Here is a 72089-nt window from a genome sequence, read left to right as displayed (position 1 = left end):
TGGTGCGCCTACATCTTGTATATACGTTTCTCTAATTTGGGGAGAAGAAGAAAACAACAAAATGCTTAAATAGGGATATGGGTTGACCCATTGTAACAATGAGATGCACAAGACGTATGATGAAAAATGAATTTTACAATTTAGGTAGGGGAAGGAGAGAGGAGGAGTGGAGTGTACTTGTGGAGGTGGGAGAGAAGGGATGGTGGGGAAAAATAAAGGAGGAGGTAACAATGCTTGTTAGGAAATGTACTCATTACCTTGCTCATGTGCAGTATTTTTAAAATAAAAAATGTATAAAAATGTTCTGAGATTGAAGAGTTTATTTCCCTTATTTTATCCATATAATCTTGTTAACAAATAAATTAATGCAAAACACTGACACGAGGGTATTTTGAATAAGTGTGTGTGTGTGTGCACACGGGTACACAAGTGTGTTGGAGTGCTCAGAATTTGAACTCAGGGCTTTAAGGTCTTGCTAGGCCTTTCCTCTCTAGATTGGTGAGCGACATCTGCACTCCTGGCTCTTTGCTAGTTCATTAAATTTTTTTGAAAAATAATCTCAAAAATAATTTTGCCCTGATTGGCTTCCAACTGTTATCCACAGATCTCAGCCTCCTGAGTAGATATCTCAAGTAAACAAGATTACGGGTGTGACCAACCAGCACAAGGTTTTCAGAATAATTTTAAAAGTAGAAGAAAATTTACTTCATGGGGGCCTGTTTTTATCATCTCCTACTTTTAAAGCACTTTGCTTTAAAAGTAAAGGTGAATTTATTAAATTAAATGTGAATTTATTTCTCTTTTGGATTCTTAAAAGACAGAAAGTGATGATATTTAAAAGTTTTGGTACTTTTTAAAAAGAAAAATGGAACTGTAGTACAGAAGAAATTTGGCTGTCTTTGAAACTCAATGTATAAGCTCAATTCTGTGCATGATAACGCAATGTTACCAACACAGTCTGTGTTGAAGACAAATTGTGACAGAAAACAATCATCATCGGCAATAATTGCTATGCTATTACTTCTTGAGCAATATTAATATTGAATTTAGAGTGTAAGAGAATGGTGAGATTTTACCTACCTTTTCTGAATTGCTGAAAGACTTTTGGAAACTTTGACTCATTTTTTTCCTCACTGTGTGTATTTGGGCCATGCATTTAGTGCCTTTAATTACAATTTTTCCCAACACTTAAATGGTAATAATATTAGTATTATAGCAAATGTTATCTTAAGAATTAAGAGAATTAAAACTTGTGAAAAACTTAACATAAACTTCTATGAATGAGCTTTTGAGTTTAGCCAACAGTTTTTTAAATACTAAATAAAATGTATTACAGAAACCATTACATGAAGTGAGCAACCAGAAGTAATGTTATCTATTGACCATGCTCTGCTTCCAAGGAAGCCAGGAGGATAACTCTCATGCTGTAAATCAAACTGGTTATCTTATGTCTTGATAGTGTAAAAATATCAGGGACATTTATAAAGAAGGAATGTTGTAGACAGATGTGAAGTCCATATGAAAATGTACAAAACTGATAAAACGTAAGAGTATCTGAGCAGTGTATTTTGTTTTATATAATTTAAGGTACATCACAAAGATAGGGAAAACCTAGAAGAATGAATTCTCTTTTTGAAATTCTATCATAGATCCTTAGCAGGATGAACTCTTTCCTCATTCTTGTAGAGGCATCATCAGATGAGAGGAACTCTTTTTTTTTTGTTTGTTTCCTTCCATTTATTCTTCGGTTTGAAATCTGAACTACATGAGACTGAAAGAAACCAAAATTAGACATGCAGGATTTGGAAAGAGCAATCAACATAAAATAAATAAAGTATATAAAGCTTTGTAAAAGGTCTAACCAAATTAAGTAGTATAGTCTCAAGCATAAACAGAAATTGATTTAAGCAATATCATTTTATTGAAAAGTGAAAAATGTTAGGAGTTGCTTAATTTTTCCTTTCTACTATATTGAATTAAGTATTCATTTTGTATAGAGATATTAAAGATGAGATTAACAAGAAACTTGATTTAATATGGATGAAAGTTCTGAATAGACCTGCTTTCCAAAAAGCCCTGAAAATCACCAGTGGGTTTACAAATTTGTGTTTAATACCACTTCTATGCTGGCTTAATGCTTTCTGAACAGAAGTCATTAGAGAAATGCAACTCAAAATTACTATGATACTACTTCATAACTATTATAACTCTTATCAACGAAATCAAAGGAGTCAGGTGTGGTGGTAAAGGCTTGTAATTCCAAGCATTTAGGGGGTTGGAGTAAGAGGATTTGATTCTAAGGCCAGTCTGGGGTACTGCACATAGGAAAAACCTGCCCTTGGAAATACTCAGAAGGTAATAATGTTGTGAGAGTGTGGAGGAAAGGAAATTTTGTACTCTCTTGGTCAAAATACAGGTTAATATTCTCATTGTAGAAAGTAGTATGCAGTTTTCTTTCTTTCTTTCTTTCTTTCTTTCTTTCTTTCTTTCTTTCTTTTTGGGGGGTGGTCCGGTTGTGGAGCCTGAACTCTGGGCCTGGGCGCTGTCCCTCAGTTCTTCAGCTCAAGGCTAGCACACTACCACTTGAGCCACAGCACCACTTCTGGCTTTTTTCTTTTTGCTTATGTGGTGCTGAGGAATCAAACCCAGAGCCTCATGCATGCAAGGCAAGCGCTCTACCACTGAGCCACCTTCCCAGCCCCAAGTATGCAGTTTTCTAAAGAAATGCAAAGATGAAATATCATTTGAACCACTAATCATGTGATTATTTCTCTCTGGGTAGCTTGAGTTTTGTGTTTTACAGATACACTTCAGGATTTCTTTTTCATGAATCAAACATGGGAAAGAACTAAATGCAACCTCCCTTAATTCAAAAAAGAATAGAAGCTATATTTATTTGTATTACTGTGCATGAAGAAATCCTGGAGATTTCTGGTTAATTCAGAGGGCCCCATGCAAAAATATAGGACAAGAGGAAAGTAAAACTGTTTTGAAAGTATAATAGGTTATCATTGATGAAAAGGTGTAGTGGTCATTTTTCCTTTTTTTTTTTTTGTGCCAGTTGATCAGTGCAGGAGCAAGGCTGTACCCTGGAGACCTTTCAATATCACCACGTGAACTTCCATTTATGTAGTCCTTGTGGGTGTGGGGCCTCTTCAGGTCACCCGTTGAGAAGTGGGGCCCCTCCCTTGTGGTGGATGTGCAGTGAAGGGATGTGTGTGTGCATGGTCCCTACCATTGCCAGATGAGCATTGCCCACCCTGCCCACCTCCCTTCCCATTCTCACTTGTTCCATTTCACCCAGGATCTGGCAGCCATGGGGCTGGAGTTGAGTCCACTGCTGCCCTCTCCTCTGCCAGGTGTGCTGGTACTGGTCTTCGGTGGTCCTGGGTGCAAGTGCCATCCCAGTGAGACTCTGTTGTGGGGTCACTGCCTGCCCCCATGGGTGTGGGGTGGAGAACACCATGCTTGTACACTGCACAGTCCACAAGAGAAGGAAGGCTTGGTGGACAATTCACCCCCTTGGGGCCAGGCAGCCCAACCTTGGTTCAGACTTTAGGGCAGAATGGGGATTAGAGTCGTGTGCTGGCCCTTCTGCCAGTGGGCTTGTGACAGCTGTGGCAGCTGAGCACCCTGGAGCCCCTTCAGCATCCCCACGGACCTCCATTTTCTGGTCCCTGTGATCTCGGGTAAGGTGCCATCCCTGCATATGCCCATCAGTGCCAGAGGAGCATGGACTTGCAGTGCACCAGCTGCAGCACTGGGGGATCAAAGCCCCTTTGGCTTTGCTGTATAGCCTCCTCCATTGTCCTTCTGGTCCACATGGGCCCAGCTCTGGGTGCCATTCCGGGGATGCTCCCTTTGGCAGCAATGGGCTCATCCTCTACCCTCATTGGTATCCAAAGCAGGAATGGGTCTGGCCTTGGCAATGCAGGCCACACACATGGAAGGCAGGACTTGGGGTCTGCCCTGCCTTACCTCCTGGCTTTGGCACCTGAGGCTGGGTTGCTTGGTCTGGTCACTGATGGAGCTTTGTTGGATGCAGCCCACCACAACAAATACTGCACCTGCTGCAACAGCAGTGCGGTTTTCCAGACCCCCTCAGGGTCACCACAGGGACCTCTGATGGGTCTACATGAGCTGGGTGTGGGTGTCATTCCAGGACTCCCATTAGGAAGTGCCACTCTCCTTTGTAGTACTGGAAGTAAGAGATGCCACATATAATTTCTGCTTTCTAACATTTTCCTTCACTAAGATAAACAGAACAGGAAGATATAAATAAGTTTTATAAAAAGGAAACATATAACCTATATCACTTCTACCTGTTAAACATTGTAATATTTTTTATCCAGTAGGAATTCTTTCTGTACTTACTTATTTTACTTTTGAATGTAACGAATGTAATATTTTTGTGTGTATTTTACTATCCTAGTATAATTTCATTTGCACTTACATACAATTTTTTTCAAATTCTGTGATTTTAGAATGTGTTTTTTGGAGAAGAGTTTTGTTGTACTTTCATTTCAGTTTGCCATTATGGGCTTATAAACACATAAAATAAAATACATTCTTGCTAGTATCAAGTTCAATGATTTTGTAGACTAGAGACTCAAGGATATAGCATTATATATCATACAGTAATAAGTATCAATTTGTTTATAACTGCTCCATAAAATAATTAGTAATTCAGTCAGCAGCCACTTCATCTGGCCCCTCTGATGAAGTAGGAGCCTAGTGGCAGCCTACCCAACACGGGTGCTTCTGGGCACCTCACCTGAGACTGTGGGAGAATATCAGGGTGTACCTGCTGTTGGACTAGGGAAGCTGCTGTGTGAATGACACAGTGCCACTGACCCACATATAATACCCACAAGCCCCATGGGCCTGGGCCCTAAGGATCAGCCCCTGAGAGCACACACACACGGTGGGAGGGGGAACCCACCTAGGAAGGACTGCAGACAAAACAGAAGCCGCTCTGGGGATCAGCTTGTACAGTATCCTCCATGGAGTAGGGGACGATTGTTCTCAGCTGTGGGGAGAAGACAAGAAATACAGGCCCAGGTGGGGTGATGCCAACTTTTGTACTCAGGCTGGCAGGGAAACTTTCCTCCCGACACTCTCCTGCAGGCTCAGGATGCCCCTCCATGCTCCTTGTCCATGGAGTATCAGCCAGAGACACTCATGTCTGGTACTCTTGGCTGCTCTTTTGGGGTTTGTTAATTTACACAGAGAGCCCCGGCCTCAGACAGCAGAGTTATATTCTGGGTTTTGTAAAACTTTCTGCATCTGAGCATTTCCCAGTGTTTTGGTTTTTGTATTGTTTCTTATAAATGCTTTGTGAAATTTGTGTTTTAGGTGTTGAGGTACAGGAGGAAGAGCCAGATTATAAACATAGTTTCCTACAAGCCTTTCATCTAAAAAAGAAAATAGATTCTTTCTAAAAATGCCTATCAGGAAATGAATTTGAGAGAGGGAAAAAGGCAGTTTTCTCATGAGATCAAAATGTGCTAGTTTTATATGCATGTTTTATGCGTTCAAAATACAACTAAGTAATTCACTATCTAGGAACAATTGTCCAGACCTAAGAGTTAGGTGTCTTGGGAGCTAGAGGCAGGGTTTTTGTGAGGTTTATCCAAAGGGAGGGAAGAAAGTTAAAATCCATAGATTACTTTGTAGAATGAAAGTGGTAATACAAAATGAGAATCACAAAAATCCTCTCTGCTATTCGGGGTCTTTTATTCTTCCATATGAATTTTTGGATTGCTTCTTCTATTTCATTGAAAGTGAGATTGGGATATTGATATGTATCACATTGAATTTGGAAATAGCCTTTTTCAGTATTGCCATTTTCATGATGTTAATCTTCCCAATCTAGGAGCGTGGGAGGTTTCCGACTTCCTTAGTTCTGCTTTCATTTTCTTTTTCAGGTTTTTAAAGTTTCCATCATAGAGGTCCTTCACCTCTTAAGTTAACTCCTTGCTATTGTATTTTTTTGCGAATATTAAAAAGGTATTGCTTTCCTATTTTCAGCCTCACTCTTATCGTTATTGGAATACAGGAAAGCCATTGATTTCCGAGGGTTAATTTTATATTCTGCTAGTTTGCCAAAGTTTCTGATCAGCTCAAGTAACTTGGGAGTGGAGTCCATGAGGTTCTTTAAATACAAGATCATGTCATCTGCAAAGAGGAATAGTTTTACTTCATCTTTCCCTATTTGGATCCCCTTTAAGTTTGTATCTTGTCTTATTGCCCCAGCTAGCATTCTAATACTAATTTGAAGAGGAGTGGACAGCGCAGACATCCTTATCTCATTCCTGAATTTATTTTAATTATTTATTTCATGCCCCAGTCGTGGGGCATGAACTCTGGGCCTGGACACTGTCCCGCCGCTCTTCAGCTCAAGGCTAGCGCTCTAGCCACAGCACCACTTCCGGCTTTTATTCTTATTGCTTATGTGGTGCTGAGACATGGAACCCAGAGCCTCATGCATGCAAGGCAAGCATTCTACCACTGAGCCACATTCCCAGCCCCTCATTCCTGAATTTATAAGAAATGATTTTAACTTTTTGCCATTAACTATAATGCTGGCTGTAGGTTTGTCAATCCTTAGCAGAAAGAACAGTGCTGAAGCAATATCAGTTCCAGATGTCAAACTCGACTAAAAAGCCACAGTCATAAGAACAGCTTGATAATGGCACAACAACAAACCTGAGGACCAATGGAAAAGGACTGAAGACTCAGAAATGAATCCACTGACCAATAGCCACCTAATCTTTGAAAAGGGAGCTAAAAAAATAGAGTGGAAAAAAGATAGCCTTTTCTGTAAATGGTGTTGGCAAAATTGGTTAAACAACTGTTAAACTAACACATTTTCAATGTTAAAGGCTGGAACAAAATCTACCAAGCTAACGGCCCTCATAAACAGGCGGGAGTTGCAATCCTAATATCAGATAAAATAGACTTCAAATTAAAAATCGTGAGAAGAGATAAAGAAGGTCACTACATACTAATTAAAGGATCTCTCCTTCAGGAGGATATTACAATTCTAAACATCTATTCGCCAAACAATGGAGCACCCAAATTTATCAAAGAAACACTACTTTCCCTCAAATCCCATATAGATCCAAAGACATTAATTGTTGGGGATTTTAACACACCACTCTCCCCACTAGACAGATCAACTCGGCAAAAACTCAACAGAGAAACCGCAGATCTAAACAGCTGCATAGATCAACTAGACTTAACAGACATTTACCGAACATTTCACCCAGCAGCATCAGAATACACGTTCTTCTCAGCAGCACATGGAACGTTTTCTAAAATAGACCACATTCTAGGCCACAAAGCAAACTTGTCTAAATTCAGAAACATTGAAGTTATACCCTGCATTCTCTCTGACCACAAGGGAATAAAATTAGAACTCAACACCAAAAGCCACCAAAGAAAGTCCGGTATCACATGGAGGCTGAACAACACACTGCTGAATCAAGAGTGGGTCATGGAAGAGATTAGAAAGGAAATTCAAATGTTCATGCTATTCAACAAAAATGAACACACAAATTACCAGCTCCTCTGGGACACAGCAAAGGCAGTACTCAGAGGCAAGTTTATAGCTCTGAGCTCCTACATCAACAAATTGGAGAGATCGGAAACTAGCAATTTAATGACACATCTAAACCTCCTTGAAAAAGAGCAGCAAGATAAACCCCAATCCAGTAGACAGAAAGAAATAATCAAAATTAAATCAGAATTAAATGAATTAGAATCCAAAAAAACTATAGAAAGAATCAACAAAACAAAGAGTTGGTTCTTCGAAAAACTTAACAAAATTGACAGACCCTTAGCAAATCTTATCAAAAAAAGAAGAGAACACACCCAAATTAATAAACTCAGAGATGAGAATGGAAACATCACCACGGAAACAACCAAGATTCAGAACATTATAAGGGAATACTTCTCAAAACTTTATGCTAATAAGTTCGACAACTTGACAGAAATGGACCTCTTCCTAGCAAATATTGACATGCCAAAACTAAACCAAGATGAGTTAAACTATCTTAACAGGCCCATATCAAGCATTGAAATAGAAACAGCAATAAGAGACCTCCCAGCTAAGAAAAGTCCAGGACCAGATGGTTTTACAGCGGAATTTTACAAGGCCTTCAAAGCAGAGCTCACACCAATTCTCCTCCAACTCTTCAATGAAATTGAAAGAGAAAGCTCACTACCGAACACATTCTATGAAGCCATCATAACCCTCATCCCAAAACCAGGCAGGGACTCATCAAAGAAAGAGAACTATAGACCCATTTCTTTGATGAACATTGATGCAAAACTTCTCAACAAAATTTTGGCCAATCGACTTCAACAATTCATCCAAAAAATCATACACCACGATCAAACAGGATTCATTTCAGGGATGCAAAGCTGGTTCAATATATGCAAATCAATTAATATTATTCATCACATCAACAGGAGCAAGAACAAGAACCACATGGTTATCTCAATAGACGCAGAAAAAGCATTCGACAAGATCCAACACCCCTTTATGATCAAGGTTTTGGAAAAATTAGGAATCCATGGAACATTCCTCAATACAATAAAGGCTGTATATGACAAACCTACAGCCAGCATTATACTCAATGGTGAAAAACTAAAGCCATTTCCTCTTAACTCAGGAACAAGACAAGGATGCCCACTCTCTCCACTTCTCTTCAATCTAGTATTAGAATGCCTTGCTACAGCAATAAGACAAGATGCAGACATAAAGGGGATCCAAATAGGGAAAGAAGAAATAAAACTCTCCCTCTTTGCAGATGACATGATCTTGTATTTAAAGAATCCCATAGACTCCACTCCCAAATTACTCAAGCTGATTCAAAACTTTGGCAAAGTAGCAGGTTATAAAATTAACCCCCCAAAATCAATGGCTTTTCTGTATGCCAACAATGAGAAAAGTGTGGCTGAAATTAGGAAAGCAACTCCATTTGTAATAGCCCCACAAAAAATAAAATACCTAGGAATTAACTTAACTAAAGAAGTGAAGGACCTCTATGATGAAAACTTTAAAATCTTGAAAAAGGAAATCAACACAGAACTTAAAAAATAGCAAAACCTCCCATGCTCCTGGATTGGCAAGATTAACATCGTGAAAATGGCAATACTTCCCAAGGCTATCTACAAATTCAATGCAATACCTATCAAAATTCCACCCTCATTCTTCAAGGAAATAGAAGAGGCAATCCCAAAATTCATATGGAACAATAAAAGACCCCGAATAGCAAAAACACTTCTCAACGGAAAGAACACTGCTGGAGGAATATCAATACCAAATTTCAAACTCTACTATAAAGCCATAGTAATCAAAACAGCTTGGTATTGGCATAAGAACAGACCTCAGGACCAATGGAATAGAATTGAAAACCCAGAAATGAACCTACAGACCTATAGCCATCTAATCTTCGATAAGGAAGCTAAAAAAAATAGAATGGAAGAAAGACAGCCTCTTCAGTAAATGGTGCTGGCAAAATTGGTTAACTACTTGTAGAAAACTAAAGCTAGATCCTTATATATCACCCTGCACCAGAATCAACTCCAAATGGATCAAAGACCTTGAACTCAAAGCAGACACTCTGAAAACATTACAGGATGGAATAGGAGAAACCCTAGGTCTCCTTGGCTCAGGCCGAAATTTTCTGAATAGAGACCCGGAAGCACAACAAATCAAAGAAAGGTTGGACAAATGGGATTGCATAAGGTTGCAGAGCTTCTGCAGGGCAAATGACATAACTAGTAAGATCAATAGAAAGCCCACCGATTGGGAGAAGATCTTTACTAGCCATACAACGGACAAGGGTCTCATATCTAAAATATACTTGGAACTCAAAAAATTAAACCACCCAACAACAAATCCTCAAAGAAACAACTGCCCAATAAATAAGTGGGCAAAAGACTTAAAGAGAAGCTTCTCTGAAGAAGAAAGAAGGATGGCCAATAGACACATGAAGAAATGTTCAACATCCCTAGCCATAAAAGAAATGCAAATCAAAACAACATTGAGATATCACCTCACTCCAGTTAGAACAGCAAAAATCAAGAACTCTAACAACAGATGCTGGAGGGGATGTGGACAGAAAGGAACCTTACTTCATTGTTGGTGGGAATGTAAACTTGTTCAACCACTTTGGAAAGCAGTATGGAGGTTCCTCAGAAGACTTCACATAGATCTCCCCTATGATCCAACAATCCCACTTTTGGGCATTTACCCAAATGTATAAAAACAAGACCACACTAAAACTACCAGCACAACTATGTTTATTGCAGCATTATTTATCATAGCTAAGATATGGAACCAACCCAGAAGCCCCTCAGTAGATGAATGGATCAAGAAAATGTGTTATATATACAAAATGGAATTCTATGCCTCCATCAGAAAGAATGACATTTCCCCATTTGTTAGGAAATGGAAAGGCTTGGAAAAAATTATATTAAGTGAAGTAAGCCAGGCCCAAAGAAACATCGGTCCCATGGTTTCCATTATTTGCAATATCTAGTATAGGTATGAGTCAAGCGGAAAAGGTCAGATAATGTGATGTTAGGAAAACGAACCCTTAAATATGTATTTTAATGTTTTCGTTTCTTTCATGTATGTGTTTCTAACGCATTTATAAGATTATTTCTTTGTTGCTTTGTATGTCCCTCCCCCACAGTGTAACCCCCGCTTTCACTTTATTTGATGTCAGTATAACATGTGGAGGAGATGGGGACAAACAAGTCGTTTAAGGATTCAGGTGGACCTGTTGCAACAATGAGAAGTACAAAATGTCATGTCAAAGCAAGCTTTACAATGTCGGTGTGGGGGGGGAGGGGGGTATGATTGGGTGGGGGGGAGGGGGGAGGCTGGGAAGGGAGGTGAAGGGTGAACAAAGGAGGAGGCTGCAATGCTTGGTAAGAAATGTATGCATTATCCTGCCAATGTAATTGTAACCCCTCTGTACAGTATGTTCTCAAATAAAATAAAATTAAATTAAAAAAAAAAAAACTAAACTAGATCCGTATATATTGCCCTGCACCAGAATCAACTCCAAATGGACAGACCTCAAAATAAAAGCAGACACCGTGAAAACATTACATGAAGGAATAGGAGAAACTCTAGGGCTCTTTAGCACACACCGAAATTTTCTTAATAGAGAACAAGAAATAAAACAAATCAAAGAAAGGTTGGGCAAATGGGATTGCTTGAAACCCCAGAGCTTCTGCAAGGCAAAGGTCAAAGCTAACAAGAACTGTAGACAGCCCACCTACTAGGAGAAGATCTTCATGAGTCATAAAATGGACAAGGTCTTATATCTAAAATATACTTAGGACTCAAAAAATTAAATTCCCCAACAACAAATCATCAAAGAAACAACTGCCGGATAACTCAATGGGCTAAAGACTTAAAGAGAGATTTCTCTGAAGAGGAAATGAAAATGCCCATTAGACACATGAAGAAATGCTCAACTTTTCTAGCCATAAAAGAAATGCAAATCAGACAGCATTGAGATCGCACATCATTCCAGTTAGAATAATAATCAAGAAATAATAATAATAATAATAATAATAATCAAGAAATATAATTACCAGTTGTTTAAAGATACAGGTGGACCTGTTGCAACAATGAGAAGTACAAGTTGTCATGTCCAAAACGAGCTTTACAACGCGGGGGGGGGGGGGGGGGGAGGAGAAGGATTGGTATTGGGGGGGAGGGGGGAGCTGGGAAGGGATGTGAAGGGTAAACAAAGGAGGAGGCTGAAATGCTTGGTAAGAAATGTACGCATTATCCTGCCCATGTAATTGTAACCCCTCTGTACAGTATGTTCACAAATAAAATTAAATTAAATTTAAAAAAAAGAAATGTAATTATTACAGATGCTGGCGGGAACCCTACTGCATTGTTAGTGGGAGTGTAAACTTGTTCAACGACTTTGAAAAGCAGTATGGAAATTCTTCAAAAGACTCCACTTAGAGCTCCCTATGACCCAGCAATCCCACCTTTGGGCATTTACCCAAATGATTACAAACAAGGTCATTTTACCAGCACAACCATGTTTGTTGCAGCATTACTCACTATAGTTATGATATGGAACCAAACCCGATTCCCCTCAGCAGATGAATGGATCTAGAAAATGTGACACACACGCACACACACACACACACACACACACACACACACACACACACACACAAAATGGAATTCTATGCCTCCATTAGAAGGAATGACAATGCCCCATTTGTTAGGAAATGGAAAGGCTTGTTAAAAATTATATTAAGTGAAGTAAGCCAGGCCCAGAGAAACATAGGTCCCATGCTTTCCCTTATTTGCAAGGACTAGTACATGTCTAGGACAAGCAGAAAAGATAAAAAGTTATGTTATTATGACCACATAAGATGATGTTAAGTGAAATATACCCCAAATCAGTCTTGATTTTGTTTTTAATATACTTATAATGCAGTATGTGATTCTTTTGTAGGTTCATCTCCCCACAGTATAATCCCTGTTTTCACTGTATTTGATTCCAATGTTCTGCATCTTCTATATTTATTTTTGTGATTTGGGGAGTGAAAGGATATAACAAAATGCTTAAATGGGGCTGCAGGTTGACCCATTGTGATGAAGAGATGTACAGGACACTATGTAGAAAATGAATTTACAATGTCAGGCAGGGATTGAGGAGGGAGGAGTTGGAGAGGTGGGGAGGGAAGGGATGGTAGGGGAAAAACCAAGGAGGAGGTAACAATGCTCGATAGGAAATGTACTCATTACCCTACTCATGTAACTGAACCCCCTCTGTACAGTATTTTTACAATAAAATATATTTAAAAATCTCTGCCTGTTGTAGATTTCCAGTGATGCCCTCGGCATTGAATATTTTGCCTTTCCTGGCTGTGGTTAGGTCCACCTGCCCAGTGGATCAGTAGTCTTCAAGGCATCTTGTTCCTGAAATGGAACTTGGATTATCCAGTGGTGGTTGGAACCGGGCCAAGGACAGTGCAAAGTCCAATTCCAGGGCTTGGCTTCTTCATTCCCCATGCAACTAGGATTGCAAGCAGGATTTCTCTGAATTTGACTCCAGAAAACAATCACTGAACCAAAAGGCAAGGCCCCCAAACACCTATCCTCCTTCCCCCATTCCCTGTTTTGTCCCTCCTTGGGAAAGTACAAAATAATTTCGCAGGTTTTGGCAAAGACACAAATTGCCCACCACCTCCCCTGGTAAACTAGGTTTCAAGTCACTAAGTCATGTAAACGGATAATGCGGCACTCATTATTCTGGACAACCTCTTCGGATTGTTTGATGCTTTAATTTTTTTTGTTGTTGTTGTTGGTAGGGGGCCTGAACTTTGGGTCTGGGCACTGTCCCTGAGCTCTTCAGCTCAAGGCTATATCACTTGAGCCACAGCACCACTTCCAGTTTTTTCTGCTTATGTGGTGCAGAGGAATTGAAACCAGGACCTCATTCATGCAAGACAAGCACTCTACTACTGAGTCTCCTTCCCATCCCTAATGCTTTAATTTTTTTTAAATTTCTTTTTGTCAGTCTTGGGGCTTGAACTCAGGGACTGGGTTTTAACATATCCCTGAATTCTTCAGCTCAAGAGAAGCCCTCTTCCACTTGAGACACAGTGCCACTTCCTGTTTGGAGATAAGTGTCTCACAGACTTTCCTGCCAGGGTTTGCTTTGAACCATGAATTTTTAAATTATATTTCTTCCAGGTGTTTATTGGAACATTACAGTTTTTCTGGAATTTAAAGTTTTCTGTAAACATTTGTCTTCAAGTAATTCAACAGCATTAAATATTACATTTACAAGCTATCCTGTAGCACATCCATTTTGAAATTATTATGTTAAGATGAAATTCTTATTCTTTGTAGAAAAAAACCATTAAACTCCAAATGAGAACATGCTAATTTCAGCTTCGTTGAGTCTCCTTCCTCTTTTTTTTTTCTCTCCAGTATCTTTTCTTGTTTTGGAACAAGTGTCATGGACTGTCCAACCATTCAAAAGGAAGTTTATTCCATTAATTTAATAGAAAAGAATCCAATCTTCCTGCATCTCAGGGCAACTTTAGGTATAATGTTAATCTGATAATTCACATCATTTAATTTTCAGTCATTTTGATAATTTTTTTGTTAAACCATTCATTAAACAGCTACCAAAAAGCAAGAATAAAAATAATGTTCTGCTTTCTAAGAAGGTTTAAAAAGCTAAGTAATTCAACAAAACACATTCTATTCTTCCAAGATTCCATGGTGAAAAATTTCTCTTTCATCATAGCCCTTACCACTGACCCCTTCCCATCAAACTTGCAGCTTTCTTCAGTGTTTTTGTTCCAGCTTTCATTTTGGTACTAGCATCAGTAATCTCCTTGTAGTATTTGACAATGAAATTCCATTTGTTGTTAGAGAGCTCAATTCATATTGCCAAAGGCAGCCTCATGAGCATAACATTGAACATAAAATATTGAATATCATTAATGTGATCATATGCAACTATTTCATAAATTAATATAAATACCACACAAAGATGCATCTTCATATAATTTTTAAAATGCAAAGTAGTTACATATCTATGTCAAAAAATAATTCAGATCACTAGTAGAAGGGACTAAGCTAAACCTATTGCATCATCCCCAATATCTTTGTAAAACTTTTTCTCATTAACTTTCACCTTAGGGCTTTCTTTTCCTAGCAACAAGTTGTCAGTTGATATCCTTGGATATTAGTCACCTCTGAGTAACCTCATTTCTTTCCACCGCCAATAAGTCCCTTGTGTTAAATACCTGAGGAATAATGTCCCAATGTGCCTGCAAGAGGAGTACCCAAGTCGACTGTCTGTGCCCACTCTTCCCTTGTTTTTTTTGGGAATGTGGTATCAGAGACAAGGGTGTCAGGGGTCAAGTGGCTGGAACAATGGTGTTATGAATTATGGGTAGCAGAAAAGAGTAGCAGAGACTAGGATACCAGGGAAAGGGTAATTGTGACTGTAATAACTGAGTTGAAGTGGCAGGAAATTGGGTAGCAGCAACAGCTTTGCAAGGGTTGGGGTAGCTAATACAGGCATCCAGAAGAGTTTAGCAGGGACAAGAAAGCATAGACAAAGTGAAAGAGTAAAAGTTGTGAGGGATTGTGGGGCACAATCAGGGTAAAAAGGTCATGAGTGTGCAAACTGGGTAGTTAGTACTATGGTAGAAGCAATTGGCATGGTGGACTGATGTAGTGCAGAGCTCTGGGTTTGCCTCTCCACTTTTAGCTCTTAGATCTTTAGGGAAACTACCTCTAACAGCTCAGCTCATTATCAGCTTTTTTTTTTTTTTTTTTTTTTGGTCGGTCATGGGCTTGAACTCTGGGTCTGAGTGCTGTCCCTCACCTCTTCAGCTCAATGCGAGTGCTTTACCACTAGAGCTACAGTGCCACTTCCGGTTTTCTGGTGGTTTATTGAAGATAAGAGTTTCACAGACTTTCCTGCCCAGGCTGGCTTTGAACCTCGATCCTCATATCTCAGCCTCCTGAGTAGCTAGGATTACAGGTGTGAGGCACCGGCGCCCAGTGAGAAGTGAATGTTTCTACTGTATCATTGCTAAATATTTTTGGATAGATACCTAATCCTATTTTCACTGGGTTTTGTGGCATTGTGTTTTTGCTTTAATGAGGGACCTCCATATAGATTTTCAGAGCAATTACAACAGTTTGAAGATAACCTATAATATGTGGATATTAGATCAAAATTTAAATATATCAATGAACATATACAGGACTATTATATATAGTTTATAATTTGAAGAAATTTTAAGAAGGCAACAGTTGGGGGAAAAGAAAATTTTAGAAGCTTAATAACAAACATACAGACATGGAAAAATACAAAAAAAGGTGCAATAATTAGTGCTAATAGTAACAAAACATTTTCCTCAAGTTTTAAAAATGAAACTATTAAAATAATACTTAACATAAAATAAATATGCCTTGGAAGAAAATGTACCATAGACATAGTTTTCCCCATAATTTGTTTTATTTTTATAACAAATGGATTAAAAGAAAATGTAATTACTTGTCTGAAGATGATAACACTTTCTAGTGTCATTGATAGAATCCAGCAAAGGAAAGTAACAGAAAAGTAGAGAGTAAGAACAACCTGGCTATGAAGATACTCAGAACTTTGTGAATGTGCTACATTTTCCTCATCAAAATAGAGCTAGGACAGTACCTTTGAACAGAACACTTGTAATGTAGTCAGAGCAGCGGAGTTACTAATTAGGTAGTAATTTATTACTTTTATTCCCTAATCTTATGATGTGATTCCCAAATGATGTGAGTGATCCTAGATTTTCTGAGCCCTTTTTTCACCCAAAGTTTCTAATTCCTCCCCCTTCTGATGATTCTTCTGCTACTCTCACTTCTCCTTGTTTCTGAATCAACTCCTATGACCATTTTGTTCATGAGAAAGAGCTGGAGAAATGTGAGGATGGCCTGGAGTCTGAGGTAACATCCACTCCAGCTTGAAGGATCTGGTGAAGGACCTACACCTGGCCTCAGAATCAGATATTAATTGAACTCTTTGGAAATGGAGTAACTCACCCCCCCCAAGCAGAATCTGTAATTCCTTGGCTTTCTCTGAAGAGATTTGGTACTAGGGCACAATTCAGAGAATGAGCTTTCCCACCATCATCCATAGCCTTGTCAGGAGGAACAGGTTCAAAACTAAAAGTGGCCTCAGTTCCCACAGGGCCAGTCAGAAGCCAAGAGATCACACTTTTCTCCTCATTAGGGATCTTCTGGTAGGAATAGAGTCTGGGCAAAGTCTAAGATGGAGATAAGTGAGACTGGACCTATGGAGGACACAAAAGAATGACCCTCTCTTTGACTACAAGTGAGTTTTGTACTGAGACATGACAACTTCCTTCATATATGAAAATTCACTAGGTGTTATCTCACCACCACTTTGCAGGAGGTCAGTTTCCCCAAAGGAGAAGTTGTTAAATGTTGTGACTGCCAGTTTGCTCTCTGGGCTCTTGTCTCTCCCACCCCTTCCCATGCCAGGAATGCATTGCTTCTTTCAGGCACTCAACTACTTGTCCTGACTCCTAGGCAGGAATACTGTAGGCTATTATTTGGCTAACCTCTTGCATTTGAGGTAGAATAAGCCTAGGCTCTGTTTATGCCAATAGGTAGATGCAAGAAGCTGAGTATAAGCTCATATTTGTACAGAAAAACAATCATACTGAAAAAATTAAATGAAATTAATAGTTGAGTGATTTAGGGTTTCTACCCACTAAATTTAGTTAATTTTTAGTAGCACACCTAGAACAATGGATTAAGAAGAGAACAGTGAAGTAAGTTCAAAATAAGATGGAAAAGACACACCATAGCCATAACAGGAGATGAAAATGTGAAGGAACTATTGGCATAGTTCCATTTACTATCTTAGGAGTGACCTTGGATAGGAGGCTTTTAGAATAATATCTAAAAGAGAGGTACTTGCTGGGCCCTGGTGGCCCACATCTGTAATCCAAGCTACTCAGCATGGTGGGATCTGAGTATTATGATTCAAAGCAAGCCCAGGAAGAAAAACCCAGAAGTAGTAATGTGGCTCAAGTGGTAGATCACTAGCCTGGAGCTCAGGGAAACTGCCTAGTCCCTGAATTCAAGCTTCAGCATCAGCAAAACAACAACAACAAAACAATAATGATAAAATAAATAAAAGAAGGACTTAAAGATATGCTATGGAATGATGATCCTGTGTAAGTGTTTAGGGAACATAAAAGGAGACAAAATTTGGAGCAAAATGATACCTACTAATCAAGGATGCAAAGCAAATGCCAAATTCCTCTTCTCAAAAACTACCAAATTTGGGCTGGGAAGGTGGCTCCGAGGTTAGAGTGCTTGCCTTACATGCATGAAGCCCTCGGTTTGATTCCTCAGCCAGAAGTGGTGCTATGGCCCCAAAGAAACATAGGTCCCATGGTTTCCCTTATTTGCAATATCTAGTATATGTATGAGTCAAGCAGAAAAGGTCAGATAAGGCGATGTTAGGAGAATGAACCCTAAGATATGTATTTAAATGTTCTTTTTCTTTCATGCATTTGTTTCTAACACATTTGTAAGGTTATTTCTTTGTTGCTTTGTATGTCCCTCCCTCACAGTATAACCCCTGCTTTCACTGTATTTGATGTCAGTTTAATTTGTGGAGGGGAAGGGGAAAAACAAGTCATTTAAATAAGAATACAGGTGGACCGTTGCAACAATGAGAAGTACAAGTTGTCATGTCAAAAACAAATTTTACAACTTTAGTGGGGGGGAGGATTGGGTGGGGAGACAGAGGGGGTGGCTGGGAAGGGATGGGAAAGGTAAACAAAGGAGAAGGCTACAATGATTGATAAGAAATGTACTCATTATCTTGCCCATGTAATTGTAACCCCTCTGTACAGTATTTTCACAATAAAAAATATTAAAAAAAAAAAAAGGAAGTGGTGCTATGGCTTGAGTGGTAGAGCACTAGCCTTGAGGTGAAGAGGTGAGGGACAGCACCCAGGCCCAGTGTTCAGGCCCCATGACCACCCCCCCGAAAAAAAAAACAAATTTCCAAACTTATCTTTTCTCATAATTGAGGAGAGGCTTCTTTTACAGGAATTCTCCTTATCTAGCTCAAGGTCCTCAGAATTTCAGTAGACTTTTCCTATTGAGATATAATGCACCTAAATCTACTGAACTTAATCATGGCTAGGAAAGTATGGACATAGATAGGTTTATTGTATTTTTCCTTATAAATATATACTACTGTCAGGTATTATATATAGCATATATTATAATATGCAATATATTATACGTTATGTATAATATATTAAATATATTATAACATATATTATATATTAACAGTCTTCCTAATTTTAGTGTTAGGAGCAAGCAACATATTGAAAGATAAATGCTTGAATCACTGAGTAATTTCTCTACCATTTGACAGTTCCAGGTTTCATTCTTATTACCCAAAGAGCAACATAAGAAAGTGATGCCCATGGAGGTGGTTCTCTGGATTTTGGAAACTGTGATCTGCACACACACACACACACACACACACACACACACACACACACACACACACACACACATGATATAGTTTTACTAGTGAATGTGTAAAACTATAGCAACAGATAAACAAGTGATCATCTATGTGCACAAACACTCAATCACTTACAAGTATAAGAATTTCTTTTCTATGGTCCCTATTCACCTACACAGACAGTACATGAGTTGCCCTTGAATTGTCCTGGAAGTTCTTTATCTGGCTACGGTAGTTTCACATCTTTTGTTTTCTAAGTAGCCAGATGTTATGTGTTCAACAACAATACTTGTTACAGGCAAAAGTATCCACCTTGAAACACAGAGGAACTTGGATTTCAGAAATGCCATAAATAAGTGGGAGGTACAACAGTACTTTTCAAAATAGAATAGATTACATATGTATTAGGAAGTTTGTAAGAAAAATAACTTCAATGTAGGATTAAACACTTGAAGAAAACTTCAGTTTAGATTACATATAGCCAGGTGCTGGTAGCTCATGCCTGTAATCTTGGCTAATCTGGAGGCTGATCTGAGGATCACAGTTCAAAGCCAGCTTGGGCAGAAAAGTTCCCTTGAGACACTTATCACCAACTAATCACACAAGACTAAAATTGATACTGTGGCTCGATGTTGTAGAGAGATAACCTTGAGCCAAAGACCTCAGGAACAGTGCCCAGGGCCCTAGTTCAAACTCTGCAATAAACAATAAATTAAAATAAAAAATAAATTACATATGATTTATTACCAACTCTGTACAAGGAAAATAGGATATGACACATGGCAACATATGACTTCAAGGTACAAAGTTCCAGGGCATTTCCCCACTCTTGAGAACTAGAAGTAATCCATATTGAAAAAAATAAAATGATGAATGATTTTACCAAATTTCAAAACATGCTATACGTTATACAAAGAAAATGCAATAAACATGCATTTCACAGTCTAGTAACATGATATAGTATAAGGAATCTGATTAACTGATTCATCAAAATCAATACAATGCAGTTAAAACATCCAGTATCTCAGGTGTCAACTTAGCAGAATACTTTCAATGTATGATGGCTATTTTGTATATTATCCAGCCCTATCTATCCCACAACAGCAGAAGGCTCTTCATGAGAAAGTCCAGAGACCTGTCTACTGTGGTGCTCAATGTATACCTGTTCCCATTTTCTGTTATTTGGGTATGTGATAGACTGAATATCTGGTAACTTGCCAAAGGCACAATTTGGGACTGGCTTCCAGTGATGATATTTTAGTTCTCAGAAAAAAAGGGAAATTGAAGACAGGGAAAATCTACCAGATCCCTGAAAGAATTCTATCATTGTGCTAAAACTGTTTCTACTGACACTTGAACAAACTGCAGTGTTTGTCACTCCAACCACATGTCCAAAAATAGCTTTCCAAATATTGATCTGTTTTCACTTTGGTATATCAAGACACACTATTGTGGCCCCATTTTACTTAAACTATCAGCTATGGTTGGCCCAAGGAATAGTTGACCTTACCAATTTCTTAAATTTTAGGTCATCACACAATCACTTCATAGCCCTTAAACATTAAAAATACCTATCTCTATAAGTCTGCATTATATCCTTATTAGTTTTTCTTCATTTGTCATGTTTTACATATTTGTGTATCTCAGGGCTTAGTTCTGTAATCTTCTTTCTCATGATTGTTACCATTGAGTACATGTAATTATTTCTGTATTTTTTTCTCCAGCTCTGTTCTTTCTTTAATTCAAGTCCTTTATAGCATCCTGTCTACTGACAACTCCTAGCTGCTGATTTTAAGAAACTCAAAAGATCCCATAGTGAGCTTTGATCTTTATCTGCAAACCTATTCCTCATTACTATTCGATTAAGCGATAACTCTTTTAGTTGTCTTGTCAAAAGACCTTGGTGTCACTTCAGACTTACATACTTCTTCACACCTCATATGTAATCTATGACCAGGTTTTGACAAATTAACTCACAGGATATTTTAGGAACCATGTATATGTATATATAGTATATGAGTGCTAATACTGTGACTTAAATTAGGGGCATAGGTTCTTTTACTTTTCTTTTGTGCTCAGGCTGCCAGTCTTCCATTTGAGCCACAGCTCCACTTTTAGCTTTTTGATTCTTAGTTGAAGATAAGTGGTTCATTTCTCTGGTCTAGCTTAAAACTATGATCCTCTGTTTCCAGACTTTTAAATAGCTAGATTTAAAGGCATGCACCACTAAAACCACCCCTATTATATTTGAATTAACAATAAACTTAAAGAACAAATATTTATAGTATTTTCAAATCAGTATGTTTTCATTTACACTAAAACAAAACCAAAGAACCTCTGAATGTACCAGTGCTCAAGTGCCAGCCACAGTTTCTTTGCTGGGTTGATATAATCTACAGGCAAAGCAGGAAAAAATGCTCTTCACTGAAGTTGCTGAAGGGCTGATAAGAATGAAGACAAGCAACATTACCCAGAAAGTATCACAAAGTGTTTGCTGTAGATAAGTGTAGCCAATCTTAGAGGATGTTCATAGCGATGAGAATATTTGAAGGTGAATATGTGATTACACAGGTGTGCTTTATTGATGGTATATGTTTATAGCATAGTTTACATACTGTTGAAAATGAGATAGTTAAGATAGGGATGTTGTCATTCCTTCTATCCTTCACAGTATAATATTAAAACCAGTTTTATACATATATTATTTATAGTAATTATAGAATACTCCTAATTATGCATATATTATAAATATATTATTTGTATATTATGTACTATAGTATATTACATGTATTATGCACACATAATTTAATTTTTCTACTTGTCTGTCCAGGAATTAAACTAGCAATATCTTTGAAAATTGATAGTAAAGTAGGGTCCTTACAATTTCAATTGCAATTTATAGTTTTCTCCAATAAGTAGTTATTTATTCTGAATTAGTTTAGAAATGGACTATCATAATATAATTGAACATTCAAAAATAATTATGTACGGACCTACCAAGGATGGAATTAAAAAATTTAACATGACTAATATCTGCAATCCCAGCTACTTAGGGGCTGAGATCTGAAGATAGCTATATTAAGCTAGTCTGAGTGAAATGGATCAGGGACAACACCCAGACCATAGTTCAAGTCTCAGTATTGGCACAAAAATAACTTATGTGACTAAAACTTACAAATATATTTGTTTAAATAAAGTTTTCATTTCTTGTATCCTTCACAGTATAATACTAAAACCAGTTTTATACATATATTATTTATAGTAGTTATAGAATATAAGTAATGATACATACATTATAACTATAACATTCATATGTTATGTAATAGCATACATTATATATATTATGCACACCTAATTCAAACTGATATCACTAATATCCACTAAATTGATATATGTTTTAGAATAGGGAACAGATTTTCTTTGGTACAACAAGGAAGTAAATAGCCACAAAAATTACTTCTTTTGGATTATATATCCACAACAAACTATTCCCTGTATGTTCAAGGTACTTTATGCTAAAAGCCTGTGTTCATCAACACAAGTGTCTTTGACATGGATTTGTTCTCCTTAAGCAATTATTCCAGGAATAATAAACAGTGGAAGCTGAATGATGTTCATTCAGGTATTTCTTTAGAAATTAAACCAATCTTTATTTGGTATAAAGATCACTTACAATGTCATTACCCACACCCTTTTCATTTAAAAATATTTATATCCTGTAGCAATGTCATTGCCATTATTACTATAATTAGGAATATAATGTGGGTTCATCTGCTCCATAGCTCTTGAAAGGTAATGAATGTGGCACAGAATATCCTCAGATATGCCTGGTGGAAACCTGGATTTGAATTATGGGTCTACAACTGATCAGTCTTAGGTACTTAGGAAATTTGTTTAGCCTTATGCCTACTTCTGTTTTTAATAAAATACTTAATTCATTTCCTAACTTGAAAAATACTCATGAGCACTAAAATTACTCTAATGCAGGTGCAGTGCTTGGAATGGTGTCTGCACATTGTGTAGACACCAGCTTCCGTTGTGTAGAAATCAGCTTCCATCAACATGGTCACAGCATTCTTCCTGAAGGCCTTAAGAAATACATACATAATTGATATAAATATCTGTGAAAAATTGTCTTTCCTAAAAATAAAGTCTTTTCTTCATATGAAACAATGAAAGCAATGTTGAGGTTGTCCTGTGGCTTTTACTCTGAGGGAGTTTTGCCTAAATTTCATTCTTACTCGATTAGTGGTAGCAGTAGCATTCTTTAGTGCTACCTTCATGTTTCTAGTTCTGTGTTCCATTTGGAATACCATTGTAACTTTTATTTTAACTTTTATTGTAACTTAATACCATTGTAACTGTTTATAATCTTTGTTATCAGAATAAATAAACTACAACTGGTGAAGTTTTCAATAAAGAGTCAATGCATTACATTTTGGGGGGGGTCCGGTCGTGGGGCATGAACTCGGGGCCTGGGCACTGTCCCTCAACTCTTCAGCTCAAGGCTTTTTTTTTTCTGTTTTTGTGATGCTGAAGAATCGAATCCAGGGTCTCATGCATGGTAATAACGGCAATGACATTGCTACAGAATATAAATATTTTTAAATGAAAAGGGTGTGGGTAATGACATTGTAAGTGATCTTTATACCAAATAAAGATTGGTTTAATTTCTAAAGAAATACCTGAATGAACATCATTCAGCTTCCACTGTTTATTATTCCTGGAGTAATTGCTTTAGGAGAACAAATCCATGTCAAAGCGCTCTATCACTGGGCCACCTTCCCAGCTCTGCATTACATTTTATGTGCTTAATACTTTCCTGAAATTATTCCTTTTGGATTATATATCCCAACAAAACTATTTTTTATTATGCCTTATATGATTTATATAGATTTCTTATGTGATTCTTATATGATTTCTTAGAGATCCATAAACAAAACAGCTCAGAACAGGAAAAGAGTAGGTAAGAAGTCATAAAAAAAAAATACTATTATAGTGGTCGTAATGGCTAAGTGTAAAGAATATGTAACAAAACTATTAGAAGATTCATTTACTCTTTTTGCTATTCTCTCCCCTTCTCTGTAGACAGGTTCTCACTATGAAGTGCCAAGTAGTCTGGACCTTTCAAGCCTTGTCTCAGTGACAGAAGTGATGGGATTAGGGACATGTGCTCCCATGGCTGGCTTTTAGGAAGTTCACAATAAAGTAATACCAATACACATAAAGAAACTTTTGTGAGTGATGTGTATTCACCTCTTCAATTGCCAAAATTAAATTCATATGTCAAAACATCAAATTACTTACATTATAATATATGCAGTTCAACTGGTATCACTAACACCTCCATAAATCAAATGCAAACTAAAAGCTCTACTTCAAAAACCAACATCTAAGGCAGTGTTGGAAATACAAGAAGATGCACAACAAATCTAAAGGAGTGAGATCTTTAACACTGGCAATGAGCAGTGATGGCTGAATTTTTAACTAGGCTTGAAAAGTTTGGATGTCAACTAACTATGTGATTAGAGTTGCAGAGTTGACCTTGGTGTCAAGATTGAAGGTAAAATTCAAAGGCAGCTAAGATTGCTGCAGTATTGTGGCTCGATACAGTGTGACCCTGTCTGATAATGGTAAAGCACAGAGTAGAAGCTAAGTCAGTGAAATGTATAGGAAGGATTCTCCACTGAGAATAATTGCAGGGGGTGATCATCACTCTTGAGTTGAAAATGTACAGCCCATCATTCTACTTTAAGCTCTAGCGTTTTTTCTGATCTGAAGATAATTATAACATACCAATGTGCCATAAGTGCTGAGCAGTGTAGGTGTATATTACTCTAATATACATAAAAATCCTTACAGGTATGGAATGGCCTGACCCTGACACTTCATTCTGTGTTGTTGAGTTTCATGAAGAAATGTTCATAATTAGGCAATTCACAAGTCTAAATCAGGCAACTGAGATAAGACATTAGGGTCATCACTCCAGTGACATGGTCTGTGACCTATGAAATAAATAACATTATTTCACAATGTATATGTGTTTATGAAAAATTATGCAAATATACAAAAGGGACAATTATCCATCTCTTATATTATCAGAAGTTAAGATACTCCTGAATTGTACTTTTTTGCTAGAGGAACACAGTATGACTGCTGATGTTTGGTATCTTTCCAGGTGCTCCTATACGTTTGTCAATCTTCTTTGAGGAAGTGTTTTTCCATAGTTTGTTTTGAGGTGTTCAGAATATCAGTAATGTCGCTAACCACAACCATGGGACAGCAAAGATGATGGGATACCTGGCCAAAGAACTGAGAAATCACAGAAAGTAATAGGAAAGAAGACACCAGAGGACCCAAAGCCTCATTGCCAGCTTCTGGATCCCTAAATCCTGCTTGACATGCTTTATATTCCTTCTACTATGGGGGTTAGGAGGGGGGTGGTCAGTGGCTACAGGTATATCCACAAACTAAGGCATCAATCTTGCTGGTGATTACAACTATTGACATGAGATATTGTTTGTACACATAGTGTTAATTGAATCCCTTATTGTTAGGGAGCAGAAGGGAGCAATGGTCATTACAATCATAACAGACATCTATCTTGTCTCTAAAGTCTTAATCTTTTAGTGTCCAAAAGCTCTAAATTAAATACTCTTGAGGTAATAACTCATACCCCTGTCTTCCCTTGACTTTTTGACCTTTGCAGAGTACAACTCTCAGCCTTTTGACTGCTGTTTGTGATGGCTTCCCAATCTATCCCTTTCCAGGTCTAACAGCTTGAGTCTAGAATTCCTCACAAGTACTGTGACAGATGAATTATTTTGAAAAGAATATTTTTTCTAGGATAGGTTATATTTTTATATTTTATTTTATTTCAAAAATATGATACAGAGTGGTTACAGTTACATGAGTAATGTACATTCCTTGTTGAATAGTGTTGCCCACTCCATTGTTGTTCTCATATCCCTTCCCACCCTCCACACCTCCCCCTCACCCCAAAGTTGTAAAGTTCATTTCCAATATATTTTCGTGTGAATATCATTGTTGCAATGGGTCACTCTTTGTACTTCTTTCATCACTATATTTTTTCCCTTTCTTTCTCCAAATCAGATAAATGAATATACAAGATGGAAGGTACCAGAATCAAGACAGAGATTTCCAGGGATAAACCAATGGAAAAAGGCAAATGAAATAAAAATAAGATCTAGATACACTACTTTACCTACATCAAGGTTGATATCTGAAAAAAAAACTTGTTGTTTCTATGACTTAGAGTTCATTTCAATTAGCATCATTTTGTAAGGTCAAATGTACATAGCTCTGGAACCAGCAATCCCATTCCTGGGCACTTGTGGAAATGATCTCAAGCTAAACCACACTAAATCTACAACTACGTTTTTTGCAGCATTATTACTATAGCTAAGATATGGAACCAATCAAGATGCCCCTCAATAGATGACAGGATCAAGAAAATGTGGTATATATACACAATGGAATTGTATGCTTCTATCAGAAAGAATGACACAACCCCTTTCTTAAGAAAATGGAAAGACTTGGAAAACAATCATATTATGTGAAGGAAGCCAGACTCAAAGAAACATAGGTTCCATGGTTTCCCTCATTTTTATTAATTAATATATGCTTAGGATAGTCCTGGCAGACATGTCCACTTTTAAACTCTTAATATTCCCTTTTTTCTCTCCCTCTTCTTCTCTCATTCCATTTGTTCTAAGTCCTGTGATGATTTTGTTGATTTTCTCCCTTGTTACATTCATCATTGCATCTTACAAACTACTATTATGCACTACTGTACTTCTGTCCATTCTCCTTGTGCTTCGGCTCGTACCCCTCTCACAATGGAGGGCCAGAGATTGGGGATATTTTCTTCACTCTTTAACTCAGACATCTATCTTTACTTTCTAGCAATACATTCATTGAATTCTTTCTGTGTGAAAATGTCTGAAAGGGATTCCTCTTATTGGAAAGCATTCTTTGTAGTATCAGTGACCGTGAGTGATCATTTTATTTCTAGAAAATTCGTGCACATTTGTGCCAATAACTTAAAAAATATTAGTTATTTTAAATCCTCTGTTTTCGTTGAGGAAAGAGTATTAGTGTGTAAAAAGCTGACTTTCAACTCATCTCTCTAATGAATAATTTTGGAGTTGCCTACCTTATTATGTACCAGAGTTTTTAGTAACAGAAATTCTCTACCAGAATCCACTTTGAATTTCCTCCTTCTACTAAAGTGCCCTTTAGAAAACACTGAAGTGAGATTACACAGGTAAAATGCCAGAAATAAAATCGTGTTTGAGATCATAACAAAATTATGATGAAGACCCCATCCAATGTGTTTTTAATTTTCTAACAAAAGGAACTTAATCCTATTTAACTGCATACTTTCTGAAGACTAGAAGACAAAAATATAAGAAATGCCCTATTATTTACCATGGTTCTGAAAAAAAAAACAAAAATAAGGAAAGAAAACATAATGAGACAGAAAGGAATGAGGAACTTGTACATGTGATATAGAGTGTAAAAAGTACACTGAATCAGGTAAAACTAATTTTGGTCATGCTGTCTGGTTGTTCAATATATTTCATTGTAAATATTGCTCTTTATTAAGCTGTTACTTAATAGAGGTCTCAGCAGGGATCTTCTCAGGTAATTGTGTAGATGGTCAATTTCATCATTGCAAGATCATCAGGATGAAAAACTCCACACACCTTAAGACACCCCTGCAACAGCACTAGACATACACTTCTATTGGTCCAACAGTGTAAGACAGACCTGTATTTTACCAAAGCTTTGTATGTGGTATGCTATGTTTTATTCAGGCTGAAGAGCCAAAGTAAGGCCAATCTGAGATTAACCCCACCATCTTGTGCTAGTTTGCCCTCAGAGTAACCCCGAGAGAGAGAGAGAGAGAAAACACAGGTTGTCACCAACCTTGCCCACACTTAAGAAAGCAGAGCAGTTGCCCAAATGTTTCAGGAACAGAAAATCCCAATAGTTCAGAGAAAGGGCAGTGATGTTAGAGTGGACTCAAACCAATCATGTAACTGCTTGTGTGGAAATTCCCTAAACTTGTATGTTCAATACGATAAAAGCTGTGCTGATTTTGTGCTTGAGGACTCTTTGTGTCACTGGTTACCCAGTGCGCAGAGGACCAAGCTTGAGCTTGCAAATAAACGACTCTTTTGCTGTTCGCATTGGTTGTGGTCTCTGGTGGTCTTTCAGGGGTCCCAAGTCCATAAAACATTTCTGGGGCTTGTCTGGAATCTGCCTCATAAGACCCTCCAGACGCCCCAAAAAACCCAGCTGTCAAGTTTAGGCATTGCTGTTCTGTATATTTGGTTGCCTGCAAGTTCTGTATCTGTAATTCTAGTTTCCCACCAGGTCTGTATTCTGGTTGGCAAGGAGTCTTGGCAGACATGCTATGAGACTGCCAAAGGAGTCTATGAGGAGATGTCCCCAGACCCCTTTGGATAGATTGCTGTTTAGTACAGACATTTTTTGGGAAATTTTCCATCTGTAGTCTGGCACTTCATGCAGACATTTTTTGGGAGTTTTCCGTCTGTATTGGGAAGTTTTCCATTTTTTGGGTAACTCTTTCTGTAGTCTGGCACTTTCTGGTTGGCAATTTCCAATGCTACAGCATGCCTTTTTAAGTTGTGTCGGTGTGCCGAATGTTCTGTCTGTCATTTGGTGTTTATCTTACCCTTAAGCCTTGACCCAGGGGGTACTGAGTATGGGGGAGAACCTGCCACTCTGAGGGGATGGCTGCTAAGGACTTATTTCCCTTGCCCCAACATGACTGGGACTTCTCTTCCACATTGTTAGGCCCTTGGTCAACAAATGTTGGTGAGATGTCACCCCATTCACTGAGACCTGATTGTTCTCTGTTCTCTCTGAGATAGGGAAGTTCTGGGTGAGAGTGGCAGGCTCATTCAGCAGACTCAATTCAGCTTGCTGAGTGAGAACAGCACAGAGTTCTGGTAGGGATAAACTCAGCCTTTGGTTGTTGTGTTGTCTAGTTCTGTTTTAAAATTGGTAATAGGTTTTTTGTTGTTGTTGTTGTTCTTTGGATGGGTGGGGGGATCCAGTTGTGGGGCCTGACCTCTGGGCTTGAGTGCTGTCCCTCAACTCTTCAGTTCAGGCTAGCACTCTACCACTTGAGCCACAGCTCCACTTCCAGCTTTTTTCTTTTTGCTTATGTGGTGCTGAGGAATCGAACCCAGGGCCTCATGCATGCAAGGCATGTGCTCTACCACCGAGCCACCTTCCCAGCCCCTTGGTACTACTTTTAAATGTGGGTTTTTTGTTTTGTGTTTTTGAAATTTATTTGAACATCTCTGGGGATATAAAATTCCAGTCTCCATCTGGGCTCAGTCACAGAGAAGGCTGTGTGCCTGGTTTTGACTTTTCAGCTAGTCCCAACAATGTAAAGTGCTCTTGTCTAAAATTGGATAAAAATCAAGCCAGTTTAGTTTCAGGTGACACCCCCCTCCCCAGCCTTCCATCAACAAATTGGATTCAAAAGACCAGTTGGTGAAATGCTTTCCTAAACAAGCAAGCCCTGGGAAAATGAAGCTCAACAAAATTACTTAGTTTAAAAGAAATATTTTCTTAAATTTTTCTTTGAAAACTTTAGAAAATGTACATACAACTGATTTTTATTTTTGCACATTTAAATAATTGGGGTTTGGGCTGGGAAAGTGGCTCAGTAGTAGAGCACTTGACTTACAAGCCTGAGGCCCTGGGTTCGATTCCTCAGCACCACATAAGCAAAAAGAAAAAAGCCGGAAGTGGCGCTGTGGCTCAAGTGGTAGAGGGCTAGCCTTGAGCTGAAGAGCTGAGGGACAGTGCCCAAGCCCAAAGTTCAGGCCCCACGAATGGACCCCCCCAAAAAAAATCTGTGTTTTCTCTTTTGGGCATTTACCCAAATGTATACAAACAAGAACACACTAAAGCTACCAGCACAACTATGTTTATTGCAGCATTATTTACCATAGCAAAGATATGGAACCAACCCAGAAGCCCCTCAGTAGATGAATGGATCAAGAAAATGTGGTATATATACACAATGGAATTCTATGCCTCCATCAGAAAGAATGACATTTCCCCATTTGTTACGAAATGGAAAGGCTTGGAAAAAATTATATTAAGTGAAGTAAGCCAGGCCCAAAGAAACATAGGTCCCATGGTTTCCCTTATTTGCAATATCTAGTATAGGTATGAGTCAAGCGGAAAAGGTCAGATAATGTGATGTTAGGAAAATGAACCCTTAAATATGTATTTTAATGTTTTCGTTTCTTTCATGCATGTGTTTCTAACGCATTTATAAGATTATTTCTTTGTTGCTTTGTATGTCCCTCCCCCACAGTGTAACCCCCGCTTTCACTTTATTTGATGTCAGTATAACATGTGGAGGAGATGGGGACAAACAAGTCGTTTAAGGATTCAGGTGGACCTGTTGCAACAAGGAGAATTACAAAATGTCATGTCAAAGCAAGCTTTACAATGTCGGTGGGGGGGGGAGGGGGGTATGATTGGGGGGGCGAGGGGGGAGGCTGGGAAGGGAGGTGAAGGGTAAACAAAGGAGGAGGCTGCAATGCATGGTAAGAAATGTATGCATTATCCTGCCAATGTAATTGTAACCCCTCTGTACAGTATGCTCTCAAATAAAATAAAATAAAATTTTAAAAAAAATCTGTGTTTTCTATGTGTTTGTGAAAACGTTCACGATAGAAATTGTCAGCATGCTGTAACAATTGATTGAGTTTAATTTTAAAATTCAAAAGGTTATGAGGTTGGGACATTACCTGAAAAATTTTATAGAATTTTCATATTGTTTTAAATGTTTTTTTAAGGATTGTTTAACTTGAAAAGTTGAAAATCTGTTATTTAAGAATGCATAAGGCTGTTTACACTGTAATCAAGATATCTGGCTTAACAAAAAGGAGAAACTTAGAAGGCAACAGAATACCTATCCTTAGGAGTGAAGGGTGAACAGGCAGAAGTGCAGTTCCACTGGTCATGCATGGTGGAACAAGACTTGGGAAGAGTCTACGCATGGTGAAATAGAGCAAGCTCACACAAACACAGTTCATCTAACCCTAAAGAGTCAGAATGGGTGCATGACCATTCCACAGGAAGGACCAAGTGGCCCATCTTTATTCTGTCCCTTTTCCCTGAAGATAGACATTGGAAACATGATGGTAAAAATGTGATGATCTGATTAGCATAGCTCAAACTGCCCCTTGGATGTGTTAAAATTAAAATTGAGAAGGCCGTAAAAAGAGTGTTAAAAAGTTTATTTGTATGTGATTTGTTCTCAATGATATTCTGCCATTGGATATGTTTTTTTTAAGGCATAAAGGTGTTAAGTCTAGCTCTTTGGTACAATGATAGTGATTGTAAATTTTGCATTAAGAGTTTAAAAGTTTTAATGTGTATCTGTTTTAAAACAAGCATCCAAGAAGAAATGAGTGACACCTAGCCTCAAGAGTTCAAGGGATTTTTCAGAATGCAACTAAAAACTAAAATATAGAATATTAAAACAGATTAATAAGAGGCTTACAAATTAGGAATGGATTTCTGTATATAAAGTTTAAAAGTAAAATTGTTCTAAACATTTGCCTCAAAGTGCAAAAATGAAAAATTAGGATTACCAAAATAATTGCTTAATTCCTATTTCAGTTTACTCTCATAGGTTGTTTTTTTTTTTAACAGTTCCCAGCAGGCCCCCCCCAAAAAGAGTGAGGATTCTTGTAAGTTTGTCAGAAGTAACTTTGGCTCTTTTGTTTGTTTGTTTTTTGTTTTTTTTGGGGGGGGTCCAGTCGTGAGGCATGAACTCTGGGCCTGGGTGCTGTACCTCAGCTCTTCAGCTCAAGGCTAGCACTCTACCACTTGAGCCACAGTGCCACTTCCGGCGTTTTTTCTTTTTGCTTATGTGGTGCTGTGGAATCAAACCCAGGGTTTCATGCATGCAAGGCAAGCGATCTACCACTGAACCACCTTCCCAGCCCAACTTTGGCTCTTAATTAGATTCAGGTAAGAACATGCTTATAAGTTACTTCTATGTTGACCACCTTGTTGCTTTAAATTGGAGGAAAGTGGCCTTTTATGAGACTCATTGATCTGCAAATTGGTTCGAAGCCAGCCTGGGCAGAAAAAGGTCCATGTGAGACTGTCACCACTACCCAGCTAGCAGAAGGCTGAAAGAGCAAGCAGAGTTGCTTTAGGATTCAAAGTGGCAGAGTGCTAGCCTTGAGCTGTAGAGCTGAGGGACAGCCCTCAGGCCCCAAGTTCAAGTCCAGCAACCAGCTAAGAGAAATGCCAATGAGGCCTTTTTCTCAGTGTAGAGAAGACACTCCTGGGATGAAAGCAATGGAGGGGCATCCAGAGACTATAAGCCACTGCTTGGATGGCAGAAATAATGTCAGATCCTAGAGTCATTTGTGTGTGGCCCTTCAACAATTGGTCAGAGACAGGAGGTCATGGGAAAATAGTTTGTAAGCATGCTTAATATCTTTGACTATCTACCTTGTAAGGGACAGGAACTTAGTTATCTATGATAGTACTAAAAAGCTAAGGTTGTAAAATGTGGAGGATACTTTAGATCCCAACCCCTGTATGTGCCAAAAGCTCTAATTGGCAGTAACTTTTGAGCTGACACCAGCTACATGAAATTCATCAGCTCAGGAAAAATGTTTGTAAACCTGAGAGTGTCTTTCTATTGATATCTGTCTGAAGGCCTGCATAGGTAATTCAGGCATTGTTAGGATTACTAGAGATCACATTCCTTAGTCATCCAGAAAGATCCTTTTGCAAACCAGAAGGCTAAATAAGCTACACTGCTCTAGCCAGACAAAGGTCTGTGCATTTGTCAAAAGTTATAATGTTGTTCTTAATGACTTCTAACCCTTGTATCCTCTTTGTAAAAAAGGCTAAGGTTATAGGTTCGTGGCTAGGTAGGATCAACACCCCTAAGTCAGCTTGAAGAAGTGACAGAAGATGAACATTTGTCCATCATTCCCCTTTAAGAACAAGACACCAGAGTCACTTTTTTTTTTAATGTGGCAAAATAGACAGAAGGAAAGGCATGGGAAATAATAGTACAGGCCTGAGCCCTCTATATCTGCCTAGAAAATCCTACCCTTATTAAAAGAAATATTTGTTTAAAAAGTTGTCATCTTGATAACTTGTCCTGGGCTATTGTCACACCCTGCCAACCCTATGCAATGTATCCTTAACCAGTCTGTGTAGGAATGTGCAGCCCAGCACGTGGTGTGACAGTCCCTTGGAGCCACTGAGAGACCCTGCTGCTGCTGCTGTACACCCTAATGGGTAAAGTTCAAGGACAGCCTGACAGTCACTAGGAGGAAATCTACATCATCCACCTCCACTGTGGTAAAAGTAGACTAAACTCCTGCCTGATTCCATCACTTGAGACGCCTTCCAGGTTGAAAGCTGCTAAAACTAAGATCTTTTGGAACATTCTTTTGGTGATATCCAGTATCCTTCTCTACTCCCACAGTGGATATTGGGGGCAAGGATATCACTGGTTTGCCTTAGGCACTTCAGGGTCACAGCCTAGGTTGGCTCTGGTATGGTAATAACCTGCTTCCTCCTGGGTGAGTTTTAAAGATAAAGGAGAGTTTTTTTTTTAATCAATGGAGGTAGTAAGAGGAATGGGACCCAGCCCTAATCTTAGCCTTAAAATTTAGCAAGCTTTTCATCCCACTGGTACCTTGAGGCTTTCTGAGATAATTTGGTTTCCACAAGTCAAAGGGAAAATGAGTAGTTTTAAACTCTAGCCAAAAAGAAGCTCAAGGAATTGTAAAGAAGGAGGGTAGTAAAGAAAGCCTAAGGAAGGAATTGGGGAAAAATTGGTATCCTCTGGATAAGAAATGATTTTAAAAGTAAGGATTGTCTTAAAATGTTTGTAAAGAAGACAATCCTCAGAAAGTTTAAGTATGTAGCAAATGGTATGAATATGTCTTAAAATTTGAGCTTACAAGTACAGCTGGTATAAAATTGTTAGCTGTGATATACGGAGTCAGGCTTGCTGGAAGAAAATGTAAGGGCCTTTGGTACTGTTAATTTTGTTACTCACAGTCAGACCATGTAGACTGGTGTCCTTTGTAAAAGAGAGGATCAGCACAGTCCATCTATTAGTTCTGAGATACCAATACCAAACTGTAAATATAGAGGACTGTGCCAATTAGGGGACCATGATTGGTCCCCGATGCTCTAGAAGAGGAGGGAATGAAGAGCCACAGTAACTCCAATTTGAGATTAACCCCACCATCTTGTACTAGGCTGCCCTCAGAGTAACCCTGAGAGAGAGAGAGAGAGACAGAAACAAAGACAGAGACAGAGACAGAGAGACAGAGAGACAGAGAGACAGAGAGACAGAGAGAGACAGAAAGAGAGAGACAGAGAGAGACAGAGAGAGAGACAGAGAGAGAGAGAGACACAGAGAGAGAGAGACAGAGAGAGAGAGAGAACACAGGTTGCCATCAAGCCTTCCCACCCTTAAGAAAGCAGAACAGTTGCCCAAGTGTTCCAGGAACAGAATATACCAATAGTTGAGAAAAAGGGCAGTGCGGTTAGGGTGGACCCAAACCAATTTTATTACTGCTTGTGTGGAAATTCCCTAAACTTGTTCGTTCAATCCTATAAAAGCTATGCTGATTTTGTGCTTGGGGACTCTTACCATCACTGAGTTACCGAGTGCATGGAGGACTAAGCTTGAGCTTGCAAATAAACAACTCTTTTGCTGTTCGTATTGGTCATGTTCTCTGGTGGTTTTTCAGGGGTCCCACGTCCGTACAACACGGCTTGATACAAAATGTCTCTGCCCAGAGAATTAAATGATTGCATTTATAGCTAAAAATATTTAGTGTCATTATTAACATCTAACACATACTGAGGTTTTTATTTAAACCTCTCTTTCTCCTTGTCTTTCTTTCTTTTCTTTCTTTCTTTTTTTCTTTCATTCATTCATTCATTCATTCTTTCTTTCTTTCTTTCTTTCCTTCCTTCTTTCTTTCTTTCCAATCCTTCCTTCCCTCCTTCCTTCCACCCTGCCTGTCTTCCTTCCTTTCTTTCTTCCTTCCTTCCTTCTTTTCTTCCTTTCTTCCTTCCTTCCTTCCTTCCATCCTTCCTTCCTTTCTGCCTTCCTTCCTTCCCTTCTGTCCTCCTCCTTCTCTACTTTCTTTTCTTTCTTCCCTTTTCTTTCCTCTTTTAGGAAATGAGTATGAATTTAGATTTTTTTTTTTTTGCTGAAGAAGTATTCTACCATTAGAACAATCCTTTTTCAATTTAGTTACTTTGCTCATAGGTTATCAATTTTTCTGAGGGCTTAACAGAGGCTAAGTTCTTCACCTCTGTCTGCCAAGTACTGGGATCACAAATGCATTCCAACATGCCAGGCTTTAAGATGATATAAGAATATTATTACTTTCCTTGCGCACTTTTTCTAAACTGTGATCCTCTCAAATTCTACCCTTTTAGTTAGTGATGTGAGCTCCAATAGCTTGTCCCCAGTATAGATTGTCTAAATGAATGACTGAAGGCAATTTCAGTTTAATCTCTTTTATTATTTTGCCAGTCCAGGGCCTATTATAATTTTATTTCTAGACAATTTTTGTGTATATGTATACATAAGCTTTAAAATGTTGCTTCCCCCCCCCCTGTTTATCCTTTTTTATTTTTCTTGGTCATGGGGCTTGCACCTTGGGCCTGGGCGCTGTCCCTAATCCTTTAGATCAAGGCTAGCACTTTACCACTTGAGCCACAGTGCCACTTCTGGCTTTCTGGTGGTTAATTGGAGGTAACAGTGTCATGGATTTCCTGCCAGGGCTAGCTTTGTACTACCATCCTCAGATCTCAGCTCCTGAGTAGCTAGGATTACAGGCATCAGCCACTGGCTCCCAGCTAAAATGTTACTTATTTTAAGTTCTGTGATTTAGTTGAGGGAGTAGCATGAGTCTGTAGAAAGGTAACTTTCAAATAATCTCTAAATAATTTCAGAGTTTCATTTTCATAATATTTATTGTAGTGATTAATAATAGAAGCTCCCAAAGTAACAGAATGATCCTTCATTTCCCCCTTCCCATAGGCATTATTGGAAGAAAATGAGTGAGATCTATGTCTAAGACAATATGTACTTGAAATTATAAAAAAATTATTTTGATGACACATAAAGAGGCAGATTACACAACCTGCTTTTCATTTTTTAAAGAAAGGAATGTCATACAGGTATATTTATTGGCAGGTTTTTTCATCTGAAAAACAAAGAAAAAAATCATAAAAAAGCTCAAGGGAATCAGCAGCCACATAAGTGTGATTGGAGAGTTTAAGACATGAATTTATTCAGGTAAAATAATTATTTGGGAAAGGTATCTGTTCACTGAATTTATTCATCATTAATTTTATTTTATTTATGTATCACTTAATATATAAACACATATATGTGTGTATAAATGTCTCTGTGTGTGTGTGTGTGTATATATATATATATATATATATATATATATACATATATATATATATATATATCAGCAGTATCTGTCCAGTGAACTGTATGTTTAGGTAATTTCATGTCAAGTTCATCAAAAGGATGGACTTCCATAAACCTTAACAACCCTTCAACACCACTGCACATGCAAACTTAAGGGTTCACCATTGTAAGCCATACCTGGGTTCTACCAAAGCTTTGTATATAGTGTCTTATTTTTTCATGTAGGCTTGACACAAAATGTGTTTGCCCCTAGAAATAAATGATGGCATTATAACTACAATAATTTAGTGTAAATCTTTACATTGAACACATGTTCAACATGAGTTGTTCTTTCTTTCTTTTTCTTATTTTAATTTTAGGAAGTTGATTTGTCTTTTGATGTTGTGTTTGCCAGACAAGCACTCAACCACTGGAGTCACTCCACCAATCCTTTCTTGTTTAAGTTACTTTACTCATAGAGTAGCAATTTTTGCACCCAGCCTAAAAAGCAGGGATCATGATTGCATTCCAATATCCCTACCTAGTAGGTTGATATGGGTGATACTTTCCTTCCTAGATTGATTCAGAACTGTGATCCTCTCAAATTCTACCACTTTAGTTAATAATGTGTGATCCAGTTCTGCCTACCTCTAGAAGATATGACAGAAATAAATGATTACAGGAAATTTGAGTTAATCATTGGCTAATATAAATGATTTGATATTAAAATGTAGGGTAAGTTTAAAAGTATAATCACAGTAGTCATACTTTGCTAAGTAAATTTTGTTTCACATTAAGAACACATCTTAACCAGAATTAAGGACTTATTTTGTTGTCTGTCAACTTGTATGTCATTTGGAAAACCTCATGTCTTCCATGTGTGATAAAGGACTTTGAATGATTTGATGTGCTAGCTCACAACTATAATCATGGTTAGCAATCAGAAATAAATAGATCACAATTTGAACATAGCGTAACCAAAAATTTAGGAAGTCCCAATCTCAACAAACTAGTGGATCATGTTGAATCATGCAATTAATCTCAGCATCACAAGAGGCTAATTTCTGCCCAGTACCTGTGTCACTTAGGTAACTGGCTCACTTGGAGGCAGTCACCTCTTCTGATGCAGAAACTGGGCTGAAATTCAGCCAAGAGGAGGGAGGAGACTGCCCCATCTTCCCAGGGTGGAGCTCACAGAATGCAGTGAAAACGTGCTTGCTTTCCTCCTCCAAATAACTTGAGATGCCATGCTGCTGAGTGTTCATTATTTGATTCCAATGATCTGTGGTAGAGGTGTAAGGAAACATTAAATTAAATTTCATATTCGCCCATTGAGCTACTCTTCCCAGCTTGTGAGTTCAACTCAGCAAGTGTTCATTATTTGAGAGTTGAGAATACTGAGGTAGGGGACAGAGAGAGGTTTAGTGAAAGAAAGGAGAGATTGGTAGAGAGAGGGAGAGATGGGGAGAGAAAAGAAAGGAAGGAAGGAACGAAGGAACAAAGGAAGGAGCAAAGAAGGAAGGAAGGAAGGAAGGAAGAAATGATTGAGAATGAGTGGTTTGGAGTCAGGAATCACATGGCAGAGGTACTACCTGTATTTGGTATTAGGTCTGCCCCAGGCAATGCAGACCCTATGCAGACACCTCCCCACTTCTTGGCTAAGTTTCCACCCTTTATGTGTTACATAGTTATCTGGGACTCTTGGAAGCAGCCACCTCCCCCCACGCAGAGTCACAACCTGATCAGCCTCTGGTCACACTTTCCATCTGACCAGAAGAGAGTCCCAGGCCCTGAGGTCACATCCAGATCCAGTTTGGCCAGACTTTTCGTCAACCTGGGCATACCTCATCTCATCCTTGGCCTAGATAAGACTTGGCCCTAGGTTGGGTTGCCAACCCCCCCCCTTTTTATTACATGCCTCTCCACCATGTATGGCATGGGCTGGAAAAGTGGCTCAGAGGTAGAGCACTTGCCTTGCATGCATGAGGCCCTGGGTTCGATTCCTCAGCACCACATAAGCAAAAAGAAAAAAGCCGGAAGTGGCACTGTGGCTCAAGTGGTAGAGCTAGCCTTGGGCTGAAGAGCTGAGGGACAGTGCCTAGGCCCAGAGTTCAGGCCCCACAACTGGACTCAAAAATAAATAAATAAAAATAAACTAATTTACCTGACTGAATACCATGTGCTGTTCTCTTCATTGGCTACCTAATGAAACTTACCTAATTAATATACCTTACACTTCAGAGTTTCTAGTTATGAACTCAAGAATATTTTTCTGACACATGTGAGTTCAGTATCTACAAAACATATGTACTAACTCATCATTTAACAGTATAAATCTGCCTGGAATCTTTTTTTTCAATTTTTTTAATTGTGAAACTAATGTACAGAAAAGTTGCCATTACATGAACAAAATAATGAGTACATTTCTTATGAAGCATTGTTGCCTCCTCCTTTGTTTAATCTTCCCATCTCTTCCCATCTCCCACCTCCCACGCCAAAGTTTTAAAGTTTGTTTTTTGACGTGTTGCAATGAGTCCACCTGTATCCTTATTTAAAGAATTCGTTTTTAGACCTCAGGACCAATGGAATAGAATTGAAAACCCAGAAATGAACCTACAGACCCATAGCCATCTAATCTTCGATAAGGAAGCTAAAACAATAGAATGGAAGAAAGACAGCCTCTTCAGTAAATGGTGCTGGCAAAATTGGTTAACTACATGTAGAAAACTAAAGCTAGATCCTTATATATCACCCTGCACCAGAATCAACTCCAAATGGATCAAAGACCTTGAACTCAAAGCAGACACTCTGAAAACATTACAGGATGGAATAAGAGAAACCCTAGGTCTCCTTGGCTCAGGTCGAAATTTTCTGAATAGAGACCCGGAAGCACAACAAATCAAAGAAAGGTTGGACAAATGGGATTGCATAAGATTGCAGAGCTTCTGCAGGGCAAATGACATAGCTGGCAAGATCAATAGAAAGCCCACCGATTGGGAGAAGATATTTACTAGCCATACAACGGACAAGGGTCTCATATCTAAAATATACTTGGAACTCAAAAAATTAAACCACCCAACAACAAATCCTCAAAGAAACAACTGCCCAATAAATAAGTGGGCAAAAGACTTAAAGAGAAGCCTCTCTGAAGAAGAAACAAGGATGGCCAATAGACACATGAAGAAATGTTCAACATCCCTAGCCATAAAAGAAATGCAAATCAAAACAACATTGAGATATCACCTCACTCCAGTTAGAACAGCAAAAATCAAGAACTCTAACAACAACAGATGCTGGAGGGGATGTGGACAGAAAGGAACCTTACTTCATTGTTGGTGGGAATGTAAACTTGTTCAACCACTTTGGAAAGCAGTATGGAGGTTCCTCAGAAGACTTCACATAGATCTCCCCTATGATCCAGCAATCCCACTTTTGGGCATTTACCCAAATGTTTACAAACAAGACCACACTAAAGCTACCAGCACAACTATGTTTATTGCAGCATTATTTACCATAGCTAAGATATGGAACCAACCCAGATGCCCCTCAGTAGATGAATGGATCAAGAAAATGTGGTATATATACAAAATGGAATTCTATGCCTCCATCAGAAAGAATGACATTTCCCCATTTGTTAGGAAATGGAAAGGTTTGGAAAAAATTATATTAAGTGAAGTAAGCCAGGCCCAAAGAAGCATAGGTCCCATGGTTTCCCTTATTTGCAATATCTAGTATAGGTATGAGTCAAGCAGAAAAGGTCAGATAATGTGATGTTAGGAAAATGAACCCTTAAATATGTATTTTAATGTTTTCGTTTCTTTCATGCATGTGTTTCTAACGCATTTATAAGATTATTTCTTTGTTGCTTTGTATGTCCCTCCCCCACAGTGTAAACCCCACTTTCACTATATTTGATGTCAGTATAACATGTGGAGGAGATGGGGACAAACAAGTCGTTTAAGGATTCAGGTGGACCTGTTGCAACAATGAGAAGTACAAAATGTCATGTCAAAACCAGCTTTACAATGTCGGTGTGGGGGGGGGGAGGGGGGTATAATTGGGTGGGGGGAGGGGGGTAAAATTGGGTGGGGGGAGGGGGGAGGCGGGGAAGGGAAGTGAAGGGTAAACAAAGGAGGAGGCTGCAATGCTTGGTAAGAAATGTATGCATTATCCTGCCCATGTAATTGTAGCCCCCCTGTACAGTATGTTCTCAAATAAAATAAAATACAATTTAAAAAAAAAAAAAAAGAATTCGTTTTTTCCCTTTCTCTCCACAAAGTGTACCAACATCTGAATCTTTAATAGCAGCCTAATTAACCTTAAAGTTCACTTTGTTTGCTTTTCTTTGTTTGCTTTTTTGCTTAAAGTAATCAAAGATTTGCTGGACAATCTGAAAAGATCTCTGCCTTCATATTTTTTAGTCACCCTGGGCTACAACCTATGTGCTACCAGCTCAGATGATGGGACTTTAAAATTCTGGAAAGCAGATGCTCATCATAAGGCCCTATGGCTTTGGGATTTCTCATTCTTTTTTTAAATGTAATTGTTACTCAGGTGTGTACAGTGATTTTACCATTTCACAATAATGTAATGTGTACATTTGTCTTGTAGACAATCCCATCCTTTTCTGAGCTTTCTCCCAGTTTCTGTTTTTTTTGTTGTTGTTTTTGATTTTTTTTGTTTTTGTGCCTGACTTTCAGCTTGAACTCAAGATTGGGTGCTGCCCTTGAGTTTTGTAATAAGGCAATCTACCTCTGGAGCCCCAGCTCCCTTTATGGATTTTTGGTTGTTAACTGGAGAGAAGGGTCTTACAGATTTTCTCACTGGAGCTGGCTTTGAACTGTGATCATCAGCCTCCTGAGTAGCTCAGATTATAGGCCTGAGTCCCCAGTGTCCAGCTACTGAAGTGCTGGTTGCATGCTTCCCTGGTTGTGTTACAGTTTTCCTTCACTCTTGGCACTGATACTACATATTTCCTGGCTCAAATCTGAATTGGTAGAACATGCTTGTATTCTGAGGAATGCAGGAATAGGAAACTATATGCCATAGGGACATATTAGCTAATCAAATCATTTGGAACATGGCATAAAGACAAGTAAGTTTATTGCCAGTTGACTGTGTCATGTCTTTACTATTAATTCTGCTTAGCCTGTGGATGATGTTATACATATAAAAATGGCCCCAGGCAGAAAGAAGGTTTCTCATCCTGTTCTAAAAACAAAACAAAACAAAACAAAAAACAACCAAAAAATACTACATATGAGCGCAGCAGTTTCCTCTAATTAGAGACCAGTATGGCCTAGTTTATGAAAAAAAATGTCCTTTGTTCAAGTGCTGCTACTAATTCTAACAACAAATATAATGAAATCTGTAGTAGTCTGTAGAATTGTATACCACAGCTTTCATTTTAGTTCACAAGAAATTCATACATTAGGTGCTGGCAAAATTGGTTAACTACTTGTAGAAAACTAAAGCTAGATCCTTATATATCACCCTGCACCAGAATCAAGTCCAAATAGATCAAAGACCTTGGAGTCAAAGCAGACACTCTGAAACATTACAGGATGGAATAGGAGAAACTCTAGGTCTCCTTGGCACAGGCTGAAATTTTCTTAATAGAGCCCCAGAAGCACAACAAATCAAAGAAAGGTTGGACAAAAGGGATTGTGTGAAATTGCAGAGTTTCTGCATGGCAAAGGATATAGCTAGTAAGATCAATAGAAAACCCATGATTTGGGAGAATATCTTCACTAGCCATACAACAAACAAGGGTCTCATATATCAAATATACCTGGAACCCAAAAAATTAAATCCCCAAAAACAAATATTGAAAGAAACAACTGCCCAATAAATAAGTGGGCTAAAGACTTAAAGAGAAACTTCTCTGAAGAGGAACAAGCGTGGCCAATAGACACATGAAGAAATGCTCAACCTCCCTAGCCATAAAAGAAATGAAAATCAAAACAACATTGAGATACCACCTCACCTCAGTTAGAATGGCTATGATCAAGAACTCTAATAACAACAGATGCTGGAGGGGATGTGGACAGAAGGGAACCTTACTCCATTGTTGGGGAGTGTAAACTTTTTCAACCACTTTGTGAAGTGGCATGGAGGTTCCTTAAAAGACTCCACATAGAGCTCCCCTATGACCCAGCAATCCCAATTTTGGGCATTCACACAAATGTTCACAAACAAGACCACACTAAAGCTACCAGCACGACTATATTTATAGCAGCATTATTTACCATAGCTAAGATATGGAGTCAACCCAGATGCCCCTCAGTAGATGAATGGATCAAGAAAATGTGGTTTGTATACACAATATAATTCTGTTCCTTCATCAGAAAGAATGACATTGCCCCATTTGTTAGGAAATGGAAAGACTTGGAAAAAATTATATTAAGTAATGTAAGCCAGGCACAAAGAAATATAGGTCCCATGGTTTCCCTTATTTGCAATAACTAGTATATGTCTGAGTCAAGCAGAAAAGGTCAGATAATTTGATGTTAGGGAAATGAACCCTAAGATATGTATTAAAATGTTTTTTTTTCTTTCATGCGATTGTTTCTAACACATTTACAAGATTATTTCTTTGTTACTTTATATGTCCTTCCCCCATGGCATAACCCCTGCTTTCATTGTATTTGATGTCGGTATAATTTGTGGAGGGGGAGGGAAAAAAAAATCGTTCAAATAGGGATACAGGTGGACCCATTGCAACAATGAGATGTACAAGTCGTTATGTCAAAAATGAACTATACAAATTTGGTGGGAGGGAAGGATTGGGTGAGGGAGCAGAGGGAGGATGGGAAGGGATGGAAGGGGAAACAAAGGAGGAGGCTACAATGCTTGATAACAAATGTACTCATTATCTTGCCCATGTAATTGTAACCCCTTTATACAGTATTTTCACAATAAAAAAAGAAATTCAGACATTACAATGCTTATTGTTTTTTTTTGTCAGTTGTGGGGCTTCAACTCAGGGCCTAGACAATGTCTCTGAGATTCTGAGCTCAAGTTAGTTAGCACTCTACCAATAGAGCCACAAAGCCACTTCTTCTTTTTGAGTAATTAAATGGAGACTAGAGTCTTATGGGGACTTTTCTTCCTGGTCTGGCTTTGAACTGCAATCCTCACATCTCAGCATTGTGAGTAGCTGGGGTTACAGGCATGAGACACTGGCACCTGACTTCAAATAGTCATTTTTAAAATGATGAACTGCTTGTTGCCTCTGGCTCACATATATAATCCTAGCTATCGGTAGGATTACAGGTATGAGAAGCAAACACTAGGTGAGTGTTGTTCATGATGGTTTGTATTAGCATGTTCTAATATTGTTTGTTTCTTATACTACAATGCTCTTATTTTTATTTTCACCTACGTGGGGGTGATAGGTGCTACCAGTGTTGAACCTTCTTTGGTTGAGATGGAGCCATGTGGAAGTTCTTGCCTAGTATGGCATGAAATTGAAGTCCTCCTGCTCTCAGCTCCCCATGGACCAGGGATGATAGATGTATTCCATCACGCATAGCTAGGAGTTGGGGAGCATTGCAGGTAAAACTACACTGGTCTGGAACTGATGTCCCTAATAGCTAGCTTTACAGGCAAAACCTTGTTGTATTCTGTTTCATTTTGAAGAAGTGTAGGTACATACTTAGAGAGTACAATGATAACACACTACATGTTTAATATATAAAATAGTCAATATAATTAGCATGTTTATCTCCTAAAACATTGAAGCTAATGTATTTTGGCAACCTGACTCTACTAGTTATTTTGGAATATACCATAAACATGAATACACTGATAATGTGCAGTAGAAGATTGGAAGTTGAGAGAGACAGAGAAAAGTTAGACTATATGTAGTAAATATATATTTACCTATTGCTGTTCTGAAGAACATTATCATATATTCACTGTGACAATACCACCATATATTCACCATGACAATAATTTTCCTGCAGTGTAGAATTTTCCATTTCATAATCTGCCATCATTTATCTTTTTTGCATTCTCCTTATAAGTATGAATGTTTTCCAGTTTATTATAATGTTTTGAAATTATTATATGATGGATTAAAAAATTTGTAGAGTCTACTGAAATTATCTCATTTTGTTTGGTTTTCTAATGCTAAATCATTAAGAACAAGGCTTCCTGAAAGTTATGCTAGCAGACTATATCACTAAATTGTATTCTAATTATATCTTATTATTGTATTTGGATATAGGGTTTTACTATTGCTGTTTTATGATATAGAATGTTGTGAAGCTGGACTAAAACTTGCAACCCCACTGCCTCCAGTTTTATCACCAGGTTCTGGAGGCTCATAGTTAGAACTCTAGCTAATCAGGAGGTTGAGACCTGAGATTTAGTTCAGACAGCCTGAGCAGGAAATTTTATGAGTCTCTCCTCTCCAGTTCACTACAGAAAACTTGCAGTGGAATTGTGGCACAATTGGTAGAGCACTACACTCAAAGCGAATATCATATAGCCCCTGAGTTCAAGTCCTAAAACACACATATGCACAGACACACATTCACACGCATACTCCCACACACATCTACACACACAGATTCACAGGCAATGTTGAATCTTAAATTCGTATCTGGAGATTAGACAACAGCCCACTTATTTGTGAAGGTTTTTTCTGATTATTTTGAATGAGGAGGATAGTTCATGGGACACAAATGACAAGACTTTAGTGAGGAATACTTTATAAATGACTAGCTTATAAAAAGAACAGGAGCACAGCTTTAATCTTTAAATATTACATTCCTTCAACTACAGTATTTTAAAATAATAATCATTGAATTATGAAAAGAAAATTCAGCACCTCTTCCCTTCTTCTCCTCCCCTCTATCATAAAATATGAGCAAAGTATCAAGAATAGTCTTTTATCTTACAAGAATGAACACCCATAAAAATGTCTGACTATATGTGTAAGGTTTGTTTTTCAATACTTGTTTGATTTTCCCACCTCTAAGTACTTGCCTTTTTTCCACATGACAGCACAGAGGGGCTTCAAGAGCAAACAGAAAATTAGGAAACAAAAACCTAACAATGTCCTAGGAAGTAGATGTCAAAAATACATGCAAGAAACATATGGCAGGCTGAGAGGGCCTGAGGAGCAAAATGATTTGTGCAGGATGAGAAAAATAGTGACAAATAAGGCCTGGATCTGACCTAGAAAGGGTTCCTTGAGGCTGACATCATGCTGGTTTGTAGGCCTAGCTGAGGATGTTGGGATTTGATAATGTCCACATGTGTATAGAATGATGTGGGAGGGGAGATTTCAGCCTCCAGTTTGTCTTTGGCATGGTCTTATGTGAGCAAGCAGCTTAGATCATTGGGCTCTGAGAGATGATACTACCTCCCTCACAATAGAATAGAATATGGAACACTCTGAGCACCACGTAACTATTAACTACAGTCAGCTCAGACCAGCTCAGGTGTCCTGTAGCTCAGGAACAAGAAAGATGTTCCTGTGTTGTTTTCAAAGTTCAAGAGGCTCAGGTCTCAGGCATGAGTGGTGTGAGTGCCTTACTCCATGCTGCAGACATTGGATCAGTGCCAAACCATGAATCCAATGTCTCAGGCCTTTTTATAAGAAGAAACCAATGGAATCACAAGGCAAATCAGTCCAGGTATAACTATGACAGGAAATCTATTTAATCTCATCCTAGCCCATAGTACACCTTTCTTCTTGTGTGCTTTTATACGTGTATACTGAGAAAATATTTACTGTGTACTTTTCAATCCATTCTGTTACTCGTTTTGAAGTGTACTCCAGTTTCTATGTTTCAAAGATCCATTCTTTTTACCACCTCAGTGTGACAATGAGTCAGCCCAAACTCTGAATGTGCCTTATAACATATGGATCCTGGACTCAGGCTTGTTGGAAATGCTGGCAATGGACCTGTTCCCTGCCTATCAGAAAGGTGATCTCTTCTATGTTGGAAATTTCCTCCACCACTATAGAGAGTCGGGGACAGTGGAGCAGTTGCTGGATATTCTGTTTAAAAAATGAGTGTTCCTCTTTCAAACCCAGGGCTGATGATTACCTCCCCCAGCCCCAGCAGATTATTGGAATACTTGATACTTCTCTGAGACTGTTTCACTGAGGTCTTATCACAGGAACTTGGCTTGAGACAAAGAAGTGCACTCCCAGCTAATTCCTTAGGACTGGGCTGCCAGAACATTCATTTGCCTCAGAAGCTAGTGGAGCCTTAGCAGTTTACTTGCCGAGAGACTAGGATTAAAGGAATGAGTCAGTGCCACCCAACGTCCATCCTCACCTAGGAAATCACTATCTTGGACACCTTTGAGGGAATATAGACAGAAGCAAGGATTCAACTTGAACTGGAATTTGGGGCCTGAGTTCTTTCCCATTCATTGCACTCTACCATTTGAGCCCCAGGTCCAGGTCTGGCCTTAAGCTGGTTAATTGAAGATAGGTGTCTTTAGAATTTTACAAACTACACTGGATTCAAACTGTGATCCTCAGATCTCACCCTCCTGATTAGTAGGATTACAGGCATGAGCCATTGTGCACTTATTTGGACAGATGCATATAAACATCCTCACAGAATTTCCTTGAAATTGTATAGACACAGCTCGACTTTTTGTCTATCATGTTTACATTGCCATTTGGGACTTAGCCAGTCGCATGTGTGTTCTGTTAGTTCAGAAAAGGAGAAGCATAGAGTTAGCCTCCTCCTCTCCTCCCATTAGTATAGATCCTTCTACCGTAGCTGGGAGGAAGATGAACAAGATGAAGAAGTAAGTGGATGTTGGCACAAAGGTAAGTTCTGTCCTTGAAAACTGGGTATCTTTGAGGTTTCTGAATCAAAGTCAACTTTCTTCTTTGCACACAAGTTGTGATTTTCACTAAGGGGTTGAGGCTTGGCACTTCAGTAGATAGCAGATTACACAGTTGTGGATGTGGTTGTGGTTTTGGACTCTCATGGATGACAAGGAGGACTGTGTATAACATGTCAGATTCAGTGGGGAAACAACTTTCTCCTCCCATCACATGGGGAATTTTAGAGGATTGTATTTGAGAAATTCCTAGAAGTGGGTTGTGAGGAACATCTGCTTGCAGGAGTCTCTTCCCACTTCCCAACATGCACATCCTTCCAGAAAAATGCTTTAGTACAAGGCTCAGGATGGGGAGGGCAGCTCTCATTTTCCTTGTCACCAATATGCCCACAGCATATTCCATCTTCCCTATGAGGATGGTCCTCTACCCTGATGATTTCTATGACCAAAAGAACCATGACACCCTGAAAGAATTTACACAGTATGTTAAGCTCAGCATGCCCTCTTCACACTTGCTCTTCTGCGTATATATTCTTCTGGAGCTTACAAATTCAGATGGAGGAACGCATGACCCATGAGACCAAGAAAAAGAGGAAGAAGTCCTTGTTTAGATGCCTTAGAGCTAGTGAGTAGGGATGGAACCTGAGTCTCTAGGGATGTGAGTGATTGGCCAATAGCCCTTAGTACACCCCAGCTTGGCAAAATATCCTTTTATGGATATTCTTTGCCAGGTAATATCTGTTCTCCTTTTGAAAGAACTTAGAAGCACCCACTCATTAGAAACTCACTAACTTCTCATCAGTGTTCAGTCCATACTCAAGTTCTACAGCTTCCCCCATTAGATCCTCATGAAAGATTATTCACACCTTAACTTCTATAGTTCTAAGACTCCCATACCTATTTCCATGCTCAGGTTTACATCACCGTAGAGCAGCTCCTGCAGAACTCCAGATAAAGAACCCATCAATGATGTCATCTATGTTGACTGATAGAGATCGGAAGCCATCACTGATCTCCAGAAATCATGTGAACATAGAGGGTTTTTTTTTTAATTTGTAGGAAGGCTCAAGCAGGTTTTGAGTCCTCTGGACGCCCTACTGGTTCTGAACCCCACATGTGATGCAGGTGCACCTGCATATATTACCAAGGAAGAACATGATCCAGAATGACTTCCATTGATATTCACAGTCCATCTAGATGGGCTCCAAACCAGTCAAAAAGACACATCTTGGTGTGCAGGATAAGATGTGTGCTAATGGAAAATGACCCCAGTCTATGTTCAGGAAAACCATTAAGTGAGGTCCAAAATCTAGATTCAGTTGAGGAAAGGGAATCTTTCCTCACAGAATACCCAGACCAATCTGTCCTCCTGCAGGGGATCCAATTTTCAATTGAGAAATTAGAATCTGTCCCTACCTGGACTCAGGAAGAAAATCCTGTCTTTAATGAGGAAGTAAACCACTTTGAGGACCCTGGGGCAGAATTTTTGCCTGAAGGCAACTTAGAGGCCAATCTGGATTTAGAAATTCCCTTCCCCCTTCCTGGGAAAATATTTTTCTTTTTGTTTTGATTGTCGTAAAATGTTCATTCTATTTATTTTTCTAACTTTCTTAAAATGTCAATGCTTTTGATATATCCTAGATTCATGAATCTTAAATATGTTTCTTTTTAAGCCTACAATCTGAAGCATTGTGCATATGTGTTCTGTTGGGTGGAAAACACAGAGTGACAGGGGGCTTTACTGCATATAAAGGGAACTGTTAAATGCACAGGGAGCAGCAAAGAAGCCAGGCCATGCCTGCATGGGGTGATAAGGTGGCTACAAAAGGTCTAGGACAGCAGATCAGATGTCCTAAAAATCTATTCTGTCAAGTGGGACAAATGCCACAATACATATACTGGTATGTGGGACCCTCTTCCAACAGTGAGTTCAAATCTGTATACATCTTCATTGTGCTTTGGGTAAACATGGAAGAAAAATTTGACTCCAGTAATATAAAAAAATCTACTTAGAGCTGAAAATATTTGACATAATATATAGAAAATATATATATACTAGCAAATAAAAGCCATCATCAATAAAAGAAAGAAAGCTTACATAGATGAACCAACACAAAATCAGGAATAAAAATAACACAAATCAGTTATATGTAAACATATGTTATATTCTTTATGTTATATATAGTATATTGTATAATATATAAGATTGAATATGATTTTTCAAACTACAAAGGCATTTAAATTTTTAGTCTTGAGTATTTATTTCACAAAACATTAGTGTAAAATATTATTGGGGAAAGTAGTGATATAATTTGATTATAATTATATGAATATATATTTGTGTGTTTCTAGATCTAACACTGATTATAAATAGATGAACAAACATACATATATTTGTATATATCTGTCTAGGAAGTGAATATAATGAAACTGACTACAACATGTATAAAAAAGCAGCTATAAGTTGAGTCCATGAGACTCAATCCTGTAATCCTAGTGATGTGGGAAGCTGGGTTCTGAGTTTTAGTCTCTCTTACCCCCATTGCCTTAGATTTTCAGAGGAGATCACAGTGGATCACACTCTTCGACCCCAGAGGAAAGTCAGTAGAAATCAGGACAAGCCTCTTATCTTATGACAGTCTACTCAGGTCCTGTACCAAGATGGCCATCTGTAAAACATCAGATGGAAAGTTGGCATTCCCTCCAAAAGGGTCTAAAAAGAGCCTTCTGAACTATAGTCTCTGACAATACTGAATTAAACCTTATTTCCCTTCCCAAGCTGCAAACACATGGAAATATAGCAAGGGCTCAAGAGAGATGGACAAAGGCATACAAATACATAAAATTATATACTCTGTTTCAGTAATTCAGTGACAAATCATCAAAGCATGTCTTGAAATTTTCTTTTTTTAAAGGAAATGGAAACATACTCTGAATGTATCAGGAACTGGGTGACGATTTGGTTGCTGAATTGGTGAATGCACTTCTGGGCAAAGGAGAAACATATTGGGGAAATTGTGTGGGGGTGGGTGTCCTCACACATATACCCAAAACAATGGCCATTACTTCTATGATGTCACAACCACCTTTGCCACAGCAACAAATAGGTGTCAGGCACTGGTTTTACCCTGAAGTGGATTCAACACCACCAAAAAGCACAAAGAATGAGAGGGAATGACTACTAGCCACCACACTTCAGCTTGAAGAGCTGTCCTAAAGAGAATCTAGGATAAATTGAGCTGGAGAAGGTTGATCTCCATGTAAGGCTCCTGAGCACTACAGACTGGGCACTATTACAGGTGTTGGAGAAACAGAAGTGAATGTGGCTCTTTCCTCACTAATTTCATGCTGAAAAGAAAACCAGAAATCATAATGATAATTTCTATAAATCAGAGACATGACATTGGTGATTTTGTAGCAACAACTTCACAGTGGGGATGGGAGGAGACATTCCTGAACAAGAGATAGTTGATATGAGAGCCATCATCTAGGCAATTATTTAGGAGCAGGTACTCCAGGCAGTAAGAACAGCAAGTACATCCCCCATTGATGGGAATGAACCTGACTTGCTTCAGAAAAGGAAAACAGCACTGAAGTAAGAATGGAAAGGTACAATGAAGAAAAAGAGGTCAGAAATGAAAATAGGAAAAAATTAGATAGATATTGGATGCTGCAGATTACAAGATGAAAATGTCTGATTTTAGTATAAATCTGACATGATCCACTGGAACCAAAGTGCTAAAATAGTAGTCAGACACATCTGATTCACCAAAAGAATACTTCTAAAATGTGATTCCAGCTGGGCTCCAGTGGCTCACAACCTGAAACCTACTTACTCAGGAGGCTGATATCTGAGGATCAGTTTTAAGGAAGCCAAAAGAGGAAATTGGGTAAGGCTGATCTCCAATTAATCACCAAAAATATGGATATGAAGCTGTGGTTCAACTGGTAGAGCACTAGCCTTGAGGAAAAAACAAAGGGACAGCACCTAGGCCTTAGGTCCAAATCCCAGGACATCACAAAGAAGCCAACAAATAAAATTTGGCGCTCAGTCATTCATCACTTAGTATTTTAGTTCAATATATTTGGTATGAGCATTGGAATTATATCCTTACTAAATGATCTCCCCGACATTTTGCTTCATTAGCAGCTTTCAAAGCCCTGGCATCACCAGTGTCTCCTCCTAGTTAGCATAGCAGTCTACCACTGGAAATTTGAAGATATATTTTATTAATCATAAGAATTCTGATCATCTTTCCACATACATCAAGTGAGTAGTAGCCACATTCCACTATTCTGATTGTCTTTAATACTCCTTTGACTTAAGCATTAAGGCTTAAAAATTTCTAGAGTGGTTATCAAATTAATTCAATAGTCACCATTCTTCCACCCAATCTTGTAACATATTTTTATAAAAGGAGAGACTATATGAAAGTGTGTACATGATAACTTCTAAGTGTAATACTCTCAAGAAGTAGGGTTTTACAGAAACATCCAGATTGCTTTGCCAAAGCAAAGGATAAGAGATTAATTAAGGTACCGCAGAAGAAAAATGCTATTGGCTTTAGAACAAATTCATTTGCCTAGAACTGAAGAAATGAGTTTCAGAAATGCCAGAGGCAAAGGTATTATTCAAATCACCTTATTATGAGGTACAAGCAGCCTGTCTAGATCAACCTTCCAGGAAAAAAACAATGAATGAAAAGGAATTAATGCTTCTAAAACAAGCCAGTTGGTGGTGGTTCATGCTTGTTATCCTAGCTACTTAGAATTCTAAGATGAAAGGATCTCAAATCAAAGCCTGGCCAGGAAGAAAACCTTCCTCTCTGCAACCAGCAGCCAGGAAGCATTAGCTATGTATGAAGCCCAGCTAGATGGCCTCAGACAACAGACATCCAGACACACAAGACCACCCCATCTGAAATATTATCAAATACATTCACATAATATCTCCTGTTTGGGAGATAATGTTTAAAATATGTATCAAAAACAGTTCAAAAAGGCAGTTAATAAAGGTCAAGTGAAAGTGGAAATTTGTACTCACACACTGAAATGTAAGTTACTGCCAGAATGTTGTTAATAGGGCTAGAGGCCCATTTGGTAACTTATCCACTCAATCATCTTTCCTCACCTCTTGTCAGTCAGCCTGAACAGAGATTTTTGACTGCAAGGAATGCGTGTGAGCATGTAGCTTGTAACATTAATAATGAAAATGTAGGCATTGGAAGCTCAGTCCTGTAAAACCAGCTACTCAGAACCTTGAGATACGAGGAACTCAGTTAAAGCCAACTGAGCAAAAATGATTTTTACCTCCAATTAAACAGTAAATGCAGAAAGCTGAGCTGTGCTTCAAATGTTAGAGTTCTAGCATCACATACAAAAGCTAAGTGACAGTACCTAGGTCCTGAATTCAAGCCCCAGTACTGGCTCTCATACACAAAATAATCATTACAACACCACAGTATATGCAAATGTTAGCAAGGGATGTAGATGAATGAGATGATGACATCATTTACCTCACCTTTAGTCTCAAGCATTCTGTACAGTGTAGTTCAGTCTGTGAAAAGCCCCAGGTGAAATCTTTCCTCAAAATCAGCAGATACATCCTCATTTCCCTCTGCACATTTATATTATGTACACACACACACACACACACACAATGGCTATATTTTTCTAAATAAGTTTGAAATACATAACCTTACACACATGCTTCAGTATTATGTGCCCTTGTTTAGGTATCATAGGGAGCACAATGTATCCAGCGTCTGGCTCATTCTTGTAATCTTAGCTGCTCATGAGGGTGGGATCTGAGGATCACAGTTTGATGCCAACCTAAACTAATAAATCCTCAAAATTCTTATCTTTAATTAAGCAGAAAAGGCCAGAAGTGGATGTGTGGTTTTGAGTGGCACAGTGACAGCATTGAGTTAAACAATCTAAACTAGAGTTCCAGACCCTCATTTCAAGCCTGAGTACAAGCCCACTAGCACTCCAAAAGCCACCCCCCAAATACCAAACCAAAAATATGACAGAATATTTTGTAAATTTTGAAGCAAAATCCAATGAGGCAACATAGTTGCTAGTTTGTTGAAGATCTGGTGGGGAAACCCCAAATTCAACATGTGTTAAAATAACATAAAGAACAAGCAACCAAATAAAATTTTCCACTAAAGAAACTTCCTTAGTATTCACTGGGACCCCTGACAAAGAGATTTTTTTCTATGCTTTTTGAAAATCAGTGTTTTTTTCAGTAAGGTAATTAGTATAAACCTTTGCTGTAAATTATAGGAGTCATTGAATGCTCCAAGTGAAGTAAATGTACAACAAAAAGCACATATTATTACAAGTTTCTATGTCTCTGTTGGGACACTAGAAACCTGTAATAGTGTGGCCTCTCGGAAAGAGACGGGGAATGCTCACCATCACTGGTCATAAAAGAAATGCAAATCAAAACCAAAACCATATTTAGATTCCACTCAACCCAGTTAGAATGGCTATTATCAAGAGAACAAATAACAGATGCTGGGGTGGATGTGGCTAAATAAGAACACTACTACACTGATGGTAGGAATGTAAGCTGGTTCAACCACTCGAGAAAGCACTATGGAGGTTCCTCAAAAGACTAAACATAGAACTTCCCTAAGATCCAACAACCCCACTCCTCCGCATTTATCCAAATGATCTCAAACTAGGGTATAATAAGCTACCATCAAAACTATGTTCATTACAGCATTGTTACACATAGCTAAGATATAGAGACAACCCATTTGCCCTTCAACAGATGAATGGATCAAGGAAATGTGGTGTATTTACTCAATGGAATTTTATGATTCTATCAGAAAGAATGACATCGTCCCTTTTGTAAAAAAATGAAAAGATGGAAAAAAATCATACTATGTTAATCAAGCCAAGCCCAAAGAAACAAGAGCTCTATGATTTCCCTCATTTGCAATGATTAACTTTAGCCTGTTACTCCTGAAAGTGGATCATAATAGCTCAGGAGTTATGAATATATATGACCAGAGAAAATGATGCTAACTGAAATGAACACCAAGACATAGAAACAACAGGTCTTCTTTTGTTTAGTTGTCAAGCTTGATGTAGCCAATGTACTGCAGCTAGTTCTTTCTTCTTACTTTATGTCATTTTTCTTTTCCTATTGGTTTTATCCATGGCAATTCCAGTCTTTGATTCTGGCACCCTGCATCCTGTATATGCATTTATCTGATTGGGGGAAGGTAAGGGAAATAACAAAATGCTGAAAGAAGTACAAAAGGTGATCCATTGCAACCATGATACTCGCAGGACATTATGGCAGAAATTAACTTTACAATGTAATGGGGGTGGGAAGGAGTGGAGGGAAGGGACAGAGGGAGAAAACCACTGAATGGGTAACAATGTTCAATGAGAAATGTAACTTACTCATGTAAATGTAACCCCTCTGTACAGCATCTTTATAATAAAATAGATTTTTAAAATATAAAAAGTAAAATTTTTTCATGAAATCTCAAGCTGATACCAATGGAACTTCTGAGTTTGTGTCAAAGAGTTTTTTAGGACTTTCAAGAAGCTAGTACTGAGTACATACAACCACAATTAAGTGATAATGAGAAAAGTAGAGCTTTTTATTGTATTATATGAATAAAGGAAAATTTCTTTTCATTTCTGTAAACATAGAATTCGTGTTTCTGATCTTCATTGTTCCCAAGTTAGACCAATCTCTTGTTACTAGCTTTCTTTGGTATATATAGCTAGGACATGTAATCTGAGATATAAGAATTATTCTTTGTGCCGGGCGCCGGTGGCTCACGCCTGTAATCCTAGCTACTCAGGAGGCTGAGATCTGAGAATCGCGGTTCAAAGCCAGCCCGGGCAGGAAAGACCGTGAGACTCCTATCTCCAATAAAACCACTAGAAAACCGGAAGTGGCGCTGTAGCTCAAGTGGTAGAGCGCTTGCCTTGAGCTGAAGAGCTGAGGGACAGCGCCCAAGCCCAGAGTTCAAGCCCCATGACCGACAAAAAAAAAAAAAAAAAAGATTTAAAAAAAAAAAAAGAATTATTCTTTGTTTAATTTGGAGGCACTCCTCCCTGGGCAAGAAGTTAGTCTGGAGGACCCCTGAAACCTGCTGTGGTTTCTCTCACACAGCTCACTGAGGAACTTAGGAGTTTGAAAAAGTGACTACTAATTAAGTGACTCTTACTAATAAGAATTATTGGTAGGATTTGAAAACATATTTGGGTAATAAATAGACTAGAAAAAATGTTAAGTTTGCTAATTTTATCACTATATTTCCTTTTGTCTAAGTATAAAATCCAGACTTACCCTAAGGACCTAGAATAAGCAAAATGGCTTATAGAGCTAAGATCATTTTTTTCCACAGAAGATGACAGCAGAAGAAGAAATACAGGTCCACAACTGGCACAAGGAAGAGAGAGTTTGATGTCTCCTTAATTCTTAGGATCGAATATTCAAGGAAGAACTCTCTGATGACAGCTTAAGGACCTCACATTTCCTGTGTAGTTCCATCATAGGAAGCAGTAGGTGCCAAGCCTGACTGGTGCCCTTGGCTGTGTCCTGAGAACCTCCAGCAGGGCTCTGTCATGGTCACTGGAGAGGCAGGATTGCACTCTAAGAGGACCTACAGGAGGTGGTAACAAGGCCTGTGTCAAGGTTTTGCCAGATCTAGATGATTTATAACAGGCACTACTGTCTTCTGGCTAAGAATGTGGATATATCATTGAGGTCCTACACACAAATATATCACAAGTGTTAGCTTGCACCTTTTCCTTATGAAAGCCAGCAAAAGGTCATTAATGCCCTCTGGACATATTCTCATCAATATTTAGTAGGTAATAAGCTATAAAATCAAGTTCATTATGAGGAAAAAACCCAGATGAAAACCAAATTGCAGGAGCATTTACAAAAAATGTTTTTCTGTACATATCAAATGTGACAAAGTTTTAAAAGTTAATGAAGCTGGGAAAGTTAAATGGATTTCTTTTTTTACTATGGTTGCAACTGTCTTTTACATTTCAACTACTTAACAAAAAAAAAGGTAGGCCAAGCATTACCAGTGGCTCACATCTGTAACTCTAGCTATTTATAATGCTGAGATCTGAGGAAGTGGATTATAGCTAGAACAGGTAGGAAAAATCTGTGAAATTTTCATCTCCAATTAACCATTCAAAATCAAGAAGTGAAAGTTTGGTTCAAGTCATAGACAGTTACCCTTGAGTTAAAAAGCTAAAGGTCAGCTCCCTGAGTTCAAGCCCCAGTATGCATACACACACACACACACACACACACACACACACACACACACACACACACACACACACATTTTATCTCAAAAATAACCAGTGACCAGGAAACAGAAACAAGATATTTTTCTTTATTTTATTTCATTTTTGTCATGTTTCTTCATTTATCTCTCTTTGCGAAGTTAAAGGGGCATTCAAAAGGAGAGACAAATGATGAACATGTGCAACAATGATATTCAATTGGTACTATGCTGAAAATGACCTATGCAATTTGTTTGTGGGGAAGGATGGGAAAACTGGAAGAGATGAAGGGAAAAGTTAACATTGTCCAAAAAGAAATGCACTCAGGGAAGTAGAACTGTGGCTTGATATGAATGCCATTCTTCAGCAAAAGAACTCAGAGACAGTATTCAGGCTCTGGGTCCAAGTCTTATTACTGACTGAAACAAAAACAAAGACAAAAGAAATGTAGTCATTGACACGCATATGTAACTATTCCCTCTAGATCTCAAGGAGGAGGAGGAGGAGGAGGAGGAGGAGGAGGAGGAGGAGGAGGAGGAGGAGGAGGAGGAGGAGGAGGAGGAGGAGGAGGAGGAGGAGGTGGAGGAGGAGGAGGAGGGGGAGGAGAAGGAGGGGGAGGAGGAGGAGGGGGAGGAGGAGGAGGAGGGGGAAGAGGAGGGGGAGGAGGAGGAGGAGGAGGAGGAGGAGGAGGAGGAGGAGGAGGAGGAGGAGGAGGAGGAGGAGGAGGTTAATAAAACCAAACCAGTGAGAGAGAGAAATTGAGAGAGCAAGGGAAGGGGTGACATTTTAAAAAAGAAATATAATCAGAACTGACTTAGATGACTATAACCTCTGTGTAACTCACCTTTGTAATAATACTACAAAAAATAAAACAGAAATAGAATGCTGGAGGCATAACTCAAATGGAAGACCTGACTAATATGTATGTGATACCAAGTTCAAACCCCATTATCAATTTCCCCTTCAAAAATGGCTCTTCTCATCACTTGTGCTTTCCCTAGCTTATGAAAGGGGATGCAAACAGTTAAAGAGAAAGGTAATTTGTCAGGCATAGAACTGTACTTGCAATGAGCAGTACTTGCTAGAACACATGTTGACTAGAACACATGATGACTCCGTGTTTTCTGAAATAAACAGACCTAGTTGAGCTTGAATACAGGCTCCACTGTATACTAGATGGGGACTCAAACTTAACCTAACTCTGTGGAGCTCAAGTTCTTCATAGGTAAAGTGAGCATAACAATATGTATCTCATGGGATTATGAGATCTGGATGTCATCAAACATGGAGTGGGTTTTATCTTAGGTGTGTGTGCAACACTCAAGCACTGCTGGAAGGAGTATAAACTGGCATAATGTTTACTATATTACTTAACAGTAATACAACAATTACTACAGACTCATACCTGTAATCTTACTTACAAAAGAGGCTGAGAAAGAGGATCAAGGTTCTAAGCCTGAACAGGAAACTGGATCAGACTCATCTCCAATGACTTCTAAAAAAGCTTGAGGTGGAGTTTGGTCCAAGTGGTAGAGTGCTAGACTTGAGCATAAACCTCAGGAACAGTGCCCAAGTCCTGAGTTCAAGCCTAGGTCCAGCAACCCCCCCACACACACACTACATTTTGTATGTTCCTATCACCCCACTTAACAATACTTTCCCTCTTCCAAGCTCAACAGTTGTTGTTTTGTTTTAAAAGGGACTTACTCTGTAGCTCAGGCTTCTCTTAAGCTTACAATCCTCCTGGGTGCTGGGATTACAGGCATGTCTACCATAATTGGCTTCACTCAATAACTCTATTTATAACATTTTCTGCAAGAAATTCATTCATGCTCATGATGATATGTGGCTTAAAGCTGTTCACATTAATATTCTACTGTACAAAATGTAAATAATATAGCTGGACATGGTACTATGCTACCACATGGTAATGCCAATCATTACTCAGAAACCTGACAGGAGAATTAGGAATTGAAGAAAGCCTGGTCTACACTGTAGAACCTTGTCTCCAAAGGAAAGAAATTCTATAAGTATTAATCTGCTATGAAACATACAATATGTTAAATTCATATAATGGAACAAATAGATCATTGTTAATGAAAATAAAAGCTTGGCAGAAATTTTAAATACATACATATGCATATATGTTTAAATTTGAAGAAATAAAATTTCAAGTGGTATTATCTGCATCTTTCAGTCTGTCACTATCTATTTACTGACACATTGATTTCTGTTTAGTCTTCACAAAACAGTTCTCTCACATAAGTACCAAAGAAATGAAAAAGAAAAAGTACAAAAAATGCATTATCATAAATACAAATGTAAATTAATCCCTACCATAATAATTTGGAAAACATGCATTAAGTTAATGGCATTGAATACTGCTCAAGAAGGGGAGTCTAGGAGAATGTACATTGTGTGTGTGTGTGTGTGTGTGTGTGTGTGTGTGTGTGTGTGTGTGTGTGCTCCATCTCCATGAGTAAGTAAGTGAGTCTGAAGTAGACCAATTATACTTGGTTAGTCTTTTTGCTCAAAGCTGACACTCTACCACTTGAGCCACATCTCCACTTCTGGATTTTGGTTTCTGAATTGGAGAAATATCTCAGATTTTTCTGCATGGGCTGCTTTAAACCAAGATACTCAGTTTTTGACCTCTAACGTAGCTAGGTTTTAAAACATGAACCACTAGTGGACAGCAACTACATTAACATTTTTGCATATTTGAATAAATTTTAAAGTAAGACATATATGTTACGTATGAGAGTGGTGGGAAATAGTAATTAATGTTTAACAGAATTTAAAGCATACAAAGCTGAGAATGGTAAGTCGCTGAGAATAGGATGGAATATATCAAACTTACCTATGACAGTTTTCAGTCTGTGCACAGAAATGATTGTATTGTTGGAGGCCAAGGCCATCAGATAGCTGAGTTCCAGGTGGCTGCTATGCTCATGAGGCCAGCTAGTGCTATTCACAAGAATGTGATGTTATTGGATGGCAGGGATCAGCTTCAAGTTCGGAACCTGGAATATTTCTATTAATCTAGAAGGGGAAATATACCAGGACCCAATGACTGGGAATGTGGTTAGTGGTAGAGTGCTGGCCTCGCATGCATGAAGCACTTGATTTGATTCCTCAGTATGAGGTAAGCAGAAAAACTGGAAGTGGTGCTGTGGTTCAATTGGTAATGTACTAACCTTGAACAAAATAAACTCAGGGAGAGTGCCCAGGCCCTGATTTCAAGCCCCAGCACTGGAAAAAAAAATTTTTTAAAGTGCAAAATGCTGTTTGTTGAAATAAATATGCTGAATAATTCTTTTTACTCACTAGAAAATTGTGCTGTTGAGAATTCATAATGAACTTTGTTAGGAAAAAGCAAATTAATGAAATATTATCTGGCATTGGACAGGACATAGTGAGATCTAAAAATGATTGCTGCCTATGGTTACTTGATACAACTAACGTTACAAATACACTTGCCAGATTGTAATTGTTTAAGTATAGAATCGTGGGTTTTTTCTTTTCAAAACAGTTTTACTGCCGGGCCCCAGTGGCTCAAACTTGTAATCCTAGCTACTAAGGAGGCTGAGAACTGAGGGTCTCTATTCAAAGCCAGCCTGGGCAAGAAAGTCTGTGAGACCCTTATCTCCAACTAAAGGTTCTTCACAAAATGTGAAGTGGCACTGTTGCTCAAGTAGTAGAGTGCTAGCCTTGAGCTGAAATGCTGAGGGACAACGCCCAGACCCAGAATTCAAGCCCCACAACTGACAAAAAATAATAATAACAATAATATTAATTTTGTTACAATTAAGGTATTATAAAGGCTGCCGTTACAAATTTTGTTTATTTGCTCAAAGAAACACATATCCATCTTCATTGCCAACAGCCAGGATTTGGCCATCTGCTTTCCAGCTGATCTCTGTGTGTAGAGGCAATGCCTAATACAACGCAATACAAACCAGTTCTGACTTTAATTTTTCTCTGCACATCTTAAAAATCAATGCTGACAATATGAAATAAAACATCCCTAAGTTTAAAACATTCTTCTAGACAAGTTAATGAGATCCTAAGAACAAGTATTTTAACAATAATTTCAGAGAACTTAAACTCACAACTTGGGTTCTGTATCTGAAATTTATTACTTGAGGCTAGTGCTGCCACTTTGAGCCACAATGCCACTTCCAGTTTTCTCATGTTTAATTGAATAGAAAAGTCTCACCAACTTTCCTCTCCAACCTGGCTTTGAACTAGGATCTAGAGACCTTAGCCCTCGGAGTATCTAGGATTATAGGCATGAACCCCTGGCACCTGGCTAGAATAATTGCTCACCTGAGACAGAAGCCAGTTAGTATTAAATGCCAATCATGTTTAACTTTGTAAAATAAAGTTAACTGAAATGCCTTATAGTAGAAATAAGAAATAAAATGTGTCTGTGGATTACAAAGTTCTTAACAAAAGTTTCATATATTCCTTGTTTTTTTATCTTCCAAAATTGTGTGCTTTCCAGAATCATACCTTATCTTTCCTTGCTGATTTCTTTATTTTATTTCATACATGGCCACAGGTTCTTCAACTATCATTTATTTATTGAAGAGCTTGCACATATGTATTCAGTCCAAACTCCTTGTAAGCATCTCTCATCCATATATTCAACTGCCATAAAAACTTGTGAAACACTAATCATCTCTTTCCATTACTGGATACTAATGTGTAAGTAAAATTTAGGAAAATAAAGAATAACATCAATAAATATAACATGATTTTGATAGTAATTCTAAACATAAATTCAATGTTGATTATTTTCTGAGCAACTTAATAAAAACCTCAAGAAAAAGAAATCAACTTTTTTGAGTGCTGATATTGTGGTTTAAATTCAATACATTACCTTCTCACTTAAGCTTTTTCCCTAAAAGGTGGTGCTCAATAATTGAACCATAGCTCCCCTTCCAATTTTCTCTGGGGGATTATATAGAGATAAGAATATCATGGAACCATTTGTGTCCCTCTCTTGGGGTTCATTTCACTTAACATCATCTTATATGGTCATATGATACCATGTACTAATATACTCGTTACTGCAAGTAAGGGAAACTACGGGTATGGTTATATATATATACATATATATTATATATATATATATATAGATATACATATACATATATACATATATAAATATATACAATGTGATACACACACACACACACACACACACACACACACACACACACACACACACACACACACACACACACGACATTTTCTCTTTTTATTGGGAAAATACCGTACAGAGGGTTTGCAATTACATGGACAATGTAATGATTATATTTCTTATCAAGAGTTGTTGCCTCCTCCTTTGTTTCCCCTTCCCATCCCTTCCCCATACCTACGCACCCCAAGCCAAAGTTGTAAAGTTCCTTTTTCGTCATAACGTCTTGTACATTTCATTGTTGCAATGAGTCCACCTGTATCCCTATTTAAACAATTTGTTTATTTCCCTTCCCTTCCACAAATTATACCAACATCAAATACAGTGAAAACAGGGGTTGTACCGTGGGGGAGGGACATGCAAAGCAACAAAAAAATCATCTTATAAATATGTTAGAAATAATCACAAGAAAGAAAAATCATTTGAACCCTTATCTTGGGGTTCATTTTGCCTAACATCTACTTATCTGACCGTTTCTACCAGTCTCAGACATATACTACTTATTGCAAATATAGGAAACCATGAGACTTATGTTTCTTTGGCCTGGCTTACTTCACTTAATATAATTTTTCCAAGTATTTCCATTTCCTAAAAAATGGAGCCATGGCATTCTTTCTGTTGAGGTATAGGATTCCATTGTGTATATATACCACATTTTCTTGATCCATTCATCTACTGAGGGGCCTCTGAGTTGGTTCCATATCTTAGCTATGGTAAATAATGCTGCAATACACATCGTTGTGCTAGTAGCTTAGTATGATCTTATTTGTGATGATTTGGTAAATGCCTAAAAGTGGGATTGTTGGGTCATAGGAGAACTCTAAGTGGAGTCTTGGAAAAAATTATATTAAGTAAAGTAAACCAGACCCAAAGAAACATAGATCCTATGGTTTCCCTTATTTGCAATAACTAGTATATGTCTGGGACAAGTATAAAAGTTCAAAAGCTATGTATATATGATCAGATAAGATGATGTGAAGCGAAATAAACCTCAAGATAGTGGTTTATCATCTAAATTGTGATTTTTTTTGTTTCTTTATGTGTTCCTCCCACAGAGTATAACCCCTGTTTTCACTGTATTTGATGTCGGTGCCCTGCATCTTGTATACACACTTCTCTAGCTTGGGGAGGGGAAGGGAGAAAACAAAATGTTTAAACAGGGATAAAGGCTGACCCATTGTAACAATGAGATGCACAAGACACTATGTTGAGAAAGGAAGTTTACAATTTAGGCAGGGAGGTGGGGAAGGGGGGAGGGGTGAGTGTAGTTGTGAAGGTGGGATGGAAGGGAGGGTAGGGGAAAAACAAAGGAGGAGGTAACAATGCTTGATAAAAAATGCACTCATTACCTTGCTCATGTAACTATAACCCCTCTATACAGTATTTTTACAATAAAAACCTCTCAAAAAAAGGAAGGTGTCATGTACACCAAGTATAGTAGCCCACATCTGTAATCCTAGCTGATTGGGAAGCAGAAATGTCTGAGGGCAGGCCAGAGAAATAAATGCCAAGACAGCCATCTCAACAAATGATCTGGCCATCTTGGTTCACATCTGTAATCCTACCTAATTTTGTGGGATGCATAGGTAGCAAAGTCTCAGACAATCTAAGATCAGACCTGGGCAAAAACTTCAAGACCTCAAGCAAATAAAAGGGACTAGAACTATGGCAACAGGAGTTGAGCTGCTTGGTGCTATACAACCAAAGTCCTGTCTAGCAAGCAGAGAACCCCTGAATAAAACCCTAGTAATACTCTTCTCTTCCACCAAAAAGCCTAAGTAATTTTGTTTTATTGGAACATCTAATTTCAAGGGCGCTGACAGATCAGAGATGATGACATTCTCTTTAAAATTAGATATTCAAAAGAGACAAAGTTATTTAGGCTTTGAAAGAATTAAAAAGGAAGGAAAATGCATATGATTTTTGTTAGCTCCATAATTCTTGAAATCATAAAATGCATATATCCATGTATGTATGTATATACATGTATGTATATATACGTACAAGTGGTTCATCTCTTTTGTGTGTAGTAAATGGTACAAATGAATCTGTACAGTCACTACTCAAAGGCATGAATAGACGAAAAGAATGAGCAAAGAACTCATTCAGGAATCTATTCCTAGCCAATAACCCTGACAATATTTTACATCAGTTTGCATGTGTCAGTTACTGCAGTACAGGGACAGTACGGCAACAATGTGATACCAGGCAGAAGAAATGAGAAATGAGATACAAATTGTACAATATTCTTTCTGATGGGTAAGTAGAATTTCCAATGTGTGTGTGTGTGTGTGTGTGTATGTGTGTGTGTGTGTGTGTGTGTGTGTGTGTGTGTGTGTGTGTGTGTGTATTACATTTTCTTAATTCATATCTCTCTTGAGGGGTAGGTGGGGTGATTCAGTAAGCATGGTTGTGCTGAAACTTTTACTACATCCTAGTTTGTAAACATTCAGGTAAATGCCTAGGAGTAGGGTTGCTGGATAATATGGAAATGGGTAGTCAAAAGAGGGGTGAAGGGGGAAAATGAGAAGAATGAAAAGGAGAAAAGGGGTGAAGTGCAGAGAGGAATCCAGTAAATATCCTACAAAATTAAGAAGAGTTAAGGAAGAGGTTCATAGAGGAGTGATGGATGAGAATGTTGAAAGGGTTGTCATTGATCAAGGTATATTGTATGCATAAACTGCTTTGTTTAATGATAACTCCTTTGTTACTTAAAATAATAATTAAAAATCATGTCCCTAAAATGTTATGCCATTAGGAGCAAAGCATGAGAATCTGTTCAGATCATCTCTAGGGTCTATAAATCTTTTTTCATTAGGATGAGTTTTAGAACAACACTAATGAAGCATATCATCTGAAGAAAATTTAATGATTTCCACCTATTTAAAATAATCAGTTTTGGAGATATGGCTCAAGTGGCAGAGTGCTACCTAATGAGCAAAGCTGTCAGATATTGAATTCAAGTCTTTATTTTTTATATTGAAAATACTGTACAGAGGGCAAGATAATGATTACATTTCTTATCATCCATTGTAGCCTCCTCCTTTGTTTCCCATTCCCATTCCTTCCCATCCTCCCCTTACCCCCCAATCCTCCCCACTCCCCCCCCATGAAAATTGTAAAGTTCGTTTTCGACATAACGACTTGTACATCTCATGGTTGCAATGGGTCCACCTGTATTCCTATTTAAACGATTTGTTTTTCCCCTTCCCCTCCACAAATTATACCGACATCAAATACAGTGAAAGCAGGGGTTATACTGTGGGGGGAGAGACATACAAAGCAACAAAGAAATACCTTATAAATGTGTTAGAAACAATCGCAGGAAAGGAAAAAAAACATTTGAATACATATCTTAGGGTGCATTTCCCTAACATCACCTTATCTGACCTTTTCTGCTTGACTCAGACATATAGTAGATATTGTAAATAAGGAAACCCATGGGACCTATGTTTCTTTGGACCTGGTTTACTTCACTTAATATAATTTTTTCCAAGACTTTCCATTTCCTAACAAATGGGCAATGTCATTCTTTCTGATGGAGGCATAGAATTCCATTGTGTATATATACCACATTTATTTTTGATCCATTCATCTACTGACGGGCATCTGGGTTGGTTCCATATCTTAGCTATAGTAAATAGTGCTGCAATAAACATAGTTGTGCTGGTAGCGTTAGTGTGGTCTTATTTGTAAACATTTGGGTAAATGCCCAAAAGTGGGATTGTTTGGTCATACGGGAGCTCTATGTAAAGTCTTTTGAGGAACCTCCATACTACTTTCCAAAGTGGTTGAACAAGTTTACACTCCCACCAACAATGCAGTAAGGTTCCCTTCTGTCCACATCCCCTCCAGCATCTGTTGTTATTAGAGTTCTTGATTTTAGTCATTCTAACTGGGGTGAGGTGGTATCTTAATGTTGTTTTGATTTGCATTTCTTTTATGGCTAGGGAGGTTGAGCATTTCTTCATTTGTCTACTGGCCATCCTTCTTCCCTCTTCAGAGAAGTTTCTCTTTAAGTCTTTAGCCCACTTATTTATTGGGCAGTTGTTTCTTTGAGGATTTGTTATTGGGGGATTTAATTTTGTGAGTTCCAAGTATATTTTAGATATGAGACCCTTGTCCGTTGTATGGTTAGTGCAGATCTTCTCCCAATCCGTAGGCTTTATATTGATCTTGCTAGCTATGTCCTTTGCCATGCAGAAGCTCTGCAACTTCATGCAATCCCATTTGTCCAACCTTTCTTTGATTTGTTGTGTTTCCAGGTTTCTATTAAGACAATTTCAGCCTGTGCCAAGGAGATCTAGGGTTTCTCCTATTCCATCCTGTAATGTTTTGAGAGTGTCAGCTTTGATTCCGAGGTCTTTAATCATTTGGAGTTGATTCTGGTGCAGGGTGATATATAAGGATCTAGCTTTAGTTTTCTACAAGTAGTTAAGCAATTTTGCCAGCACCATTTACTGAAGAGGCTGTCTTTCTTCCATTCTATTTTTTTAGCTCCCTTATCGAAGATTAGATGGCTATAGGTCTCTAGGTTCATTTCTGGGTTTTCAATTCTATTGCATTGGTCCTGAGGTATGTTCTTGTGCCATTACCAAGCTGTTTTGATTACTATGGCTTTATAGTAGAGTTTGAAATTTGGTATTGATATTCCTCCAGCAGTGTTCTTTCTGTTGAGGATCGTTTTTGCTATTCGGGGTCTTTTATTGTTCCATATGAATTTTTGGATTGCCTCTTCTATTTCCTTGAAGAGTGAGTGAATTCAACTCTTGATCTCGAACATAAGTAAAAACAGTCAATAAAAGTCAATCACTTTCCTGGGCACTGGTAGCTCATGCCTTTAATCCTAACTTTAATCAGAAGGCAGGGATCTGGGGATCTCAGTTCAATGTCAGCTCAGATAAGAAAGTCTGTGAGATTCTCATCTCCAATTTACTGCCAAAGAAAGCTGGAATTGGATTCATGGCTCGTAGCCTACAGCAAAAGGCTCAGGAACAGAACCCAAGCCTTGAGTTCAAGCCTTAGAACAGTGCAATACATACACAAGGGAAGTAATTAACTCAAGTTCTCAACCTTTAATTTCCCTAAGCCTAACTCTATTCCTGGTCACAACCCTAAGAGTAACCTTGATCATAATAATAACCCAATCCTAAAATTAATGGAAAATACTGAAGTTTAGAAACATCCTTACAGATACTCATTGTCTTTGAAATGATTTGCAGTTTGCTCCAAATCCTACAGATTCCCTGACTTGGAATCTGAAATCTATATTGTTCTCTATTATGCATCATTAACCTCAAATCCTCATATCATGAAAAATACCATAGTTTCCAATGATTTTAACTTTTACAGAACTCCTGTATCTCCAAAAAGAATTTGCAGGTTTACTTAAAATCTACTCTAGTTCCTAACCCTTACTATATAGCTAAACCTTACTAGAAACCTAACTCTAAATTTAACCCCATTGAACCCTGCATAGGAAACTTAGAGAAACTCTGTAGTTTTTGGTAAGTTTCAAACTTATTTTACTTGAAAGTGTTAGCAGAAAATTCAGTTTTACCTTAAAGCTTAACCTTCCCTAATCCTAAGCCTAACCTGAATTAGAAAAGTAACCCTAACCCTGGAACTAATGGGCTTTGGATTCTAAAAGCCACACAAATACATTAGTTTTTATTCATCCTTTGATTCAACTCATCTTTCTCAAAATAGTTTGTAGTTTTACTCATTATCTTGCCATTATTGTACCCCAAGCCCTAACTGAAATATTGAGGTTAACCCTCACACTAATCATAACCTAATCTTAATATTGTTAGTAGTTTCTTATTTCACATTCATCCTAATTCTAACTCGACTTGTTATTCGAAGATTTACTTTCAGTTGGACCCTTAACTTTCCATTTCCCTAATGCTTACACTAACCCCAACTGGAACTGAAACCTTTCACCCTGATAGTCCAATTCTAATGTTTAAGAAAAAGACTCTAGTTTTAAATCATTCTAATGAACACTCCAGTTTGCACTCTGAAATTAGTTTCAGTTTGCCCTCATTCCCACAAATTTTCTGACTCTATTTCTGAAGTTATCTTGTTCCCTAACATGAACCATTATATTTCTTGTCCTCAAATTCTCTTTATCAGGAAAAAATACTGTAGTTTCCATTCATCCTACATTTTCCAGAAACCCTGTACCCTAAAACAGTTTCAGATTTACTTACCTTCTACTCCATTACTTAATGCTAACTCTCAGCCTAAATCTGTCTGGAAAACTCTCATTAATCATTATGAGAATGATCACTGAGAAATAAATATAATGATAATGCTCTAGTTACTATTCAATCTCACATTTTTGCTTCTACTTGTAACTAAAAACTCAAGTTTATACTAAAAACTTTCTTATTCATAACAGTAATCATAATCAGAACAAAATACTGACCTTAATCTTAATCCTAATTATATGACAATACTAACACTAACACAAGTACACTAGTTTTCACTCATCCTAACTTGATTCAAATAAGACTTCCAAAATTAAGTTTTATTTATTTTTGAATATCTTAGTCATTTTCTAATCCTAAATTAATCTTAACTGGAACATTGACAATAACCATAAGCCTAACTCTAAGTAGATTCTAATATTAATAGCAATACTCTAGTTCACATTCATTCTAATTCTTACTAGGCTTAGTCTAAATTTACCTTCAATTTGAGCCTCATTTTTTTCTCCTTCACTCTAACCCTAACCATGGCTGGCATCCTAACCATAACCTTGACACTAACAGTATCCCAATTCTAAAATTTATGAAAAATGCTCATTTTCTGCAATCCTAACTGAAATTCCACTTGTAATTCTTGAAATAAATTGCAGGTTTTCTGTAAACCCTACAGATTTTCTCACTCTTAATTCTGAATGTATCTTGTTCCATAAGAGGAATCATTATACTCATTGATCACAAATTCTGATATTATGAAATACATTGTACTTCCATTATCCCAGCATTTCCTGAATTCCTAGAACCTAAAATAAGTTCAGCTTTACTTATCATTTAACACATTTCTTTTTTTTTTTCTTTTTGTCAGTCGTGGGACTTGAAAACTCTGGGCCTGGGCACGATCCCTGAGTTCTTTAGCTCAAGGTGGGTGCTTTACCACTTGAGCCACAGCACCACTTTTGGGTTTTCTGGTGGTTAATTGGAGATAAAAGTCTCACAGACTTTCCTGCCCGGGTTAGCTTTGAACTGGGATCCTCAGAAATCAGCTTCCTGAATAGCTAGGAAAATAGGCACAAGCCACTAATTTAACCCATTTCTGTACTCTATCCTCTACCCCGGTTAACCAGAAACCTAATCCTAATCACAGTCTGATTTAACACCAAATGGTTAATGTAAGGAAAATTGTCTAGATTCTATTCAATCACACATTTTTTTTGCTTCTACTTCTTAGTGGAAAACTAAAAGTTACCTTAAAGCTTATCCTTCCCTAACCCTAATTAGAACAAAAAAGTATCTCACACTTTATCTGAATGTTTAAAGTAACATAAACACTGGTTTACATTCATTCTAACTTTGATACCATTCATTCTTCTTAAAATATGTGGCAGTTTTACACAATATCTTACATCTTTTTCTCATCCTAACCCCAGCTCTAACTGGAACACCTTGCCTAAGCCTAAGCCTACATATAACTGAATCATCATGTTAATAGCAAGCCTCTTTTTTCACATTTATCCTAACTCTTGCTCAGCGTGTATGTCTAATTATTACTTGCATTTTGAACCTAAATTTCTAAGTGTTTTCATATTTCCTAACAGGTTTTATTTTTCATTATTTTTTGAAAATATTATTTTGTTGTAAGGATGCTTTAAAGAGTGAATAACTATATCTGTAATATAAAGAGTACATTTCTTGTTGAGCATTGTTACCCCCTTCTGTCTTGTTCTCCCACTATCCCATCCCTCCCCACTTCCCTTACTCCTCCCTCCCCATGGTGTAAACTTCATTTACAACATAGTGTCTTTTGAGTATCATTGTTGCAATGGGTCACCCTGTGTTGAAGCTAAAATTTCTATTTCTCTAATTCTAATTCTAATTCTGCCTGGGGTCCCAACCCTAGCCATAATAATAATGATAACTCAATTCAGAAGTTAACAAAAAATATTCAAGTTTTTATTCATCTTATTAATCCACTGTACATCTTGAATTAAGTTGCAGTTTAGCTTAAATCTTCCAAATTAGTTTATATGCACATATACAAAGATGTAATTTTATGTGAAAAACAGAAGATCTTTGGAGAAAGGAGTAATGAAAAAGAAATAGAGGGAGTATAATCAAATGCTTTAAATATATTATAGAATTGCCACTTCTGACAATTAATAACCATTAAGAAAATAACTAAATATTAATAAAGAACACACTGCATTCCAGTGTTCTTTAAGAGAGCCATGATATGTCTTGTGAAAGAAATACTTGTGTTAGATAAACTTTGTTCATGCATAATTTATATTGTTATTGGCCAATTATTTAACTTAATGAATAAAAAAGTCAAATAAGATTCCATGACAAAAAATATAAAACAATTATTTAGCAATTGTTTGAGAAAAAGTTATAGTCATGAGTTTTAGGAAACTGAATTTCTATTTCCCAGAAAGCAATGGATTAGGTTTACTAATCTAGTATTTGTAGTAAGTTTAGAGAACACAATTGGCATGAAAAACAACTAACTGTACATCTTCTTTCTTGAATGAGTGATATTTTAAACATTATCTTTTATTCAAATGAATACTTAGGTTTACATTTCAAAATATATGCAATTTTATCTCCTTTCAGAACAAGTACTTACCCTGCAATTAAATGTACTAGCATATTCAGGTATTTAAAAGCTAAATTTTCTGTTTGAAATGTAGCTCTACATATTCAGAATGAGATGATTTTTTATTTATAAATGTCTAACCTCGGATTTTTGCTTCATCAATATAAATTGTCTTATGAGGTTGTAGTGAAGGCTCCAGTAACCAGAGTGGTCAAAACCATTTCCTGAATTGTAAATTTTAAATCTAATCATTTTTAGCCTTTGATTATATCATTTATTGTCTCTTCAGAGCAATTAAGCTAAAATAAATACTACTTTTTAAACATTTCACTCACATTGTAAATAATATTAACATAGGTTAAAAAGACACTAATCATTTCAGACTCATATTTGGTGGTCTTAGTGTGAAGAATGTAGAGAGTAGAAGGACTTTACACTCAATAAATATTTTTGGTTAAATTAAATCATATATCTGGATTTCTAATTTGAAAGTTAATCACATGGAAACTGGAAAACAATAAAAAAATTACTTTGGGATCATTTTTCTTCTTAAAATTATGAAGCAAAAATGTCTCTAAGAAATATATTTTTCAGGGGCTGGGAAGGTGACTATGTGGTAGAGTGCTTGCCTTGCATGCATGAAGCCTGGGGATCGATTCCTCAGCACCACATAAGCAGGAAAAAAAAAAGCTGGAAGTGGCACTGTGGCTCAAGTGGTAGAGTAATAGCCTTGAGCTGAAGAGCTGAAGGACAGCCCCCAGGCCCAGAGTTTAGGCCCTACGACCGGACCCACCCCCCAAAATATATATTTTTTTTCATAAAATGTTTCAATCCTTAGTAAAGTACATTATACTTTAATATAAAGTTTTTCTCAAAATAGAAATTCTGCAACTAATCTAATGTATGTATTTATGCACAAAATGCTGTGACTTCTAGTTGTTATGTGATTTTATTTTTATTTTTTAGTTGTGACATGATCCCTACATACTTTTATTACAAACATCTGTAATAATACAAATCAAGCCTATACACACTAATTTATATAAGATAATATTCAAACAAAATTATCTTTTTCCTGTCTCCAACAGGGAAGGATGATGAGCTGAAGTGTATTAAATGAAAGTACTCTAATGAAGAGTCTTTATGGAATGGAAATTTGCAACATGAGGATGGGATAATGAGCACTTTCTACTTGGCTGAACAGGAATTCTTGCTTCTACTTTCTTACCATTTAATCACACAAGGAAAGCCACAAAATTTGAAATTTATATGAAGGAATTGCATTCCTAAATGATGTGGCAACTCTGCTCAAAAGTTTGATCTTATAACTAGTTCTTTGTGCTTGCAGGCTGATCTACTTCTGTGTCGT

The sequence above is a fragment of the Dipodomys merriami genome, unplaced genomic scaffold, assembly GCF_024711535.1.
Source record: "Dipodomys merriami isolate MVZ:Mamm:240054 unplaced genomic scaffold, mDipMer1.0.p SCAF_23, whole genome shotgun sequence".
Taxonomy (NCBI): domain Eukaryota; kingdom Metazoa; phylum Chordata; class Mammalia; order Rodentia; family Heteromyidae; genus Dipodomys; species Dipodomys merriami.
The sequence above is the reverse complement of the archived record's forward strand: the minus strand, read 5'-3'. Positions refer to the sequence as shown.